Genomic DNA, 72,089 nt, shown 5'->3' with positions numbered 1-72,089 from the left:
TATGGGAAAATTCTTTTGACTATGAATGGTCCAGACCATCTTGATTTTAATTTTCCAGGAAATAGCTTGAATCGCGAATTGAAAAGAAGAACTCTGTCTCCTTCTTTAAATTCTTTTGAACTTCTGATTCTTTTATCATGCCATTTCTTCGTTCTTTCTTTATAGAATAACGAATTTTCGTATGCTTCATGTCTTAATTCTTCTAATTCGTTTAGTTGACTTAATCGTAGACGTCCGGCTTCATGTAAATCAAGATTACATGTCTTCAAAGCCCAAAACGCTTTGTGTTCAATTTCTACTGGAAGATGACATGCTTTTCCATAAACAAGTCTAAAAGGTGTGATTCCAATTGGAGTTTTGTAGGCTGTTCTAAAAGCCCAGAGTGCATCCTCCAATTTAATGGACCATTCCTTCGGATTTGATCCTACGGTTTTCTCTAGAATACGTTTTAAAGCTCGGTTGGTATTTTCAACTTGTCCACTTGTTTGTGGATGATATGCGGTGGAGATTTTATGAGTTACTCCATATCTTTTAAGTACTTTCTCAAGTTGATTATTACAGAAATGAGTTCCCCGATCACTTATTAAAGCTTTCGGTGTTCCAAACCTTGCAAAAAGACGTTTTAAAAAGTTGACTACAACTCGTGCATCGTTAGTTGGGAGAGCTTGTGCTTCCGCCCATTTAGATACATAATCAATGGCTACGAGTATATATAGATTATTATGAGATTTTGGAAATGGACCCATAAATTCAATACCCCAAATGTCAAATACTTCACATACTTGGATGACATTTTGTGGCATTTTATCACGTTGACTTATTTTTCCGGCCCTTTGACATGCATCACAGGATTTGCAAAGAAGGTGTGCGTCTTTGTAAATTGTAGGCCAATAGAATCCAGCATCATAAACTTTTCTTGCTGTTAGTTGAGGCCCATAATGCCCTCCTGTTGGTCCTGTGTGACAATGGTTTAATATTTTACTGGCTTCATTTCCAAATACACATCGGCGTATTATTCCATCTGGACAACTTTTAAACAAATGTGGATCTTCCCAGAAATAGTGTTTTATATCACTGAAGAATTTCTTTCGTTTTTGGTACGATAATCCTTTTTCAAGGAATCCACAAACTAAGTAGTTTGCATAGTCTGCAAACCATGGAATTTCTTTATAATCTATCTTCAATAGATATTCATCAGGAAAGTTGTCTTGTATGGCCGATTCATTCAGAACTTCTAATTCGGGATTTTCAAGACGAGAAAGATGATCAGCGGCGAGATTTTCTGCTCCTCTTTTATCTCGGATTTCAATATCAAACTCTTGTAAGAGTAAGATCCAACGGATTAATCTTGGTTTAGCATCTTGTTTTGAAAATAGGTATCTAAGAGCAGAATGGTCGGTATAGACCACCATTTTTGCTAGAACGAGATATGATCGAAATTTGTCAAAAGCAAAGACAATAGCAAGGAGTTATTTTTCAGTAGTTGTATAGTTCGTTTGTGCTCCTTGTAACGTCTTACTAGCATAATATATAGGTTGAAATCGTTTTTCAATCCTTTGTCCTAAAACGGCTCCCATTGCAAAATCACTTGCATCGCACATTAGTTCAAATGGTAGATTCCAATTTGGTGTTATCATGATCGGCGCATTAGTGAGTTTCTCTTTAAGAATATTAAAAGATTTGATACACTCATCTGAAAAGATGAATGGAGCATCCTTTTCTAGGAGTTTATTCATAGGAGTGGCAATTTTAGAAAAATCTTTTATGAAACGTCGGTAAAAACCGGCATGCCCTAGAAAACTCCTAACTCCTCTAACATTGGTGGGATGTGGAAGTTTAGCAATTACATCTACTTTAGCTCTATCCACTTCAATTCCTTCTTTTGAAATTTTATGTCCAAGAACGATGCCTTCTTTAACCATGAAATGGCATTTCTCCCAATTAAGTACTAGATTTGATTGTTCGCATCTAATAAGCATTCGTTCCAGATTAACTAGACATGATTCAAATGTATCACCGAAGACTGAAAAGTCATCCATGAAAACTTCCATGCATTCTTCTATCATGTCATGAAAAATCGCCATCATACACCTTTGAAAGGTTGCAGGGGCGTTACAAAGTCCAAATGGCATGCGTTTGTAAGCAAAAGTACCATAAGGGCACGTGAATGTGGTTTTCTCTTGATCTTCGGGTGCTATTGGAATTTGAAAATATCCGGAAAATCCATCTAGAAAACAATAGTAACTATTTCCAGCTAATCTTTCCAACATTTGATCTATGAAGGGTAAGGGAAAGTGATCTTTTCTGGTGGTGTCATTTAATTTTCTATAATCAATACATACACGCCATCCTGTTACAGTCCTAGTAGGAATAAGCTCATTTTTCTCATTTGTAATGACAGTCATGCCACCTTTCTTAGGCACGCATTGAACTGGGCTTACCCATGGACTATCAGAGATTGGATAAATTAGACCTGCATCTAGCAGTTTAATAATCTCTTTCTTAACTACATCTTGCATATTAGGATTTAGTCTTCGTTGGCGTTGCACATACGTTTTATGACCTTCTTCCATAAGGATTTTATGTGTGCAATACGAAGGACTTATTCCTTTAATATCATGAATCTTCCATGCAATGGCTGGTTTATGAGCTTTTAACACAGAAATGAGTTGTGATTTCTCATTTTCAGTAAGAGAAGACGATATTATTACAGGTAATTCAGATTCACCATGTAAATAAGTGTATTCCAAATGGTTTGGAAGTGGCTTTAACTCTAATTTCAGAGGTTCTTCTATCGATGATTTATATCGATATCTGTCTTCTTCTTTTAACATTTGAATTTCTTCTGTTGTTGGTTCATATCCATTAGCTATAAGTATAGCTAACATTTCAGCTTCATCAATTGGTTCATTACCTTCTCCTAAAGAACATTCTCCTGTTCCTTGTAATTCTGGAAATTCTTCTAATAATTCTGCATGTGCATCTATAGTTTGAATATAATAACATGTATCATCTGCAGATTGCGGTTATTGCATTGCTCTATCAACTGAAAAGGTAACACTCTCATCCTCTATACTTAGGGTCAATTTCTTACCGAACACGTCTATCATTGCTTTAGCCGTGTTTAAGAATGGTCTTCCTAATATGAGAGGAACTTGAGAATCTTCTTCCATGTCTAAAACAACAAAATCTACTGGAAATACTAAAGTACCAACTTTAACTAGCATGTTCTCCATTATCCCTCTAGGATATTTTATTGATCTATCGGCTAGTTGTATGCTTATTCTGGTTGGTTTCAATTCTCCAAGGTCTAGTTTAGCGTATAGTGAATACGGCATTAGATTTATACTAGTACCTAAGTCTGCCAATGCTTCTATTGAACTAAGACTACCCAGAAAACATGGAATTGTGAAACTTCCTGGATCAGATAATTTTTCTGGTATCTTATTCAACAGCACTGCTGAACAATTAGCATTCATAGTAACAGCCGAGAGTTCTTCCATTTTCTTTCTATTTGAGATTAGATCTTTCAAGAATTTAGCATATCTAGGCATTCCTGAAATCACATCAATGAAAGGAAGATTTACATTTATCTGTTTAAACATATCCAAGAATTTGGATTGCTCGGCTTTAAGTTTCTCTTTCTTCATTTTACTCGGGTAAGGAAGTGGTGGTTGGTATGGTTTAACATAAGGTTTAGCCTTAACTGTGTTATCTTCATTAAACTTTTCAACTACTGGTTCTTTTTCCTTATCTTGATCAGGTTGTGGTTCTTGTGGAGTAGGAATAGCTTCATCAGAAGTTACAGGTATTTCATGTGGTTTAAGTGTTGTACTACTTCTTGTGGTAATGGCTTTAGCTGTTTCATTCCGGGGGTTAGCATTTGTATCACTAGGTAGACTTCCCGGTTTTCTTTCACCTATTAACCTTGCTAGGTTACTTACTTCTTGTTCCAGATTTTGAATAGAAGCTTGTTGATTTCTAAATGCTTGAGCATTTTGTTCATTAGTTTGTTTCTGAGATGTGAAAAACTGCGTTTGAGTTTCAACTAGCTTCGTCATCATATCTTCTAAATTCGGCCTTTTATCATCGGTTTGTTGTGGTGGTTTGTTTTGAAAATTAGGTCTTTGCTGGTTGTAAGTATTATTGGATACTTGTTGATTGCTAGGACCTTGTTGGTTGTTGTATGGAATATTTCGGTTATAATTCTGGTTTTGATTGTAAATCGGTCTTGGCGGTTGATAATTATTCTGATAATTATTTCCAGGCCTTTGGTTTATGTATGAAATATTCTCTCTTTGTTCCATTGTTAATTCAATACTGAGACAATCTTTTGTCAAATGTGGTCCTCCACACTGCTCACAACTAATTCGTATTGAGTGAATATCCTTAGTCATCTTTTCCATTCGTCTCTCCACAGCATCTATCTTTGCGGAAATGGAATCTAAGTCATGACTAGAATCGGCTCTAGCTGCTTTAGATGATCTAACGATATCTTTTTCTTGGTGCCACTCATGTGAGTGGGAAGCAGTGTTATCAATAATTTTGTAAGCATCAGTTTCAGTTTTCTTCATAATAGAACCACCAGCTGCTATATCTATGTCTTTTCTTGTAGTGATGCCGCATCCTTGGTAGAATATTTGTACTATTTGACAGGTGTCTAAACCATGTTGCGGACATCCTCTTAATAACTTTCCATATCTAGTCCACGCCTCATATAGAGTTTCATTTGGTTTCTGTGTAAACGTAACAATTTCTGCTTGAAGTCTTACGGCTTTAGATGCAGGAAAGAATTGTTTAAGAAATTTTTCAACTAAAACGTCCCATGTATCAATCGCCCCTTCAGGTAACGATTCCAACCAATCTTTGGCTTCTCCCTTTAAAGTCCAGGGAAATAACATGAGATATATCTGTTCATCCTCTACTTCTCGGATTTTAAATAGTGTGCAGATCCTATTAAAGGTACGTAGATGTTCAGTTGGATCTTCCTTCGGCGCACCACTAAATTGGCATTGATTAGTCACCATGTGTAGAATTTGTCCTTTGATTTCATAATCTGGCGCATTAATGTCTGGATGAGTAATTGTGTGACCTTGGCCAGTGCGTTTAGCTCTCATTCGGTCTTCCATACTTAAAGGTTCCAGATTTTCCATAATTGAATTTGTTGAATCGGAATCACTAGAGGATTCTGATTTAATGGTTCGTTCCTCAACAATCTCTGTTTGAATGATTGGTGGTTCCGGAGGAAAGTTTAGTGGTTCGGGATCTACGAACCGTTCCTGAATATTCTCCGGATTCTCAATTGTGAGGTCGGGTTCAAAAAATGGATTATTGGAAATTTGAACTGAAGTACTTGGTCGACTGGATGACGTTTCTAAAGAAAAATCAACGGTGGTAATATTTGCTAAATGTCTTAATCTAGTTACAGGTGGTGAACGTACAAAAGGTGGTGAACGTCTTGCTCGGTGCATTCACTGAATATCCTATTAGTTTTTAAAAGGAAAGAAAAATTATAATAAGTTATCCAATCAATAGACTTTTCTGATTTTGCCCACGTTTCGAATAGCCAAAAGATGCAGCAGAGGGGCAGGATTCGTTTGGTCTCAATATAATTGAGGACTGTTTGGCTCCAATAACCCGGTCCACATACAAATCCAACTATTACTACGAACCAGAAAATTTTGATGTCTATTAATTTAACCACTTAAAATAAATTTTCGTAATTTTAAGAAATTTAGATAAGAAGTAGAATAAAAATCTATGTCCTAAAACTAGAATAGCGAGAAATAAGAAAGAAAAAGAGTTCGTCGAAAAAGGTCGAAAAAGAAAAATGGTTGAAAAATAAAAGGTGACGGAAAAATAAAAGAAACTTATAAAACTTAAAACACTTGACTAACCTAACCTTATTACTACAACTAACTTAAAATTATAATCGCAAATTGAGATTACTAATTGGAATGATAATTGATACATAGGAAAAAGTCGTCTAAAAATATTAAAGCTTACAGGAAAAACTAAATCCCAAATGGAAATAACTTAAAAAGGTACTGAAATCTAAAAAACTGTGTCGCAAAATTCTAAAGCACTTAAATCTTAGTTTAAAGAAAAAGCACTTAAGGAATTCTACGGCAAAGCCTAAAATTCTCGAAGTAAAAATAACTATGGCAAAGACTATGAATTAAAACTAAATATGAGCGAAAAATACAAAAGTTACGCTAAAACGATTAAAAAGGGAAAAAATATAAAAATATATAAAAAGTTGTAAAAAGTACAATTTTTATAAAAATATTATTTTTATATTATTTATTTTATAAAACTATTAATTTTACAATTTAAATAAACTAATTAAACTAAAAATACAAATTAATAATAAAAACTAAATTAATATATATTATATATAACCCTAATTAGGGTTTAAATATAATAATTATTATTATTATCCGTAATTAATGCAGGCTGCAGTCTGGTGTGTCAGATGGGCTCATGCGATTGCATGAGTCATCAGTTGCCCAGCCATGCGATCGCATGGGCTAGGGTTTCGGGCCAAGAGCTGGGCTGCTACAGTGTTCGGGCCGAATTAATTATTTTTTTTTCTGTTTTTGCTGTAAAATATAAAATATATTTATTAATTAAATAAAACTTATATTTTTACAAACTAAAAAAAATAGAAATAAAGAAACTTTATAAAACTTAAATATTTACCAAACTCTAAAAAAAAATATTTATATTTTTGTTTTTCTTTTTATATTTTCGAATATTTAAAACGTATTTTTATAAAAACGAATTTTAATAAAAGTAAACTAAAAATTCTTTTTTTTTTATTAGCGTTGCGCTTCCGGCTTTTAAGCTAGATTGGTCCCCGGCAGCGGCGCCAAAAATACTTGATGTTTCGCGAGGTGTATATTAATTTAGCTTATATTTTTGCAGGAAATACTATTAAATACGATACAATTTTACACAAGATATTTATTTATTTAGAGAATGGATATACTTAAACCTTGCTACAACACTTATAGGCAGTGTACCTAATCGTACAGTAGTGTAGTTTTTAGTAAGTCCGGTTCGTTCCACAGGGAATCTTTTTAAACAAAGCTTAACGCTATATTAGTTTACTTTTATAAAAATATAAATATATATATAAGTAATATTATTATTATAAAGGGGGGTTTTTACCGTTTAATGACCGGTTTGTCGATTTTAAAACTTTAGTCGCAGTTAAAACCAAATGTAAAATAATAAATATAAATACAAGACTTAAATTAAAGCGTAAAGTAAATAACAATAATGAAATTGCGAATAATAAAAGTGCGATAAAATAAACTTGCGATAATTAAAAAGTACGATAATTAAAAGTGCAATTAAATACAATAACAATAAAAATGCGATAATTAGAAGTGCAATTAAATATAAAATAAAGGAAATTAAATATGAAATAAAAGAATTATGCTTATTTAAACTTCCGTAATCATGATGTTTGACGTGTTGATTTTAGTTTTATGCCCATGGGTTAATTGTCCTTTGTCCTGGATTATTTAATATGTCCGTCTGGTTTTTGTCCATAACAGTCCATCAGTCATAAATATAAAGTGCGAGTATCCTCGTCAAATTATCCTTATACCCGAAGTTAAATATTCCAACTAATTGGGGACTTAAACTGTAACAAGATTTTAATACTTTGTTTAATAATTACACCAGGATGTCGACTGAGTGTAATCCAAGGTTTTAATATTTTGTTATCAATTATACCAAGTGTCCTTGTACATAATTTCACCCCTGTTTTAATTATTCTAGTGGTTATTAATCCATTCCCGTGTCCGGTTAAATGAACGATTATTCGTACATATAAATACCCCGCCCATCGTGTCCGATCGAGTGTATATGGTAATTTATAGGGACGCCCAATTGTAAATCTTTATATTAACATTAACAAACTATCATTTAGTTAAACAAATATAAAGCCCATTAATTGCCCATAGTCTAATTTCCACAAGTGTCGTTCTTTTGTCCAAACCCCAATTATGGTACAAAGCCCAATTACCCAATTTTAGTAATTAGCCCAACATCATGATTACTTCGGATTAAATAAGCATAATAATAACTTAGCTACGAGACATTAAATTAAAAAGGTTGAACATAACTTACAATGATTAAAAATAGCGTAGCGTTACACGGACAGAATTTCGACTTACACCCTTACAACATTCGCTAACATACCCTTATTATTAGAATTATAATTAAAATTAAAATTAAAATATAAATTATAAATATAAATATATCGTATGAATGGAGAAAAGAGAAAGATAGATTGTTTTTTGGTGCACCAAAGCTCGATTTTTATAGGCATGTGGGCTGGAACTGGGGCTCATACAATCGCATGGATTTATGCCTTCCAGGCCATGCGATCGCATGGCCAGCTGGGGAGGCTCATATTTGGTTGTTTTCTTCTGCCGACGGTTTTATAAATAATATAATATATTAAATAATTATAAGAATTATTTAAATATTATATTATATTTATGTGCATAGTTGACTTGTAATTTTTAGTCCGTTGCGTCGAGCGTTGAGAGTTGACTCTGGTCCCGGTTCCGGATTTTCGAACGTCCTTGCGTACAATTTAATATCTTGTACTTTGCGTTTTGAATCTTGTACTCTTGTAATTTCGAGACGTTTCTTATCAATAATTGGAACCTCTTGGATTGTATTTTGTACTTTTGAGCTTTTTGGTCGTTTGCGTCTTCAATTCGTCGAATCTGTCTTTTGTCTTCACCTTTTATTATTTAAACGAATATCACTTGTAAATAGGAAAATTGTAACTAAAAGCTTGTCTTTCTTGAGGAATAATGCTATGAAATATATGTTCGTTTTTAGCATTATCAGATTCGATTTGGGTGATAGTTGACCGATTGACAAAAAGTGCTTTGTTTCTTCCCATTCGGGAAGCGATTTCGTAGGAGGCCTTGGCTAAATTGTTTATCAAAGAGGTAGTCGCTCAACATGGGGTTCCTATATCTATTATTTCGGATCGAGATACCTGTTTTACATCTCGGTTTTGGGAAAATGTAACGACCCGGATTTTTCCGATCGTTTTATACTTATGAGATTAATATTTACATAAATTAAACCATACCAACATGATAAGCAATCCAAATTGTTGAGACTTATGTTTTTGAAAAGAGTTTTACACAACGTTTGACCGTTCAATTTGACCGATGATATCACGAACTATATAACACACGATAATTATACGATTATGTATATATACATATCTATACATATTTAACATGATTTAAGGATGGTTTAATGTCTCATTGTGTACTAACAACAATGAGTTATAGGTATATTTTGAGATCACTAACTTAAGTTTTCAAAACGATAACTATATGTAACATTCTTTGACATATATACTTATAATCTATAATGTGTTGGTGATTTATGTCACCAATATAATTTAAGTGTAATGGGATTAATTTGTTAACCAAAATAATCTTGATAAATAGCGAATAAGTTTGGGAAAGTGTGGAGTGCACACTTGTTTGAACTTATCTTGATCATGATGGGGGTTCGGGGGCAGCGCCCCCGATAGCGGGGTCCAAGGGGTGGCAATCCCTAGCGGGGTCCAAGGGGCAGAGCCCCTGGCTGGAGGCTAGCATTGCTTTATTAAAAATGTCTTAAAATTTTATTTTGGCCCGGTTTGACCCAAAATAAAAGCCCGGTTTTGAGCCTCTTTTACAGTTATAAACCCGTCCATATTTAAATTCTCGTTCCGTTTCCTCAAAATTTCTACAAGTATATCTAAGGTGTATGTAACCGTATCATACCCAGCTTCTATACGTATTTACTATTAGTATATACCAACAATAAACTCCAATGATCAGCCACTAGACATGATGTTACATGTGGGAACCAACCATTTAACCTCATGTATGACTTATATGCAAGAAAACAAACTAAATCTCCTATATATCCATCCCATAATCACATCATTTTTCACACACACACACACATACAATTTTATTTCCAATTTTCTTTCAAGTTAATTCACTCCCTAATCTCTCTTCATGTTCCTACTCAAGAACGTATCAATATAGTCATCGATTTCAAGGAGATTACTTCCAATCTTTCAATCCCACTCCACCACTCTTTTGATTCCAAGATTTTTCTTATCTTTTTCAGTAGCTTTATCCAAGTAACCTGAGGTAATAACCTTATTCATAATCTTATTCGATTCATATTTATATAGCTATCTTATTTTGAGTTATAAATTATAACAACAAGAACATAGTTTGAATGATTTCAAACTTGTTCGCAAACTAAATAGATCCTTCTAACTTGACTTTTAAAATACTTCAAGACCTGTAATATATCATAATGATATGCTAACTTAACAAGATACAACTTGTTTTTACAAAGAACACCTTAAAACAAAATCGAGTATCTGAAGCTAGTTTAGCTACGAAATTAATTGGAGTAAAACTAAACTAATCATATTTTTGCTAATTAATATGATATTTTATATATATTTACTTATGATTTAATTTTATATATTTCAGGACCACCCGTAAACAACACGAGAAGATTAATCATAAGACCTCATGATTGTACGCAACACGTCATTTGACAACACGGTACTTTATGTACGCAACACGTCATTTGACAACATGGTACCATGGGTCGAGATTAATTCTGATCAATACGAATACGATGGGGTCTTTATTTATTTTATTGAGCAACTAATTGTGGACCATTAACAACAGACTGCTAACTACGGACTAAGAAAATATTAAAAGTATTATAAGTATATTTATATATGTAATGATTACTTGAAAAGAAAATATGCTGATATATTATATATATGGTTAGGTTCGTGATATCTATCGGAGACCAAGTCGTGTTAAATACCTTCAAGGCAAAAGTGAGTATATAGTCCCACTTTTAAACTCTAAATATTTCGGGATGAGAATACATGCATTTTATGATTTACGTTATGGACACAAGTGATTAAAAATATATATTCTACGTTGAGTTGTACCACTGGCATATCTCCCTGTAACTTGGTAACTACTATTTACATGCGGTATTGTAAACGTGAATCCTGTTGATAGATCTATCGGGCCTGACAACCCCAACCGGACTGGACGACCAGTATTCAACGGTTGCACAGTACTTCATTTCAGTGACTACACTTGGTACGGTGTAGTATGATTTCATAATAAAGGGAATATGCGACGTTGATTAAATGTTAAGTATGGTTAACAAGTGCTCAACAACTTAGAATATTTTTATTAAAACATTTATATACGAAATCTTGTGGTCTATATTTATAACGCTGCCGGCATTAAACCTATATCTCACCAACTTTATGTTGACGTTTTAAGCATGTTTATTCTCAGGTGATAACTAAAAGCTTCCGCTGCAACATGTTGAATTTAAGCAAGATCTTGAGTATGCATATTTGTGTCAAAAATAAAACTGCATATCAGAGAAGTTGTAATGTAAAATACATTGGAAATCGTGTTGTTATCATCACATGTAAAGTTTGTAAGGCTAAGATTATCGCTAAACGATAATCATTATTATGTTGTTTAAACTTTGTATTTTTAATAAAAGTTATGGTTTGTATTGTAAAAAAGAATGCAGTTTTCTTTGAAAAATGTTGCATATAGAGGTCAATACCTCGCGATGAAATCATATGTTATTATATTTGTCCTTATGGTTTAGGACGGGTTATGACAAAAAAGTTTCATGACGATATGGGTACACAATTAAAATTGAGCACGGCGTATCATCCTCAAACGGATGGTCAAACCGAACGTACGAATCAAACATTAGAGGATATGTTACGGGTGTGTATTATAGATTTCGGTGGTAGTTGGGACAAGCACTTACCTTTGGTGGAATTCTCGTACAATAATAGTTATCATACTAGTATCGGGATGCCACCGTATGAGATGCTTTATGGGCGAAGATGTCGAACTCCAATTTGTTGGGGTGAAGTGGGACAAAAGGAAATCGGGAGTACCGATTTGGTTTTAGAGACGAATAGAAAGATTGATGTGGTTCGGGATCATTTGAAAAAGGCGCAAGATAGACAAAAGTCGTATGCCGATAAACGTAGTCGAATGATCGAATTCCAAGAGGGCGACATGGTGATGATTAAGGTTTCGCCATGGAAAGGCATTATTCGGTTTAGAAAACGGGGAAAGTTAGCTCCTCGGTTTATTGGGCCATTTAAAGTTTTAGCTCGTGTGGGCGAAGTCGCATATCGCTTGGAATTACCCGAGGAACTTGCGGAATTCATAATACATTTCATGTTTCCCATCTCCGTAAGTGTCTTGCGGATGATTCTTCATGGGTGTCATTAGACGAAATTGAGCTAAACAATAAGTTAGAGTATGTTGAGGAGCGGGTTCCAATACTTGACGAAAAGGTGGAAAGATTGAGAAATAAAGAGGTGAGAACTTATAAGGTCCAATGGCGTCGAAGTATAGGTTCCGAGTTCACTTGGGAGTCCGAAGAGTTTGTTTTGGTCTATCTTTCTGCTTGTCATACGGCGTGGATTGCAAGGGCGCGATCCGGTTCAAGTGGGGGAGAGTTGTAAGATCCAGTTTTATCAGTTGAGTTGGACGCCGTCCAACTTGGTGGGACGCCGTCCAGTTTTGAAATCTGGACGCCGTCCAGATGGCCTGACGAGCCAGCTTTGGATTTTTGTTATTTAAAATGGGATAGTTTGGTAATTTAACTTGGTGGATGACTTTAAGGCCCTAGCTCAGTTTTGGTGAGCCTCATTACTTCTTTTCCATCTACTTTATCATCTTCCATTAAATCCTAGAGAGAGAGGAGGTTCTAGAGTGAGAGAGCTCCATTAAAGGAAGAAAGAGGTTGAATCGGGTCTTAGCGCGAGTTCTAAAGTTGTTCATCTAGTCGCCAACTACGTGGTGATTGTGTTGGTAAGTTATAAAACCTAATTTCTTTACTTAAATTGTGTTAAGGGTTAGGGTTTGGGTTAGTGTCGCACTTAAAACCCATTTGTTAGTGATTTGGGGGTTTTGGGTAAGTTTGGGTCATGAAGACCCAAAAGATGACTAACCTAGGGTTTTGAAAAGTTAAAGTGTGTAAATGAGTCTTAAAGGCTTAGTAAGTCACTAGCACTTTTGTATTTAATGATAGTGGGTGTCATTGGGTTGTGGGTGACCCAAATGGGAGTGTTGACCTCGAAATGGGTCAAATAGGTCTTGGGCGACCTAGGTTGTTAAATGTGTATGAGAACACACTAAACTTGTGATTATAAAGTGTTCAAGACCATATTTGACTAGTGTTAGGGTTTTGTTGGTGTTGACCCAAACATTAGGGTTAGGGGGGCAAATGGGTCGGAATTGCATCTCGGATCAAAATGGCACTAGAATAGGGAGTAAGTTGGTTGACCAACTTGTATTGTGATTGATTATGTGCTAAATGTGATAGGTACGTTACATTGAAGTTGCAAGCTTGGTTATCTTTCGCAAAAGACTCTAAGGTGAGTGGAATAATTATATGCGTAGGTATATAATGTATCTATTTGTTGTAGCGTGAAATGTGAAGTGTCGAGGTGCTAAGACACCACGTTTCACGTGACGAGTGAAGCATCAAGGTTTTAAGATGCCACTCGAGGTGAAGCATCGAGGTATTAAGATGCCACCTAGGAGTGAAGTGTCGAGGTGTTAAGACGCCACTCCATAATAAAGGGTGAAGTGTCGAGGTATTAAGACGCCACCCGAGGGTGAAGTATCGAGGTGTTAAGATGCCACCTGGGGGTTAGTTATACGAGGTGCTAAGTATACTAATGGATGTTGTGAACTCCGATGGCCTTTCGCGGGCGCCATTCCCTTGTACGATTGGTTAACCATGGTTATTGTGTTGAGTTGTAAGCATATTATATGGTTCGAGTTATATACATATATATGCCTTGTTATGCTAGCTTGTGATATCGGAGGTTAAAAGCCTCGTACTTGAGATGATAAGACCTTTGTGTTGCTAGCATGTATGCGGTATTTGTGTAAGTGTGCAAGTAGGTATTTTATATATGTACGTGTATAACTATTGCATTCACTAAGCGTTAGCTTACCCTCTCGTTGTTTACCTTTTTAGGCTCCGGCGTGGACAAAGGCAAAGGTATTCGGTTAGATTAGTGGTCTCCCGCTTATTTTGATAGGGGATGCTTTTTGGGTAGCTTTTGGAAGTTCGGCCAAGATTTGGGTAGTTTAACCCCAAACACCATGCTCTAGTGTCGTTTGGAAATTAAACTTGTATTGGTCGAAACTTGTATTTATGATTGAAATGCGTAAAACGGGTCGATGTGGGTCCGATGTTGTAAAACTTGTTTTGATGATGGAAACCTCTTATTTATTTATATTGTAATACGTTGTAAAAAGGTTTTCGTTTAAAAGTGTCGGGAAGCGGGATTTCCGCTCATGTGAGTTGGACCCGGGGGACAGCAGCTTCCAGGCAATCTGGACGCCGTCCAGATATGCTGGACGCCGTCCTGGTCTTAAGTGCTGGACGCCGTCCAGTTGTGCTACAGCAGAAAAACAAATTTTGGTGTGTTTTTGGTGAATTGAAGTCGGGATGTTACAATAATGGATATGATTATCAGTCAATGATAACTGAAAATGAGAAATACCTATGTAGCACCAAAAAGCACATATGATGAAAAGCGCAATGCATATGATTAAAAGCGCATATGATAAAAGGCGCATATGATGAAAAGCGCATATGATAAAAGGCGCATATGATGAAAAGCGCATATGATGAAAAGCGCAGCGCATATGATTAAAAGCGCATATGATGAAAAGTGCATATAATGAAAAGTGCAGTGCATATGATTAAAAGCGCAACACATATGATTAAAAGCGCATATGATGAAAAGTGCATATGATGAAAAGCGCAGCGCATATGATTAAAAGCGCGTATGGTGAAAAGGATATATGATGAAAAGTGCATATGGTGATTAATGAAAAAGCACATATGGTGATTAATGAAAAAGTACATATAGTGATTAATGAAAAGCACGTACGGTGATTAATGAAAAGAATGTTGAGAAAGAATCACCAAAGTTTCTTGAAAGAATTCAAGGTTATATATATGGACCAATTCATCCATCATGTGGACTATTTTGATATTTCATGGTTCTAATAGACGCATCTAGCGGATGGTCTCATGTTTGTGTGTTATCAAGCCATAATATGGCATTTTCAAAGTTTCTTGCACAAATTATTAAATTGAGAACACATTATTCTGATTACACCATTAAAAGGATGAGACTTGATAATGCTGGTGAGTTAACATCTCAAGCATTTAATGATTATTATATGTCTACAGGGATTGTTGTTGAACATCCAGTTGCTCATGTGCATACACAAAATTTGTTTAGCTGAATCAATAGATAAACGCTTAATAACTAGACAATTGGTAATGAGTACAAAACTCTAAAAATTTATATGGGGACATGTAAATTTACATGATGCGACATTAATTCGCATTAAACCAAGTACAAGTCATAAATATTCTCCATTACCAACTTAATTTTGACCGAGAGCCAAATATATTCCATCTTAGAACATTTGGTTGTGCATGTATTTTTAATTGCACCACCACAACAAATGGTTTCTCAAAGAAGGATTGAAATATATGTTGGATATGAAATATCTTCAATCATAAGATATATTAAATCCATAACGGGTGATGTTTTTACAACACGTTTTTGCTGATTGTCATTTTAATGAAAAATTGTTCCCTAGATTAGGGGGAGAAATGAAAAATAAATAAAATGATGTTTCATGATGTGAACATCAATTAAGGTATCTTGATACTTGCACAAAAGAATGCGAAACAAAAATTAAAAAAATAATAATAATCCATATGCAAGAACTTGCGAATAAATTGCCCGATGCATTTACAGATACAAAAAGGAGTGACTAAATCATATATAGCAACAGTAAATGCTTCATCTAGAATTGAAATTCCAAAAGCTGGCAATAGTGTCACTCATGAGTCTTTGCCACTTCTGAAACGTGGTGTAACATCCCGCCTTTTTCCATTTACTTTTCCGTTATACTAATATAAAGTCCGTTATATGTTTATAACATCTCCCGTTGATACGCGTTTTAAATTATCTCGTTTAGGTAATTCACGCACCCGAATGAAAGTTGAGGGACTAAACTTGACAAGGGATCAAACCCTTGACTAGGTCAAAGGGTCAAACCCCTTTCACCCATTCATTATCATCTCCATCTCTCTCTCTTTCTCTCTAGCAAGAACACACACACCATTACCAAATTTATTCAATCATCATCTAAATACGATCTAGGAGGCTTACAACAAAATAAATTACATATTCGTAATCCTCTCTTCATCCTCTTCATTTTGGTACCAACTTCATCTCGTTTGGGTAACATTTCTAAAACTCTAGATTTCTCTAAATTCGTGTTTTTGACTTGAAATGGTGTTAGTTAGTGTCTATGGCTCATTGTGATGTCGTGTGTGTAATTTATATGCTCGATCTTGTTGTTTTAGTGTAACTAGCATGAACTTGAATTTTGGTGTGTTGTTCTTGAATTTTGGATGATCATATGTTGTTAGATGTTAAAAGTTCATGTTCTAATTGTGTTCCTAGTATCACTAGCTTCAATTTGATGTGTAGGTTGCTTTAGAAAAGTTCATGAACTTGATTTATGATTTTGGTGAATTTGGGTTAGGGTTGATGAACTTGAAATGGACTTTTGATGCATTGAATGCCATGGATTATTATTGGTAAGTGTTTAGTTGGATTGTATGCTTGATTACCTTCGAAACGGCATATCATTCATGTAAATTGGTTGCCCGAATCATTGAATTGCATTTATGAACTTGTATGCGGTTAATGTTAAGCATTAGATGCGGTTTTGGTTGTTGTAATAGGTAGATTGATTGATGAAATGTGTTTAGTTGTTTTCCTCGTCAAATTTCCTTCTCAACGGTATAAGATACTTGTCTTGATTGTTTGCGGATCATAAATGGTGATTGTTTGAAGTTAGGTTCGTGCATAAAACTTAAAAACTGCCAGAATTCTCTGCACAGGTAATGGCGCGGCGCGCCATATACCCGCGCGGCGCGCCAAAGTGGTCTGTCCAACTTTGTCAATTTTCGAATAATGTTTGCTATGCTATGCACCTCCGATTCACATGTAACTTGTTCTAACATGCTCATACATGATTAAAAACCTCAGAAAAATAGTTCGGGACCCGACCCGAACGTGTTGACTTTTTCGTTGACTTTGACCGACCAAAGTTTGACTTTTTGTCAAACTTAACCAAATGATTATGCAACCTTCCTAACTTGTTTATATACTTGTACCTTGCATGAAACTTGACAATTTGATTTCACATGCTACATAATCGAGTCGTAACGAGCCATAGGACTAATTGAACACTTTAACCTAGCGTGTTTACCAATATTGATATAAACCTACTTGTTTAGGTCAAGACTAACATTCGTTCTTGCACACGTTTACTTGTTGAAGTACTTTTACATACGTGCACTCAAGGTGAGATCATAGTCCCACTTTTACTCTTTTGCACTTACATTTGGGATGAGAAAAACATAAACGTTTCTTTTTACTAAGTGAACACAAGTACAGGAAAACAAACATTCTACATACGAGTTAGAACAAAAATCCTCAATTCGATTATCATTAGTTACACTTGCCGGGTGTAAGCGAGAACTTATGTTATATGGCCATATGGGTTTGACAAACCCTCATTCAAACGGTTCGCTACCGTTTACGAATGAAATGTATTTTCGAGAAACAGTGTATGTTCTAACACTATTGTGATGGGGTTCTATGGAAGGAATGTTAAGCATTGATAATTGAGTGCTCGTGAAACAAACTTTTGGAATGTATTACTATTATCTCATGGTTGCAAATCTTGTGGTTCACTTGTACTTACTTACTCAAACCTATGATTTCACCAACGTTTTCGTTGACAGATTTCTATGTTTTTCTCAGGTCCTTGAACGATACATGATACATGCTTCCGCTCATTATTTTGATACTTGCATTGGATGTCGAGTATATATGCATACATGGAGCGTCTTTTGGCTACTTTAAATTGTGTCACATAAGTTTCATTTGTACTTAAAACTTTGTATCGTAACTTGTGGTGGAGCTATTCTTGTAAACTTTGAACAATCTTTACATTTGAAATGAATGCGACATATCTTTTGGTCAAACATTGTTTTAAAGACTTATTACCACGTAACGGGACCTAAGTAGACGGCGCCGTCAATGACGATTTTTTCGGGTCGCTACAGATGGTATCAGAGCGTTGGTTGTAGGGATTTAGAGTTCATTGGTGTCAACCTCGAGTCATAGGGTACATTGGTGAGTCTAGACTACAACCGGCATATAGACTTGAAGTAGGAATTACTTGACTACTTGTGCATTTATACTCGAACGCTTCTACTCATATCTACTCTGATTTCATCTTCATCTCACGTTGTTTAATTTGATTGACACGCCATCTTGACTTTATAGAATAATGTCGAATGCACATATGAATCAGGGTAATATAATTGACGGGATTATATTACGGTGACTCATATGAACGTTCCGACATTATGACATAAAGAATTTAAGGCGAGTCGAGGAAAAATTTCTCTTTATCTTTATTCTATATCACGGTTTGTATTATTGAGAATACTAATCAATGATATTCTTGTGTCTTGAAGGAACAATGGCTCCTCGTCGTGTACGCCGCAATGAAACTCCCGAACAAGCTCTCGAACGGATGATAGCTACCGCCGTAGATGCGGCCATGGCCGGTCACTCATCCAACAACAACAATAATAACAACCACAACAACAACAACAACAACAACAATGGGGCCGGAAACTCAAACGAGGGATGCTCCTATAAAGCTTTCATGGGGTGCAAACCTCACACTTTTGAGGGAACCGGGGGACCGGGCGTGCTCACCCGATGGTTTGAGCAAACGGAAGCCGTATTTAGCATAAGCGGTTGTCGGGACCAAGACAAGGTCAAATACTCCACTCACACCTTCGCCGGTGTCGCTCTTACATGGTGGAATACTTATGTACAATCGGTGGGTACCGATGAAGCTCACGCCCTCTCTTGGGCCGACTTGAGGGAAAAGATGATTGTCGAATATTTCCCTCGTGAAGAAACCCGAAAGCTCGAACAAGAGCTAAGAACTCTAAAAGCGGTTGGAAACGATCTCAAGGCTTATAATCAATGATTTTCCGAACTAGCCTTGATGTGCCCAAATCTTGTGAACCCCGAAGCTTTAAGGGTTGAACTTTACATGGATGGTCTTCCAAAGAGTATCAAACACGGAGTAATGTCATCCAAACCCACTAATCATCAAGAAGCTTTGAACATGGCCGGCAAATTGATAGAAACGGTTGACGAAATCATAGTCCCGGCACCTAAGGCCGAGGATAAATCGGGCGGCAACAAAAGAAAATGGGAAGCTCCCCAATCAAGCAACAACAACTTTGCCAAGAAATCTTTCACCTCCGACGGCAAGAAGGGTTATGCCGAAAATCTACCTCTTTGCAACAAATGCAACAAACATCACTTTGGCGAATGTAGTAAGCTAATTTGCCATCGGTGCCAAGGAATTGGTCATAAGGCCAACGATTGTAAAAGTGTCACTCCCGTCGCTCGAAAATGGCCCAATGCACCAAAGACGGGCACTTGTTACGAATGTGGCCAAACGGGTCATTATAGGAATGCATGCCCAAAGAAGAAAGATAACCCCAACATGCGCGGCCGAGCTTTCAACATCAACACCGAGGAAGCCCGGGATGACACTGAACTAGTCACGGGTACGTTTCTTCTCAACAATTCTTATGTCTCTTGCTTATTCGATTCGGGTGCCGATAAATGCTTTGTATCCAAGACTTTGACTCATTCTTTTAGCACTCCACCTCTTCCATTAGATACCACTTATACCATTGAAGTGGCTAACGGGAAACTATTAAGTGCCGACACATATTACCGGGGGTGTACGATAAATATTTTGGGTAAAGAATTTGAAATTGACTTGATACCCATAGAACTAGGAAGCTTTGATGTAATAATCGGTATGAATTGGTTAGTCAAAACGAAATCTCACATCCTTTGTGATCTTAACGCAATCCGAATTCCTATCGAGAATGGTGAACCTTTGATTGTTTATGGCGATAAGAGTTGCACCAGACTCAACCTCGTTTCGTGCCTTAAAGTTAGAAAACTACTCCGTAAGGGTTGTTTTGCGATCCTTGCCCACGTTAAGAAAGTCGAGTCCGATGATAAGCATATCGATGATGTGCCAATTGTTAGTGACTTTTTCGATGTATTTCCCGACGAATTGCCGGGTCTTCCACCTCATCGACCGGTAGAATTCCAAATCGATCTTATCCCGGGAGCCACACCCGTAGCACGTGCACCATATAGACTCGCTCCATCCGAAATGCAAGAATTGTAAAGTCAAATCCAAGAACTACTTGATCGTGGTTTTATCCAACCTAGCCATTCACCTTGGGGCGCTCCGATTTTGTTTGTTAAAAAGAAAGACGGATCCCTACGAATGTGCATTGACTATCGTGAACTAAACAAATTGACGGTTAAGAACCGATATCCTCTTCCTCGCATCGATGACCTCTTTGATCAATTACAAGGGTCTTGTGTATATTCAAAAATCGATCTCCGCTCGGGTTATCATCAATTGAGGGTTAAGGGGGAAGATGTCTCCAAAACCGCTTTCCGAACTCGTTATGGTAGTTATGAATTTCTTGTAATGCCATTTGGTCTCACTAACGCACCGGCGGTGTTCATGGATCTTATGAACCGCGTGTGTAAACCGTATCTTAACAAATTCGTTATCGTGTTCATCGATGATATTTTAGTCTATTCGAAAAGCGAAGAATAACACGAGGAACATCTCCGACTTGTGCTTGAACTCTTGAGACAAGAACGACTTTATGCCAAATTCTCCAAGTGTGAATTTTGGCTGAAGGAAGTTCAATTTCTTGGTCATGTTGTAAGTGATCAAGGTATTAAAGTCGATCCCACAAAAATCGAAGCCATTAGTAAATGGGAGACTCCTACTACTCCTACTCACATTCGTCAATTCTTGGGTCTCGCCGGGTACTATCGTAGATTCATCGAAAACTTCTCTTTGGTTGCACGTCCTCTAACCGCATTAACTCACAAGGGAAAGAAATTCGTTTGGGCAACCGAACATGAATCCGCGTTCCAAATCTTGAAAACGAAGCTAACCACCGCACCTATCTTGTCACTTCCCGAAGGCAATGATGACTTTGTTGTATATTGCGATGCCTCGAAACATGGTTTTGGGTGTGTATTGATGCAACGAACGAAAGTCATTGCTTATGCTTCTCGACAACTCAAAATTCATGAACGAAACTACACGACGCATGATCTCGAACTCGGAGCCGTTGTCTTTGCACTTAAAATGTGGAGACACTATCTTTATGGAACCAAGAGTACTATCTTTACCGACCACAAAAGTCTCCAACACATTTTCGATCAAAAGCAATTAAACATGAGACAACGAAGGTGGATTAAAACCTTAAACGATTACGATTGCGAGCTTCGTTACCATCCCGGGAAGGCAAATGTAGTAGCCGATGCCTTAAGTCGAAAAGAAAGAGCGGTGCCTCTTCGTGTCCTAGCCTTAAACATCACCATCCACACAAACCTTAATAGCTAAATTCGGGTAGCCCAAGATGAGGCTCTCAAGGATGAAAACATCTCTCTCGAACACTTGAACGTCCTCACCTCTCGATTCGAAGTTAAAGAAACCGGACTCCGATATTACGCCGGAAGGATTTGGGTGCCTAGTTATGGGGACCTACGAAGCCTTATTTTAGACGAAGCCCATAAGTCACGATACTCGATTCACCCCGGTGCCAATAAGATGTACCACGACCTTAAACAGCTATATTGGTGGCCGAACATCAAAAGGGACGTAGCTACTTATGTTTCCAAGTGTTTGACATGTTCCAAAGTCAAAGCCGAACACCAAAGACCGTCCGGACTACTTCAACAACCCGAGATCCCGCAATGGAAGTGGGAAAGAATAACGATGGATTTTATCACCAAACTACCAAAAACGACGGGCGGTTATGATACCATTTGGGTTATTGTTGACCGTCTCACCAAATCCGCACACTTCCTGGCCATGAAAGAAACGGACAAAATGGAGAAACTTGCACAACTTTACATTAAGGAGATCGTAGCCCGACACGGTGTACCTTTATCGATTATCTCCGACCGAGATGGCCGTTTCGTTTCTAGATTTTGGCGTACATTGCAAGAAGCGTTGGGAACGCGTTTAGACATGAGCACCGCATATCATCCACAAACCGACGGACAAAGCGAACGCACAATTCAAACTTTGGAAGACATGCTACGAGCTTATGTTGTAGACTTTGGAAAAGCTTGGGATAAGCACTTGCCTCTCGCCGAATTCTCCTACAACAATAGCTATCACGCGAGTATTAACGCCGCACCGTTTGAAGCTTTATATGGCCGAAAATGTCGTTCACCTCTTTGTTGGGCCGAAGTAGGTGACACACAAATTACCGGACCTGAACTCATTCATGAAACAACCGAGAAGATCGTTCAAATCCGAGATAGGCTTAGGACGGCCCGAAGTCGTCAAAAGAGCTATACAGACAAACGACGCAACGACCTTGAATTTCAAGTCGGTGATCGCGTAATGTTAAAAGTCGCACCTTGGAAAGGTGTAATCCGTTTTGGGAAACGCGGGAAGCTAAATCCACGGTATATTGGTCCTTTCGAAATCTTGGAGCGTATTGGAACCGTTGCTTATCGTTTAGATCTTCCGCCTCAATTGAACTCCGTTCATCCTACCTTCCATGTATCTAACTTGAAAAAGTGTCTTGCCAAACCCGATATCGTCATCCCTCTCGAGGAACTTACTATTGATGACAAACTTCATTTTGTGGAGGAACCGGTTGAAATTGTGGACACCTCCGTCAGGACATTGAAACAAAGCCGAATCCCGATTGTTAAAGTCCGTTGGAACGCCAAAAGGGGACCCGATTTTACTTGGGAAAGACAAGATCAAATGCAAAGGAAGTATCCTCATCTATTCGTGAATTCGGAAACGCAAGATTTCGAGGAAGAAACAACGACTACTACGCCTACTTAAATTTCGGGACGAAATTTCTTTTAAGGAGTAGGTAATGTAACATCCCGCCTTTTTCCATTTACTTTTCCGTTATACTAATATAAAGTCCGTTATATGTTTATAACATCTTCCGTTGATACGCGTTTTAAATTATCTCGTTTAGGTAATTCACGCACCCGAACGAAAGTTGAGGGACTAAACTTGACAAGGGATCAAACCCTTGACTAGGTCAAAGGGTCAAACCCCTTTCACCCATTCATTATCATCTCCATCTCTCTCTCTTTCTCTCTAGCAAGAACACACACACCATTACCAAATTCATTCAATCATCATCTAAATCCGATCTAGGAGGCTTACAACAAAATAAATTACATATTCGTAATCCTCTCTTCATCCTCTTCATTTTGGTATCAACTTCATCTCATTTGGGTAACATTTCTAAAACTCTAGATTTCTCTAAATTCTTGTTTTTTGACTTGAAATGGTGTTAGTTAGTGTCTATGGCTCATTGTGATGTCGTGTGCGTAATTTATATGCTCGATCTCGTTGTTTTAGTGTAACTAGCATGAACTTGAATTTTGGTGTGTTGTTCTTGAATTTTGGATGATCATATGTTGTTAGATGTTAAAACTTCATGTTCTAATTGTGTTCCTAGTATCACTAGCTTCAATTTGATGTGTATGGTTGCTTTAGAAAAGTTCATGAACTTGATTTATGATTTTGATGAATTTGGGTTAGGGTTGATGAACTTGAAATGGACTTTTGATGCATTGAATGCCATGGATTATTATTGGTAAGTATTTAGTTGGATTGTATGCTTGATTACCTTCGAAACGGCATATCATTCATGTAAATTGGTTGCCCGAATCAATGAATTGCATTTATGAACTTGTATGCGGTTAATGTTAAGCATTAGATGCGGTTTTGGTTGTTGTAATAGGTAGATTGATTGATGAAATGTGTTTAGTTGTTTTCCTCGTCAAATTTCCTTCTCAACGGTATAAGATACTTGTATTGATTGTTTGCGGATCATAAATGGTGATTGTTTGAAGTTAGGTTCGTGCATAAAACTTAAAAACTGCCAGAATTCTCTGCACAGGTAATGGCGCGGCGCGCCATATACCCGCGCGGCGCGCCAAAGTGGTCTGTCCAACTTTGTCAATTTTCGAATAATGTTTGCTATGCTACGCACCTCCGATTCACATGTAACTTGTTCTAACATGCTCATACATGATTAAAAACCTCAGAAAAATAGTTCGGGACCCGACCCGAACGTGTTGACTTTTTCGTTGACTTTGACCGACCAAAGTTTGACTTTTTGTCAAACTTAACCAAATGATTATGCAACCTTCCTAACTTGTTTATATACTTGTACCTTGCATGAAACTTGACAATTTGATTTCACATGCTACATAATCGAGTCGTAACGAGCCATAGGACTAATTGAACACTTTAACCTAGCGTGTTTACCAATATTGATATAAACCTACTTGTTTAGGTCAAGACTAGCATTCGTTCTTGCACACGTTTACTTGTTGAAGTACTTTTACATACGTGCACTCAAGGTGAGATCATAGTCCCACTTTTACTCTTTTGCACTTACATTTGGGATGAGAAAAACATAAACGTTTCTTTTTACTAAGTGAACACAAGTACAGGAAAACAAACATTCTACATACGAGTTAGAATAAAAATCCTCAATTCGATTATCATTAGTTACACTTGCCGGGTGTAAGCGAGAACTTATGTTATATGGCCATATGGGTTTGACAAACCCTCATTCAAACGGTTCGCTACCGTTTACGAATGAAATGTATTTTCGAGAAACAGTGTATGTTCTAACACTATTGTGATGGGGTTCTATGGAAGGAATGTTAAGCATTGATAATTGGGTGCTCGTGAAACAAACTTTTGGAATGTATTACTATTATCTCATGGTTGCAAATCTTGTGGTTCACTTGTACTTACTTACTCAAACCTATGATTTCACCAACGTTTTTGTTGACAGATTTCTATGTTTTTCTCAGGTCCTTGAACGATACATGATACATGCTTCCGCTCATTATTTTGATACTTGCATTGGATGTCGAGTATATATGCATACATGGAGCGTCTTTTGGCTACTTTAAATTGTGTCGCATAAGTTTCATTTGTACTTAAAACTTTGTATCGTAACTTGTGGTGGAGCTATTCTTGTAAACTTTGAACAATCTTTACATTTGAAATGAATGCGACATATCTTTTGGTCAAACGTTGTTTTAAAGACTTATGACCACGTAACGGGACCTAAGTAGACGGCGCCGTCAATGACGATTTTGTCGGGTCGCTACACGTGGAAGACCAATTGGTTCCAAAGATAAAAAAATCCTCGAAAAGGAAAATCAGCTGATAATGAGGTAAAAGAAAGTGTTCAAAAAGGAACCACAAATCAATACTCCTTCTGTAGAGGATATTGATGATGAAAATACAGAAATTGCAATAAAATATGCAATAATATGGAACCGAAATGAAATGAAAATCTTGATGAGATATTTTCATATAATGTTACATATGACATCATGAATGATGATGATAATCCAGAACCAAAATCTGACATGGAATAGACATGATTGGTATCAATTGAAAGAAACAATACGAGCTAAATTTAAATCGCTCAGTAAAAGAAAAGTTTTCGGATTAATAGTTATCACTTTTAAAGATGCGAAATGTATGAGATACAAATGAATTTTAATTCGAAAAGGAAATAAGAAAAATGAACTTACAAGGTCAAGCTAGAATTGCAACTCAAGATTTCTCTCAAAGATAAGGAATTGACTATAAGGAAACTTATTCTCCTGTTATGGATGAAATCACTTAATCAGTATGACAGTTTCTAAAAATTTAGAAAAATGCATCTCATGGATGTTGTTACTACTTATCTATATGGATCACTTGATAGTGATATATATATATATATATATATATATATATATATATATATATATATATATATATATATATATATACCTGAAGGGTTTAAGGTATCATAAGCATCTAATGCAAAACCCAAGGGAATGTATTCCATTAAATCACAAAGATTTTTATATGGGTTTATACAATCGGGACGTATGTGGTATAACCGATTAAATGACTACTTGATAAGAAAAAGTTAATTTATTGACAAGGTTCAGCTCAGCCCCTACCAAAAGACACTGGAATGGGATCAAACACATATTTTGATACCTTCGAGGAACTACTGATTTAGGATTATTTTATTCTAACGAATCAAAACAAGATTTGGTTGGTTATGCAGATGCATCTTATTTATCTGATCCACATAAAGCTAAATCTCAAAATGAATATGCATTCCTAAATGGAGGTACTGCAATATCATGGCGTTCTCAAAAACAAACATTTGTTGCAACATCATCAAATCATGCCAAAGTGATTGAATTACATGAAGCTACTCGGGAATGTTTTTGGTTGAGATCAATGACACAACTCATTACTAATTCTTGTGGACTAGAATGTGATGACCCGGGAATTTCCGACCAAATTTAAACTTGATCTTCATTTGATTTCGACACAATAAGCAAAGTCTACAATGATTGAGTCTCACAAACTTTGAACTGTGTTCATGTATTAAATTGACCTTTGACCATTCTCGATGATTCACGAACAACTAATTGTAAATAGATATGTGTGTATGTATATATAAAGAATAATTCGAAATATAAATTGAAGTATTATATGTTTTTATTAAAAATTAATAAAATAAAAATAGGATATTATAATAATTATTATTTAAAGTATATCTCTATATATAAATAAAGAATATTAAAAATAATTATTAAATAATTGTAATACTCGTTTGATGATCCGATTGATATTAAGCAAGTTAAATTCAAACTTATTTAATTTTAAAATAAACGGTGATACGAAAATGAGTTTTACAAATTATAGACTTATTAAAAATGTATTTAGGAACTACTTGTTGAATTTTAAAACTTTTTATATTTTACTTGGGGTTGGGAGTAAATAATTAATGTAATTCTTATTTAATAGTTAATGCTCGAATTTTATACCATAATGACTGAAATAATTAAAGAAACCTAATATAAAAATTTGGGATTTTTCTGACAACCTTTTTATACATCACTGTTTAACAATGGAGCACGATATACTACATGAATTAAAACTGTCGGCGGACTGTAACAGTAAACTAATCCGTGACATTGTGAATCATTTTCAAATCATATAAAGACAAGTAATACTATTACTCTTTGTCAATTTCTTTGAATTTCAGTTTTAGTCAATATTACAAATTCGCTTTACATTACACGTTTATTGTTCTTAAAAGTTTCCATGATTGTGTTTGAATATTATTATCATACTATATTTATTATATTATAATTATACTATTATTATTAATATGTATATGTATTATATCATTAGATTAGATTGTATATATATATTAGAAATAAAAACATGCAGATAGATTGTGAAGACCATCTACAACCGAACATCACCTATCTTCTTCTTCTCTCTCTATCTCTCTTCTCTCTATCCCTCCTTATCGTTCGAAAACCATCATCTTCATGAAACCTCACCACCGTAGCACCTCCTCACGTTTCTGTTTAATTCGAATCATAAACAACCGAAGAACCACCTTTGAACCACTATAAACCCACCATGACATTTATCATCTGTCAATATCTTCTCGTTGTTTCAATCCAACAACCAAGAACCACCCTTAATCACCAAACCAACACGCAAACACCGCATTGTTAATTACTGCAGTAATTGTTTTCTGTTTCTAATCTATTTTCTACTCAAACGAAACTCAGAAACGAAATCCGTTTACTACACCTACTGTTCCGGTATATCTACAACTTCCCATCACCATTAAAGCACCTTAAACAACCACCTGCAATCAACTAGTCACCACAGCAGTCTTCGGTACTGTTGCTGTTTCTGCGTGTGCTTGTGTTACTGCAAAAACCGAAATCAAAACACCCCTCTGGATGCCCCTGCTTGGCGTATTCTTTTTCCCTTTTTGGGCGACAAGTGGGAAACATGATAACCCCACTTGAGTTATAATGGTATGATATTATTCAACTACTATTATTATTCGCTGCAACATTTCAATTTGTTTATGGATCGAACGATTGATTGGGCTTCCATAAACATTAAAGGACTACTAGGAAATTGCATTTTGGGCCGTGGTTTATTTTCTTGTTGGGCCACGATTTAAATTAGACCGAGATGTAAGATAGTAATGATACATGACGAGGTGGTGATTGTAAATAATGATGACAAAACGATAATCGTGAAAGAGTTGATTATTATGTTATGAAGTGATGATATGTAATGAAAAAGTTGATGTCAGGAAGAGTATGTGAGACTAAAGAGTAGGATTTAGATGATGATACCACAATCATATTATTATGATTATGATAATAATACGTGATACTCGTTGATGATGGTACGATTAAGATAATGACAATGATCGTATGATATGATGAGAAACGAATGCATACATATTAAATATTTAAGCGTGCGAGGTTATACAAGAAAGTGTGAGCGGTTCAATGGTTGGGCGAGTGTTGTGATTATCAAAAGGTCCTGAGTTCGAAACCAGGCTACGGCGTTAATTTTTTTTTAAGCTGTCAAACTTGGGCCAAAAATCTAGATATTTGGACTTGTGAACTGATAATGGGCCTGTTATGGAGTTGGGCCACGTTTCCATATTGTGGTTGGGCTTGAAAATCGATATAAAGAAGAAGATATATGTTATATGTATTTTTACGGGGTACATTCTTGGAAAAACAGAAATGGTTAGATGGTTATGAGGTGATTCGGGTGAGCGAGAGGTCTCAGGTTCGAACCCGGTCTGAGTCATACCTTTTTTAGAAAAGGCTTGGAAAGGGTATACCTTTTTATTTTAATTGTTATGATTATTATAATTATTATTGTTACTATTAATTATTGTTATTAGTACTTAATATTATAATTGTTATTATTATTAAAACTATATTATTATTATCAAAATTGCTATCATTATTATTACAATAAAAACTAGTTATATAAACATATATTTAATAAAACTGTATTCTATAAATTATTTATTTAGAGTACGTAAAATAGATATATTTAAATTATTAATGAAACATATAATGTATTAAGATAACAATTATAATAAATAAATCTATTCGATTACAATGTGTTAACATATATACACAAATGATATAGGTTCGTGAATCCGAGGTCAATCCTACTCTTGTTAAATGACGTCATATGTATTTTTACTACAAAATACAGTATTGTGAGTTTCATTTGATCCCTTTTATTCTTTATATTTTTGGGCTGAGAATACATGCAAATGCTTTATTAACTGTTTTACAATAATTATATGTGTGAGTTTCATTTACTCCCCTTTTTACTCTTTACATTTTTGGGACTGAGAATACATGCACAACTTTTATAACTGTTTTACAAAATAGACACAAGTAATTAAAATGACATTATATGGTTGAATGATCGAAATCGAATATGCCCTTTTTTTATTAAGTCTGGTAATCTAAGAATTAGGGAACAGACACCCTAATTGACGCGAACTCTAAAGATAGATCTATCGGGCCCAACAAGCCCCATCCAAAGTACCGGATGCTTTAGTACTTCGAAATTTATATCATGTCCGAAGGAGGATCCCGGAATGATGGGGATATTCTTATTTACATATTGTGAATGTCGGTTACCAGGTGTTCAATCCATATGAATGATTTTTGTCTCTATACATGGGACGTATATTTATGAGAAATGAAAATCTTGTGGTCTATTAAAATGATGGAAATGATTATTTATGTTAAACTAATGAACTCACCAACCTTTTGGTTGACACTTGAAAGCATGTTTATTCTCAGGTACGAAAGAAATCTTCCGCTGTGCAATTACTCATTTAAAAGATATTACTTGGAGTCATTCATGACATATTTCAAAAGACGTTGCATTCGAGTCGTTGAGTTCATCAAGATTATTATTAAGTCACTTATAGTTAGATATATTATGAAATGGTGTGTTTGCCGTCAACTATCAATGTAAAGAAAGTTGTCTTTTAAAAACGAATGCAATGTTTGTAAAATGTATCATATAGAGGTCAAGTACCTCGCGATGTAACCAACTATTGTGAATCGTTTGTAATCGATATGGACTTTGTCCGGATGGATTAGGACGGGTCATTTCATAGAACGCGATAAAAGTCCAACAACTATCTATGAAGATAATGCAGCTTGCATAGCACAGATGAAAGAAGGGTATATCAAAAAGTGACCGAACAAAACACATACCTCCGAGATTCTTCTTATACACTCAAGATCTCATTAAGGACAATCAGATTGAAATGAGATATGTTCAATCTAGCAAAACTCTGCTGATCTTTTCACCAAAGCACTTCCAACTGCTATTTTCAAGACACACATTCACAATATTTGTATGAGGCATGTTCAAAGGATGTGACGACTCAGCGATGTCTACTTGAGGGGGCGTCAACTCTATGCTGCACTCTTTTTCCCTTAACTAAAGTTTTTATCCCACTGGGTTTTTCTTTAGCAAGGTTTTTAATGAGGCAGTAACATGTAGTTGATCTCCAATGAAACAAAAAATTGACATCCAAGGGGGAGTGTTATAATAATATATACATGTACAAGAAGTCATAAATGGATGACATTATAATAATATATACATGTACAAGAAGTCATAAATGGATGACATTATAATAATATATACATGTACAAGAAGTCATAAAATGGATGCCAATTTTGTAGTATAAATAACTCATGTATTAGCATTGTAAAATGCACCATTTTTTTCTATATACTTATATGAACTATTTATATTTTTTTAATACACCCAATAATCAAGAAAGTTATAGTTAAATTAGAATACTGAATGTTGTTATAAACAACTAATTTATAACAATAATTATTTAGTTGGTTAGTTGAGACCAGTTTGTGACAAGGGTCACAAAACAGGTTCGTTTGTTTAATTTGGACTCCGTTAGAGTAGTCAAATTAAGTACGAAAGATATCAGATAACTGGTAAATATCCGTGTGTGATGGGGTATTGTATTTAACCTACATATAAAAGCTAGAACCAACTTATTTCTTTCATTTTCTTGAAGCTTCCAAATATTACTCCGTACCTAACATTCACTCTCTTGAAACCCTAATCTCTTGAATCTCGATTTTGAGTCTAAATTGTGTTGTGTAATCAGTTGCTACTGATTTCGTAGTTATAAGAAGGTAAGAATCATTCATTTTAGTATTGTAATCTGAGTTTAAATGGGTTTTAAAGTTAGGTTTTTATCAAGTTAGGTTTTGATGTCAAATTGGTTGATTTTTGATGTTGGTTTGGTGTAAAACATTGTGGTTTATGTTCCTTCAGTTGTTATAAACGTTTTCTAAGCTTTGTTCAGTGTCAAAACGTTTAGAAATCGAGATTTGGGTGATTTTGGCTCGAAACCAGTCAGTTTCTGCTGCTGCTGCTCGATGAACACAACCGTACGGTTGCAGATTGCAACCGCACGGGTACATGGTGCAATCGTACGGATGCATGTGCAACCGTACGGATGCATGTGCAACCGTACGGATGCAGTGGTGTTGGTGCAACCGGGCAGTGAGTGTGTAACCGTACGGATGTAGATCAGTGTTGTATTGTTGTGTAATTTGGCTGTTTTCTAAGTTGTTATGCTGCCCGTGTGACTTATGATAATCAGGATGTAAATTCTGAAAATGCATAAGTGTTAGGTGGACTTTTAGTGACACTTTAGTTACTAATTTGCTGTATTGTGCTGTTTTGTGATAATGGACGAAACTAACTTGATTTGCCTTATGTTCAGGTGATAAAGATAAGGAAGAAGCTCAGTGATAGATTATCTGAGCTAGTTGCTGGTATTCGGTGAGTGAAATTATCTCTAGGTGTAGTATAGAGTAGCAAGTTGCACTACTATGTTTATATTGTTGATAATTGCCATGATTAGTAGTTATGTTGTACAGTTGATCGCATTTAAGGTTGTCATGCTTTTAGTAGTATTAGTTGCCTGTAGTAGTAGTAGTTGACTGGTTGTATGCACAAGTTGTTGTTTGAACCTTGACCTGTTAGGTTCAGCTCAGAGAGGTCAACCTAGTTGTGGTTGGGTCTAGTTGGCTACTGTTTGTTGAGTATAGTGCTGAACGACGCATCACCTGCGTCTGGATGACTATACTGGAGATTCGGTAGTAAAGACTATCGGTAGACGCTAGACTGATCAGCTAGTGGTCGTGTGCCCGTACAAGCCGCCGATCCTCTAGTTGGAGCAAAGTTGCTAGTTGCTAGTTGTTGTGTGTTGTATGTGGTTGCATATAGTTGTTGCTGTAGGAGTACAAGTTGGTACTGTATGCTAGACCTTTTGATAGTTCCATTCACTTAGTCTTGTGCTAACCCCTCACCTCCTCCCTTGCAGGTTTTGGATCTTAGTGCTGGTAGGGACGGAAGTCGGGCTGACGATATGTTTGACAAGACGAACTCTGATGTCTTAACTTTTCTAATATATGTAGTTAGTCGTTTAACGTAACACATGTGGTTTGTAATTAAGTAATTAACTAGATGATTTGTGGTAATCATGTTTGCAATCGAATAACGGTATTTATGTGAATTAAGTCTTCCGCTGTGATTTAAAAAAAAAACAGGGTGTTACAATATTAAACAATATGATAACCGAGGACAACGACCGTGCATTTTGTGGACTTGAAGAGAATTATCGTCAGATTAAGAAAAGATATTGAACGGGCATTTGGAATACTACAAGGTCGATGGACCATTGTTCAACATCCGGCAAGACCGTATTATATCCGCAAAATTAGAAGGATTATGTTAACATGTGTGATATTAAACAATATGATAACCGAGGACAACGGCCGTGCATTTTGTGGACTTAAAGAGAATTATCGCCCGATTCGACGTGCACGAGGAACATTCCAAGAAAGGGTTGACGCGCATATGTGGGCGGACGCGCAATTAAGAGATGTGGGCATTCATCGACTACTACGAGATATGCTTGTAGAAAACGTGTAGAATCTTCCACTCCATTATCGAATTCGACATGATCCAACAAGAAATCCAAACAATCAAGATGACTACGAGATATGCTTGTAGAAAACATGTATAATCTTCCACTCCATTATCGAATTCGACATGATCCAACAAGAAATCCAAACAATCAAGATGAGGCAGGACCTTCACACGTTAACGATGACGAAGACGAGATTTTTATGTAATTTTATTTTAAACTCTATGTTTTAATTTTAATTATTTGTAATGTTTTTAATTTTTAATAAAAGTTTAGTTTTATTTATATAAGTATTTAATTTTCATAAATAATAAAAAAAAAAGGAAGGAGTGTCATTGTTGAGAGTGTTTAGTCCTGGGTTTAGTTTTGAGAAAGAAGTGCTGATGTGGCGCTGATGTGTCACTAAAGGACTAAGATGGAGGAATTTCTCCATTGGGAGCACTCTAACTATAAAGTGTTTTAGATCAACTTTAAAGTGTTGTACCAATAAATACAAGACTTTTTTACGGCGATATCGACGTCGAATGCTCACATTTGTCACTAACACATGCGTTAGAAAGAAACCCAATTTGCAACGATGTTGGCATTACCATCGAAGGTTGAGAAAATCCCCCAGAGACCTTCTCAAATCGCATTGATGTTGGCAGTACAATCAAAGGTTAGAAACTCCATACTTTGAGTGAGAATCGAACCTGGGTTGACAATATCCCAAGTTGAATCTCACTCCAGACCATTCAAGCCAAGCTTCAGCAGTACCAATAATTACAAATTAGGAGGGTTACTAGTGAAGATACCCGTGAAATCACGGGATTGTAAAAGAAAAATTGTTGAATGACATGTTATAATTGACGAATGTTATTTAACCAAGTACTTGTGGTTGAAACAAAAATAAATCAACAATGTGAACTTTATACTTATCCACAGTTGATTTGCCTTTAAAAATAAAACACCACCACTTCGAACAATGAACTTATAAGATGCAAAGTTTGAAATAAAAACTAACACTGAACAGTAGCAAGTTGAAAATGTTCACCTCATCAAGGTCATATAGCTAATTGCTTCAATTTGTGATCTAAAGAAACCATAAAGTAAGAATCAGTTCATAAAAATCTCTAAACCAACAAAAAATATAATAAAAGAAAACTCAAACAATGCAACTAAAATATTAGCTTGAGTTTGTAATAAGCACATAAATGATGCACTTTCATGAGTTATGACCCATCCAAAAGCCTTGCTCCAATTTGCCAATTGTACTTCATCATCCCACACTCATGACCCATCCAAACACTTGCTAAAATTGAAGATATAGTGTATAACCTCAAGTCATATTACCTACAATAAATATTAATTTTACAAAATTTTATTAATTATATAAGTCAAGGTAATTGTAAACATAATAACTATCTCTCTATACTCGAGGCATAACAGTAAATCGTCACTTTCTATCCAAACACCAAATAGATAAACTTTTAACATATCACAAACACTTGCATACTTTACATACAAAAAGGAGGATTGCAATATGAACTCAAGAACTGGACACCCAATCTTCCTTTCCAAGCATCTTAATATTGCTATTTACCTTCCATCAAAATTTCCAATCCATGAACATTATACATGACATCCAAAAAAAAAAAAAAAAATTGACTTCTGCATTGACTCGAAAAGGTCAAACACTTACTTGCAGTATTCACGTGTTACCTCTAACATTCAAAACTTCTTATAACATTCAAAAGTATTCACGTGTTACCTCTAACATTCAAAACTTCTTATAACATTCAAATAACAACCTTAAACAAAATTTCGAGCATTAGGAATTGAACAAATGACCAATTACACATCCAACCAAGACTTGACCCGCCCAAATGGTAGCTACTGCAATAAAATGAAGACCCAATTTTACGGCATCTGAATCCGGTTCACACATGTTTTATTTTTTTCAGTAAAGCAAATGCATCCCAAAACTTCAAAAGTCTGCTTTGTTGATCTTGTTAAGATATAATGAACAAACATAATCTTTCTCCCAGATTGATATTATACATTATAAATTACCTAAATCTTCTAGCCTGCAAAAACTTAATATACATTAAAAAAACAAAATACGTATATCTATAAGCACATCAACAGCTTCAAATATAATCATTTTATTTTATAACATGGAATAGTGTTTGTTGTGATAAAAAAATTCAATATATGTCAAATCATTAAAATGTAAAATATTAAGTAATATAAACACAAAATAAACATAATATTAAAACAATACCTTTTGAATGATGAGGTCCAAGACTTCAGAACATTTGTCTCTCAAACAGTTGCCTTATCTTTACTTGATTCTTGATATTAAAAAAAGTATAAATCTAAACAAAAGCAGTTTGTATTGATATATTATCAAAATTTTAATAATGTTATCAGTTCAACCTACAAAATTTGAAAATGCCATGCTAAAAATGTCCAAGAATCATTCATATGAGCAACATTGTGAGTAGCTACCTTCAGGTTATACACAAACAGAGAATTCATGTGACAATAAACGAACCACGATCACACTTAAAACTGATGGATGCACAACCTGCTAAAGCGTAGCAGGTCCAAAAAGTTTCCAACATATTCATGAACAGAGAATTATGGTTCAACATTAGCATGAACAGAATGGTAAGCACTTTAATCACATCTATATATCAATATATCAGTATCAACAAAAAAATGATGAGAAATTAAGTAATTTATTTACAGAGGTGGGCTGGCTACTTACAGTTTTGTGATTCACTTTTTTGGTGTTCTTGGGCTTGAGATGAATTTGAATCCTCTTCCATTAACTTTGATAGCTGCTAGCACTTAGATAAGAATTCCATATGATAATTTCACAACGCCAAGCTGATACAACTACACTGAAAATTAACTTCAGTAGCCATACCGAGTTCTTGTAAATGGATAATGCTCCCTTTTCAATATGATAATTTCACAACGCCGGGCTGATACAACTACATCGAAAATTAACTTTAGTAGCCACTTACCTGAAGATACCACCAATCATCACAATGGGAATGCTCCCTTTTCAATATGTTCTGAATGTGTAAATCGGTTAGTCCATATATACATATACAAAGATTTATGATATCACATTTAAAATTGTCTCAAACAATAACAACTTAATGCAATGAAATTTAATTTGATACATTATTTTTATATCACATGAGTAAAAATAAACAATTATCTTGTTTCATTAATCTATAGTAATGACAGTTTCATAAGTAATAAACAGAATTCAATCATTAAAGGGGTTTTGAAAATAATATAGCAAAACCTCATCAAAAACTCCATGAGCCTAACATCGTCAAATCTAAAAAAAATATAACCAATATCAAACTTTGAAGAGGGACCGAAACAAAAAAGAGGCTGAAAACAATATATTAAGTCATACAAATAAAAATGTTCATAACAAAATCACAAACAAAATGTTCATAAATTAAGTCATACACATAACAAAATCAGTTATACCTGCGTTTTTTTTTCACTGAATGGTGCCGGTTGCAGCTGTAAGTGATGTCGTTTCCTTCACAAATCAACTGTAAAAAACAATACAAAATCGCTGAAATTAGCCAGTTTGAACACAAACATATACACGAATTTCATTCATGTAGTTTTTTATTGTTAAAATTAACGAAAAACCCTAACAATAATATGATTAGGTTCCGAAAGTAAAACCATAAAATCAAAGTAAAACATAAAGTCCCTAAATAAAAGTGAAACATAAAATCTTACTTTATCGATTTTAGAAAAAAAGGACCCTATCAGCAACATCGATGATGAAATCTGTCGGTGATAGCAGCAACGGTGAAGGTGATAGAATCATCTATTGCAATGGTTCTTACAACCACGTCAGTGGCGGTTACATCGAAGGCAGTGGTGGTTACAGCGACGATGGTTTGGGTTAGGGTTTCTATTTGATTTTATAATAATGAAACGCTTCTTGTTGGATTTGCATCCAAATGAGGAATTTGACAGATGATGATAGTTAATGAAGAATATGATGATGAAGACGAAGATTTTTGAATTTGAATTGAAGATTTTTGTACAGATTGTCTAGGGTTTCTTGAAGCCTGGTTGCACGCGTGAGGTAAGATAAAGAAGCAAAAAGCTGGACTGTGTAGCTTCCAAGAGATGTTATGTATCTGCTCCGTATCTTTAATTAATTTGTCTTCCAAGAAAAGATTTTTTTAATTGTAGTTTTATATTATATACTCTTTCCTATTAAAACATAAAATATGTACGGCCTTTTTTTAATTGTAGTTTTATTTAATGTTTTATCAAAATCAAATGGTTAAATAAATTGTAAAATAAAATCTCCTCTCCTTTTTTCCTTTTTTTCTTTTTTGATTTTTTTTTAAGCAAGGAGAAAGCTTTTTTATGACATCACTTTTTTTAGACAAATATAAGAATAGAATAGAATATACTACCGAGTACATGTTTTTTACCCCTAGAATAGTATATGAATGTTATACTTCAGCAAAAAAACACGGTTGGCGACAGCTCTCTCCTATCTCCACAAAGCACCGCCTCCAGGCATTCCCATCACTTCCAACTGAGGTTAACAAGCTGTTCCTATCACCATCTCATTTGTAACAGGTGTATTCCTTTTTAACCGAAATTTATTTACACATTATTTAAAAAAGTTTTATATTCAAAAACCAAATAGTGATGTGACTGTTTTTATAAATTTTTCAATATTTTTTTCTTTTTCTTCCCCTATGAATAAATATAACATTTTCTAACATAAATAAACCTCATCAAAATACAAAACTGTTAATTTAAGACAACAATTATGATATAGTCAAGAGGGAAATAATGGTGAGGTTAACGCACTTTGGGTGAAATTATCAAATGTATATAAGGGGAAGGGGCAGATTAACCTCTGTTGATTCATGCACATAGTGGCAATTCAACTTGGATGAGTATCATAAAACTTGCCGATGAAAGCGATTAAACGGGACTCAGTTTCAAAGAAAGTAAAGTACTTGTTTATTCTCAAAACATATCATTTTACCTGAATATAACAACACACGTACAAATAAGTTATAAAGTAAACGAGTATAACATGTCGTCATAGGATAACGAGAAGTGACATGACACATGACAAATTCAATTAAGTATCTAGAGGGAAAATATAAACATAAATATTTATAGTAATTATGTCACTTTTAATGTAATTTTATTTTATTTTAATCTAATGTTTAAAAAGGTGTAGTATTATATGAATCACATATTCCATGTGTAGATTCGGATAAACAGGAACATATCCAACGTCTCACCACACCTTTCAAGAAATTACAAAAATTTCTTCGACCTTTGGCAACATATACAATTTCAGCTTTAACATTTTTTTTTTTATATTTGAAACACATCATCCAACCTTAATTATTTAAGATTTAAGTATATGACAATTATTCAAAAGCGTAACATACATTATCAAAATTTTCAATTAGGAAAAAGCAAATACGTTACACTTACTAAGCGGGTGTTTGACATTGCATTTTATCAGCAATTATTTAGTTCTCTCAATTGAAAGTTTCAAGTAATCTATTATTAATGTTCGACATTAGCATCAATCAAGGATATCTACATGATTATGAAAATCTAAAATTTAAGACTTGCATCAAGGAAAACCTCTATGGTTAAAAAAGTCTACTTTTTGTAAATATAACAATAGTCAAAGGACTACTTATGTAATTCACTCAAACTAATTTCTTCGCCGTGCCACAAACAACTTTCTGTTCATACAAGCCACAAGTACACAACAAAACCCACCGATGTAGGACCACCGAGAAAAGGGAAAATGCGTGAAGGGTAACGTAACCTCACAAGCTGGGTTTGTTATTCGTTTTAATCCAATCAAGTCACGCCACGTCATTTATTTCCCTATTTTTCATTTAATTGATTAATTAAATTTTAAGTTGGTTATAAGCGGCAAACCGATAAAATTTTTATTTTGTTCCTCAAACTAACCTTTTTCTATACTTTTACACCGAATCTCCTCGGCGATATCTCCTCAGGTAAATCGAATTCGATCCTTCATCATCCGGTGTTTATTTCTCGCAATTAAATCTTTTTTAATAAAATATATGATAATGATAATAAATCATATATATATTATTGTTAATGCTTAATTGTTGTTGAGTTTTGTTAATTGGCCTGTCGTTGAATTTAGGGTTTGATGGTGGTATTCAAGTCTGTAAATTTTTAATGCTGTATTGTTTTTTCTTTGTCGATAGATTCTAATTCTTCCTAAAGGATCTATTATGTGTTCTTAATATTGGATTGGTTATTTGTATGCCATTATATGGTTCAATTTTAGCCCTTTTGCATATTTGGGTTAAATACATTTCAGATATTATCAATTTGAGGCCTCGTGTATTACAGATAGGTGCAGCCTGTAATTGTTTAGTTTAGGTTGCCTAAAGTTTACGCCTTGAATTTGGGCTGTATGTGCTTGGAAAATAAAAAATTGGAAGTCAACATGAAGCTAGGGTCTAGAAAAATACATCTGGATCTTATAGGCATTATAACCACGCAAGCTTGCGTGAGTGGCCACTGAGTTTCCCAATGAAGCACACCACCCGGGTTCGATTCCTGGCTATGCCAAATCGTTCGACCAGGGTGCGCATCATGCTCAGGGTGCTTGATTACCTGAGGTTTACCCTCTATGGGGGAGCGAGTGTGCTCGTTCATAGGGGTTTTCCTCGCTAATTCAAAATAAATAAAAAAATCGTATAGGCATTTTAAATTTATAATTATAATGTTTTCTGTTTACATATAAAACATATACTGTATTATTTTTGTTGTATAGTTCTAAAACAATGTGTTTCTGGACTGCAGTTTGATTGCATGGTCTTCATGATTTTAAGAAGCATCGCTACATCTGTTGTTTCCTGTAAAGCGGGAAACAAAACAAACTTCCATTTGTGGATTCTGGTTTGCCTATTCTCAAGATTTGTTAGGACTCCACTCTTATACTCGTCATTTGCGTTCTTTTCGAGCTGTCCTTCATCAATTTAAAACTAGCGATTATTTTAAAATCTGAAAATGGTTGCATCTCAATGTTTGCAAATTCCTGGAAACACTGTGAGGAAGGCTTTCCAGGACGAAGTAGTTCTATCAATGGGCCCACCTGATGCTTTTTCTGCAGCTCCTGTTGATTTTGAGTTGGATTTCAACGATGTATTTGGTGCTGCACCTCAAGTTTCTCCAGCCTTTAATATAGATGACTTGGTGTATGATGAACCAGAAGTAATTTGCAGCCGGTCCCACTCATTGGTGGGCCCTACAACTTTTACCAGTCAGTCAATGAAGCTTAGTAAGATTACTTTACACGAAACTGAATATGATCTTGTTGAGGGGGTCAATACTATGGCTTTGGAAGATCATGAAAAAACTACTTTGATTCTTAATGATGATGATGGAAATTTACTGAATAATAGTAGTGTTGGACTTGATGACTTTGAAGTCTTGAAAGTGGTTGGTCAAGGGGCATTTGCGAAAGTTTTTCAAGTTAGAAAACATGGTTCATCAGAAATTTTTGCGATGAAGGTCATGCGTAAAGATAGGATTTTTGAGAAAGATCATGCTGAATATATGAAAGCAGAAAGGGATATTTTAACCAAAGTTGACCATCCTTTCATTGTGCAGCTCAAATACTCATTCCAGGTAATAATCATGACATTTGTAAAGCGTGTTAATACTTGGTCCTAGTTGTCCACTAAATACAGTATCTTAGTAAACTACAAATGAAATATATGATAGAGTATAGTGGCAGTTTTGACCCGTTTTGCTCATGTATGGTCATCATAGTTTACGCTTTATCTTGTGTTAAACAGGCAACTAGAAAGGAATTGGGTCAAGGGTGGTTAAAAGTGATCCAAAGTCTAATTTTGGGTGAAAGCTCCTAAATATAGCTGAATAAATAAATAAATAAAATTTTATATAGGTTGGATTATTATCGAATTAATGTGAGTTCTATTATTAGACTTGACACAGATAATATTTGATAAAACTATTAAAATTTTCTAGACGTTTTTTGCAGTCATCCCTTTCTACCACGTTTCAATTGTACATCAAGTACAAAAATTTCCTCCTTTTTCATACAAATATTGTATTATAAAACTTGAATTACCGAAATTTACTTGCTTCCAGACAAGTATAAAAACTAATTGGAGATTACTATCTTCGTTCCTAATGTTTGTTTTCTGGTTTACATGTTTGCAGACCAAACATAGATTGTTCCTTGTTCTTGACTTTATAAACGGGGGTCACCTTTTCTTTCAACTCTATCGACAAGGACTATTCAGGTATGTATTACCATTTACTCTCCAACCCAATTCGTTGTGGTAGGCTTTCCATTTAGATGGCATATAAATAGATTAAAATGTGTGTTGGGAATAAGTCAAAAAGTTGTGTTTCATGCTGCAAATTATAATAGAATGAATAGTTAACCATATTTCTTGCTTTGCAGGGAGGATTTGGCGCGTTTCTACACCGCCGAGATTGTTTCGGCTGTTTCACATCTCCATGCTAATGGAATAATGCACAGGGACTTGAAACCTGAAAATATTCTTCTTGATGCAGAAGGGCATGTAAGATCTTTTTTCTGCTCTTGTCTTATATATGTAGTCTTTGTATTTTTGTGCTTTACTGATATTTGCGTTGCGGTTATATGCTTATTTCAGGTTATGCTGACTGACTTTGGCGTAGCAAAAGAATTTGATGAGAGCACAAGATCAAATTCGATGTGTGGAACATTAGAATACATGTCACCGGAAATTGTTCATGGAAGGGGCCATGATAAGGCAGCTGATTGGTGGAGTGTTGGCATTTTAATGTATGAAATGTTAACTGGAAAGGTTGGTATTCATTTTTATTTGCTTTTTTTCTTTTACCTATACATTACATGCTTGCTTTATAGCATATATGGCTTATATTGTTGTATGGAATTTTGTTACTTTTGTTAATTTGCTTTACGTTTTCTGCAGCCACCATTTAGGGGCGGAAACAGACAGAAAATTCAGCAACAGATAGTTAAGGATAAGATCAAGCTTCCAGCTTTCTTGTCAAGTGAAGCACATTCTCTTTTGAAAGGGGTAATACTCTTCTTTAAGACATACATGCTTCTGATCTTTTGAAAATAACTGTGTGCTAAACCTCTTGAAAAGCAATGAAGCTCTAAATTTCATGCATCTAATAAATGTGAAAACATGGAACTTATGCAACAAATATGTTTTTGCCATTTGATCTTATACTTCCGAGTCAAATGATTGTGATAGAATACGTTTGTTATAGTGATAACAGTTTTGACAATGTCCTTTTTCATGATTGTAAAAGTTGGCTGATTGGGCCAGCTAGTTCCCGACTAGTCAGATTTGGGGAGTAGGCCAACCCCACTAGGTCCAAGTCGGTGAAAGTCATCTGTCAATAGCAGTCAACATCGGTGTTTAAGGTTGATTAAAAGTTACAATAAAGTTTCCGAATTATTGTTAGGTGGACAAACTCAGAGGTATATTGTTCTTTGACCAAAAATGATGGAAGTACATTGCTAATTGCTAAAAGTAGATAAAAATAAAATTGGATTACCCTCCTAAGGGAGTAGGTATATTGCTATTGTGCACGTTTAAGTTTGTATTATAGCCATCATGTAATGTTACGAGTTGTTAGTGAGATGTTTGTTTCGGCCCGTTAGCGTTTACTTATGAATGAGTGATTTTGGATAAGGTTCAATTGGGCTATCTGGGTGAAACGGGTTTGAAAGTCTCTCATACTGTATCTAAAAAGTATATAACCTCCTAATCAATTGGGCTAACTGGCCAGCTCTAGTTGTTAGCCCGATTTACTCCTGAAGGTGCATTATGTATTATTTAATGAAATTTGTGCCCGTACCACCACCACATTATTGATGGTGTCCTTGCACCACGGGTTACGTTTTTTTACTTACAAAGTAATTGGGTAAATGTTTTTTTCCACAAATAGTTCAGTTACTGTTACTCAAATCCTATGTAGAACATTGGTATCAGGTGATAATGTGTTGAAAATCTGTGCAGCTACTTCTTTATCATATAACTAACTATATATCTTGTTGACCGTTCTTGCTAACTATTTTTTTTATTTTTTTATTCTTCATCTGTAGTTGCTACAAAAGGAATCAAGCAGGCGCCTTGGTAGTGGATCAGGTGGAAGCAATGAGATAAAAAGCCACAGTTGGTTCAAATCGATCAACTGGAAGAAACTGGAGGGTCGGGAAATCAAACCGAGTTTTGTTCCACAAGTTGCTGGTAAACAATGCATTGCAAATTTTGAAGAGTGTTGGACCAATCTTCCGCCGGTTCTCGATTCCCCGGCTGCCAGCCCCAAATATAATGACAACCCTTTCAAAGGATTCACCTACGTCAGGCCTCGTTTTCTAGAGAAGGATGAATGATTCTTCCTAACCAGTCTGAAACTTTTACAATATGTTTTAGAACCCGAAGTCTTTAATAATTTGATTATGTTAAGTTAATAATTTACTAACTAATTATTGGCGCTGTTGTAAAAAACTCGATTACAATATCCTCTTTTTTTAAGAGCAGTTCATTCCGAGATTTTAAAATCCGTTTAATTAATTGGAACATTGATTAATGGGTTAAAATCGCATTTGTTGATTGAAGTCAATCAAAGTCAAAATTAGTCAACGTTTTAACGTGAATTCAAACTAAATTTTTTTGAGTTTTACCATTCAGGATCATTCGTAATATCAAATATATATTCATACAAATAAAGGAAGCTGAAGTAAGTGGCCTTTTTAACTTTCTAATAACGCTACCTAACAATTTTTTGCAATTCATCAATTTTTCATCGTAATATCAAATATATATTCATACAAATAAAGGAAGCTGAAGTAAGTGGCCTTTTTAACTTTCTAATAACGCTACCTAACAATTTTTTGCAATTCATCAATTTTTCATGAAAAAGAGGGAGTCTTATAGAAATTCTAAAATAGTCAATCAACATATAACAGAACTGTTATTAATGTACTGAAATGCTCTTCCGGAACATAAATGTATTATAAATGTTGGGTTATTCATTGTATAACATGTTGCTATAACCGTACTTGGAACGTATTGTAGAATCTGCAATTTTGTTGAAAGTGAAATGGTTGAATATTTTGTTTAAAAGTGATGAAAGTGCATAAGTAAAATTAATGTACTGCCAATTGACTTTTTTATTTTTATTTTTGAACAGCAGTACGGGATCACCCAAAGAGACTTAACCAACCACGCGTTCATCTCTCACAATTGCATAACCCGCCCACAACTGCTGCCCATGAGGAAAGTGCATGTGTGGTATAACCCCCCTCCCCTACTACCCCCGCGACGCGATGTGCGGTATGCACCTTTGGGTGGAATTTAAGGGGTTAGGGGCAACCTTGTGTGCAATGTTGCACCCCATGAAAGTCGAACTCCTGACCTTTCGCTAAGAGAGGCAGGCCACTAGCACATGAGCTACAACATAAGATTTTGGATTTCTAAGCTGATTTTGGTCAAAACTTTATATACAAAATCCACAAATTTGTTAGAAAATCTTATCCTTAATCTCAGCTGATTTTTTACTCACTTAATTTAACTAATTGCTTGAACGTAGGGTTTATTATTAGCAATTTAACAAAAATCTTAAACTTAGGATTTTGTTTCTATTGATTTTGTTTAATTTTTGTTTGTTTTTTATACTAACTTCTGTATAAAAGTGTAGAGACTCGATTGCCTTGAATTTTATGGTGAATCCTTTTTGGGTCCTACTCAACATATCACAATCTAATTTTATCATATACTAGATGAGGAGCATCTCTTAGAGTTATGATTAGTTATAGCATCAATTTACATATGTAGTGGCTTCCATTTGTAGTTATAACAATCTGTTAAGAATTTAGAAATGACATTTGTATTAATGAAGGGTACACTAGAGTATGAGTCGGATTACTCGCCCTTCCCCGGGTAACCCGAACGGAGAAAACTTTTTTATAAAATCTGTTTTGAAGTAGCATTTGAATGTTGCCTTGAGAGTAAACATATTACGGTATATTTTTAACATATTGCGTGTATGCAGGTTTGGAACAAACATCTTGAATCTTCTAATAGAACAATTTTTAAGAATTGTAAGTGTGTGTTGATTTTAATATTGAATAGTTTATTGCTTAATGTAGTTTCATAAAGGTGTGGGAATGAAATTTGTGGTACGATTATGTAGACTAAAATGTTGTTAGTGAGATTACTTAGACTAGATTGTTTGTTAATATTCTCTTAGAAAAATATGTGTATGTATGGAATTTGTGGTGTGCGTATGGGTTCACTTGTGAAAGTTAATTCTAATTTAGGGTTTTATTTGAGTCGGGTTGATCCGAAATGGTTCTACTCTAATTTAGGGTTTATTCACTAACTTAGATTAATGATGCATAAGATAGTGGTTATTTGCATGTTTGTAATTTGACAAAAAGCTGCTTGAAATATGAAATTTGGGTGTCAAATAGGGTGTAGCAGCAGCTGTCGTTGTTACTGTTTCTGTTTGCTGCACCACAGCTGCCACGCGGCTACTGCTGCTGCCGGCGGTGGCTGCTGCTGCTGCTGGCGCGCGATGGCTGTTAGCGGCTCGCAGTGATTGCTGCTGGCTGCTGTTGCTGTTGTTTGTGTTGCTGCCGCTGCTACTTTCTGTTTCTGTTTTGCAGGTGCGCGCAGCCACCTGCTGCTGTTTATTGTTTCTGTTTTCCGGCAGCTGCTGCTGCCGGCGTGCAGCTGCCCGCTGCTGGTCAGTGGTGGTTGCCGCCGGTTGGCGGTGGTTGCCGGTTTGCGTTGCGTGTGTCGGTTTATTTGTTTGTTTGGACCACGACCCATTTGTGTAAGTTTATTGGTTTGTATCGCCCATTTGAACTTTGACCCGTTTGAATGACATATATATATATGTGTGTGTGTGTGTGTGTGTGTGTGTGTGTGTGTGTGTGTGTGTGTGTGTGTGTGTGTGTATATATATATATATATATATATATATATATATATATATATATATATATATATATATATATATATATATATATATATATGCATATATATTTTGTTTACCCATTTAACTCGCTACCCGTTCGTATTAATTATGTTTGATTAGGTTTTATCATTTTTAGACCATGACCCGTTCGTATTAATTATGTTTAATTATTTGTTTAGTACAACTATAAACATTTTTTATTTTTTATACGTCTTTAGATATTGAAAATAAATGACATTTCTTAATTTTTTTTTTGTTCTTGCAAAGTCAAAATAATTATGGTTTGTTGGCAACAGAAAACTAAGTACAGTGTTACTATCCAACTTCTTGCATTCTGATGGTTACAAGTTTTGGTGCTAATTGCTGATGATTTAATCTTGCAGGCTTGTGATCATGTGAATTTAATTAAAGATTTGATTTGTTTGTGCAAACACAAAAGTATATCAACAAAACCGTCCAAAAGTATAAGAGTGGGGTTGAAAGTGGAATTGGAGGTTAACCCACATCTATATATATGCAGCTTACAATGCAAGGAATAGGAAAGCATGTGGTCTTATCAGCTAATTAAATTCAAGTACATTTTAGAACGATGAGAGTGGATTATATGCAATGTGTCTGGCAATGATATGAAGGAACAATATGTTTATTGTAAGTTCATCATATCACTTGTCGTTATAAATTATTACATCTATAAAAGCTTGATTTATACTTAACTGATTTTTCTTAGGTTCAGTAGCTTGCAAATTTTAATGTTTGTGTTGTCTGAAATTTATTTGGATATAAGTTGACACCTGTGATCACTGACCCAAATCATTGTTTGGGTATTAAATGGATTGGAACCTAAAGATGGCTATTTCAACCGAGTTAAATGTGATGTTATAAACTTTGAAGCTATTTATATCAATTGAGATATTCGAACATTGTGTTAGATGCAATTTAGTTGTATACTGTAAGGACCCGTCCTTATCCACCTGGACGAAGTCATCAACATTTGGTCCCATTGCGATGATTGACTCCAAGTAATGACCTTAACATGAGCAAATGCACAGCGGAAGACTTAATTCGTACCTGAGAATAACATGCTTTAAACGTCAACATAAAGTTGGTGAGATATATAGGTTTGATGCTAGCAGCGTTATAACTATGGACCACAAGATTTCATATAGATAAACATAATACACTCGCAAGTGTATGAAAAAGTAGTTGAGCACTTGGTAACCATACTTAACATTTAAATCATCGCAACATATTCTTAAATATTCACTACACCGTACCAAGTGTAGTACACAGAAACGAAGTACTGTGCAACCGTTGAAAACTGGTCGTCCAGCCCGGTTGGGGTTGTCAGGCCCGATAGATCTATCAACAGGATTCGCGTTTACATTCCTCATGTAAATATTAGCTACCAAGTATAAAGAAATATGCCATGGTACAACTCAACGTAGAATTTATTTTTGATCACTTGTGTCCATAACGTAAATCATAAATGCATGTATTCTCATCCCAAAATATTTAGAGTTTAAAAGGGACTATATACTCACCATACTGTATTTTGTAGTAAAAATACATATAATATCATTGAACACGTATAAGGTTGGCCTCGGATTCACGAACCTATATCATTTATATATATATCAACACATATAATGGTAATCAAATACTTCCATATATTAATTATATAATATTCATATACTTTATGTTGTAATTCATATAGAGTTATGCACTAAATTCCAATATGTATTTTATTTATATATTATATATATTTATTTCATATTTAAATTTATAATAAAGATGTTAATATGTTATATAATTATAAGTAATATTAATATAATTATTGTATATGTAAAAATATTTTTATGTACAAAATCTTTATTTGTTAGAATATAATAATAATAATAATAATAATAATAATAATAATAATAATAATAATAATAATAATAATAATAATAATAATAATAATAATAATAATAATAAATGATAGTTTTAATAAAATGGTAGTTTTAATAATTATGAAAATAATAATGATACATTTAATAAAATGAAAATATTAATAATAATAATTATTATTATTATTATTATTATTATTATTATTATTATAATAATAATAATAATAATAATAATAATAATAATAATAATAATAATAATAATAATAATAATAATTAATATTAATAAGAAGACTACCTCCTTAAGAAAGAGTCCCCAAAAAAAATAGTTGCCCTCTCCCAGAATCGAACCCGAGACTTCTTAGTAACCCGACACACTTACAAACCAACACGCTGCTTCTGTTTTTCTTGTTTTATTACCTAACTTATATATATATATATATATATATATATATATATATATATATATATATATATATATATATATATATATATATATATATATATATATATATATAAATCCGTTTAAACTGTTTCGGTTTCTTCCTCATCCTCTCTTAATTTCAGACGACCAGAGGATCAAACAATCACACAATTAATTTTTTTTGGGTTCATAAACTAAACAGAAACGATTACAGGTCGACTGATTAACTTAAAACAGAAAAAAAGGAAACCCAGCAGCAACAGTTCGTTTTTGAGACTATGAACTCAAATTGCGTTCTAAAAATCTAGACAGTTTTAACTAATAATTATAACATGAAAGAAGTAGCAAACGACTTATAGAAACTATCTGGATTCATAATTGATCCTAAAACTCTAAAACAAATTCGAATTTCATGAAGGAAGAACCGTTTGACTTTTTAAAATAAAAGTTTGACTCAAGAATTAGAATTCAAAACAATGAATTGGAACTTGATAATTTACAGATAGATTAAGTAAAAGAATCCTAACATATCTGCATTATCATTTTTTTAAATTTATTTCGTAATTGACCCTTTTGAATTTTGAACCACGAACAGAGAAACTTGTTTATTTGGTTTTCAGTTTTTTTTTTCTTCTTAAAATCAGTCAGACAATGGTTATAGAGATTTATATTTAATAATGATAAAAAGATTGATCCATTTAACACTTGAACTGATTAATTATATACTGGATTATGAGTGTCGACACCTTCAATTAATCAGACAAAGAAAGAACAGGAAGAAAGGAAATAAAATAAAAAAAAAACTAAAAGGAAGATCGCGACTTATAACAAATTTTGGAGTATTCTGTGATTCACAATCCGCTGGTACCAATCTTCTACAGTTTTAATTGATATAAGTAACTGATTTTGATTCCTTAAAATTATTCGTATATTTTTTTTAATTTTTTTTAATTATTATTAGTAATTAGTAATTATAATTATGATAATAATCCAACATTAATAGAAATACTAAAAATAATACTAATAATAATAATTATTTAATTATAATAATAATAATAATATTAGTAATAACGGTTTTAATAAAAATTGATAATTTTTATAGTAATATTTATATTACTAATGATAATGAATAATAATATCAACAACAAGGATAATGATAATTATTATTAATAATATTAATAATGATTCTTTTAAGAATAATAATAACTAATAACATTTAAATTACAACTAATTTTGTAATTTTAATTATTTTTATAATAATATTAATTATATTTAACAGCTTCATTAATATACTATTATATATAATTATTTATAACTAGTTATATATATATACATATCTATTGTCCGTGAATCGTCGGAAATGGTTGAAGATCAAATGTATACCTGAACATAGATTTCAAAGTTTTCAAGACTCAATATTACCAACTTTGTCTATCGTGTCGGAATCATATAAAGATTATAGTTTAAATTCGGTCGGAAATTTCCGGGTCATTACAGTACCTACCCATTAAAGAAATTTCGTCCTCGAAATTTGATAGAGGTCGTCATAGATAGAAATAAGAATGTTTTCATGACGAATATGAGGTGATAATGGAGTTTTGTCATTATAGAGTAATGTAGATAAAACGATTCGATCAAGTGAAGCGCACGAGTGAAGCTATCACAAAAGAGTGAAATGAGTAAATAAATATATTCGTTTCAACCGATGACGTAGTTACTATTGACTTTCGGGATTTAAGGGATTTAAAGAAAATCTTATGTAATAAGATTTGGTTTCTTGGTGTTTAGGGAAATCAGGATCTTCTTTGATTAGATGCAATAATCTGTTTCGATTTCTCTATCGGATATTTCACTATAAATCCACCTCCTTCTTTCCTATATGCTCCATATTTCACATCTTCTACTCTTTCTCCTTAATTCCTACTTTAAGACATTCGTCAATATGCTCCATCCCATTCTTGAAATGTCCCGTTCTTATTGATTAAAAACGTTCCATATTAATTGATTTCGTTGCGAGGTTTTGACCTCTATATGAGACGTTTTTCAAAGACTGCATTCATTTTAAAACAAACCATAACCTTTATTTCATCAATAAAGGTTTAAAAAGCTTTACGTAGATTATCAAATAATGATAATCTAAAATATCCTGTTTACACACGACCATTACATAATGGTTTACAATACAAATATGTTACAACAAAATAAGTTTCTTGAATGTAGTTTTTACACAATATCATACAAGCATGGACTTCAAATCTCGTCCTTATTTAAGTATGCGACAGCGGAAGCTCTTAATAATCACCTGAGAATAACCATGCTTTAAACGTCAACAAAAATGTTGGTGAGTTATAGGTTTAACCTATATATATCAAATCGTAACAATAGACCACAAGATTTCATATTTCAATACACATCCCATACATAGAGATAAAAATCATTCATATGGTGAACACCTGGTAACCGACAATAACAAGATGCATATATAAGAATATCCCCATCATTCCGGGACACCCTTCGGATATGATATAAATTTCAAAGTACTAAAGCATCCGGTACTTTGGATGGGGTTTGTTAGGCCCAATAGATCTATCTTTAGGATTCGCGTCAATTAGGGTGTCTGTTCCCTAATTCTTAGATTACCAGACTTAATAAAAAGGGGCATATTCGATTTCGATAATTCAACCATAGAATGTAGTTTCACGTACTTGTGTCTATTTTGTAAATCATTTATAAAACCTGCATGTATTCTCATCCCAAAAATATTAGATTTTAAAAGTGGGACTATAACACACTTTCACAGATTTTTACTTCGTCGAGAAGTAAGACTTGGCCACTGTTGATTCACGAACCTATAACAATATATACATGTATATTAAAGTATGTTCAAAATATATTTACAACACTTTTAATATATTTTGATGTTTTAAGTTTATTAAGTCAGCTGTCCTCGTTAGTAACCTACAACTAGTTGTCCACAGTTAGATGTACAGAAATAAATCGATAAATATTATCTTGAATCAATCCACGACCCAGTGTATACGTATCTCAGTATTGATCACAACTCAAACTATATATATTTTGGAATCAACCTCAACCCTGTATAGCTAACTCCAACATTCACATATAGAGTGTATATGGTTGTTCCGAAATATATATAGATGTGTCGACATGAAAGGTCGAAACATTGTATACGTGTCTATGGTATCTCAAGATTACATAATATACAATACAAGTTGATTAAGTTATGGTTGGAATAGATTTGTTACCAATTTTCACGTAGCTAAAATGAGAAAAATTATCCAATCTTGTTTTACCCATAACTTCTTCATTTTAAATCCGTTTTGAGTGAATCAAATTGCTATGGTTTAATATTGAACTCTATTTTATGAATCTAAACAGAAAAAGTATAGGTTTATAGTCGTAAAAATAAGTTACAAGTCGTTTTTGTAAAGGTAGTCATTTCAGTCGAAAGAACGACGTCTAGATGACCATTTTAGAAAACATACTTCCACTTTGAGTTTAACCATAATTTTTGGATATAGTTTCATGTTCATAATAAAAATCATTTTCTCAGAATAACAACTTTTAAATCAAAGTTTATCATAGTTTTTAATTAACTAACCCAAAACAGCCCGCGGTGTTACTACGACGGCGTAAATCCGGTTTTACGGTGTTTTTCGTGTTTCCAGGTTTTAAATCATTAAGTTAGCATATCATATAGATATAGAACATGTGTTTAGTTAATTTTAAAAGTCAAGTTAGAAGGATTAACTTTTGTTTGCGAACAAGTTTAGAATTAACTAAACTATGTTCTAGTGATTACGAGTTTAAACCTTCGAATAAGATAGTTTTATATATATGAATCGAATGATGTTATGAACATCATTACTACCTCAAGTTTAGTAGGTAAACCTACTGGAAGTGACAAGAAATGATCTAGCTTCAAAGGATCTTGGATGGCTTGAAAGTTCTTGAAGTAGGATCATGACACAAAAACAAGTTCAAGTAAAATTTTTACTCGAATTAAGATAGTTTATAGTTATAGAAATTAAATCAAAGTTTGAATATGAATATTACCTTGAATAAGAAAGATAACCTACTGTATATAACAAAGGTTTCTTGATCTTAGATGATTACTTGGAATGGATTAGAAAGCTTGGAAGTAAATTAGTAAACTTGAAGGGATTTTTGAAGTGTTCTTGAAGTGTTCTTCCTATGATGATTATAGCTTGATTCTTGAAGTGATTTTTGATGAAGATGATGATTAACTACTGGAAAAATAAGTTCATAATAGTGTGTGTGTGTTGAGAGAGAATTAGAAAGAGAATTGGAAGTGAAATGGAGTGAATGATGAGTGGTAATTGGTGAGTGGTGAGTGGGGTTAAAAGGAGTTCTAGTTAGTTGACTAGCTCATGGTAGAAGTTAAAATTGATTAGTCATACATGACATAATCAAGAGTGGAATCCCATGCTAGTTCCTATTGGTATATACCCATAGTAAGTACGTTTTGAAGCTGTGTATAATACGGGTAAGAATACGACTAGAATTCTTGATGAAAGAAAAGAATGGGAAAGTAACTGTAACCATTTTCATTAAGTATGAGTGTTTTGATATATGTCTTGAAGTCTTCCAAAAGTATTTTAATACATTTAAATACACTACATGTATATACATTTTAACTGAGTCGTTAAGTCATCGTTAGTCGTTACATGTAAGTGTTGTTTTGAAACCTTTAAGTTAACGATCTCAATTAATGTTGTTAACCCATTGTTTATTATATCTAATGAGATGTTAAATTATTATATTATCATAATATTATGATATATTAATATATCTTAATATGATATATATACATTTAAATGTCGTTACAACGATAATCGTTACATATATGTCTCGTTTCGAAATCCTTAAGTTAGTAGTCTTGTTTATATGTATATAACTCATTGTTAATATACTTATGGAGATACTTACTTATCATAATCTCATGTTAACCATATGTATATCCATATATATATCGTCATGTCATTTTTACAAGTTTTAACGTTTGTGAATCGCCGGTCAACTTGGGTGATCAATTGTCTATATGAAACATATTTCAATTAATCAAGTCTTAATAAGTTTGATTGCTTAACATGTTGGAAACATTTAATCATGTAAATATCAATCTAAATTAATATATATAAACATGGAAAAGTTCGGGTCACTACAGTACCTACCCGTTAAATAAATTTCGTCCCGAAATTTTAAGCTGTTGAAGGTGTTGACGAATCTTCTGGAAATAGATGCGGGTATTTCTTCTTCATCTGATCTTCACACTCCCAGGTGAACTCGGGTCCTCTACGAGCATTCCATCGAACCTTAACAATTGGTATCTTGTTTTGCTTAAGTCTTTTAACCTCACGATCCATTATTTCGACGGGTTCTTCGATGAATTGAAGTTTTTCGTTGATTTGGATTTCATCTAACGGAATAGTGAGATCTTCTTTAGCAAAATATTTCTTCAAATTCGAGACGTGGAAAGTGTTATGTACAGCCGCAAGTTGTTGAGGTAACTCAAGTCGGTAAGCTACTGGTCCGACACGATCAATAATCTTGAATGGTCCAATATACCTTGGATTTAATTTCCATCGTTTACCAAATCGAATAACGCCTTTCCAAGGTGCAACTTTAAGCATGATGTGATGACCCGAAAAATTTCGACTAATTTAAACCAATTCTCTATACGATTTATTATTTTAACACGTTAAACAAAGTCTGTTAGATTGAGTCTCAAAATTTTAGAACTGTTTCATATATACAATTACCTTTGACTACTCTCAACAATTCATGAACAATTATATGTATGTATATATATATATGTACAAGTAAAAACGACTTTCCTACAGTAAAACCCTAGTTGCTACAGTAAAAATTACTTTGCTACAGTAAAACACTATTTGCTACAGTGAAACCGTATTTTGCTACAGTACTACAGTGAAAACGACTTTGCTACAGTGATTTGCTACAGTAACACACTATTTGCTACAGTAAATACTATTTGCTACAGTAAAACACTATTTGCTACAGTAAACACTATTTGCTACAGTAAACACTATTTGATGTCGACGAACTTGCAAACAAAAACGGAAAAGGCGGCCATGCGATCGCATGGCAAAAACACTGAAAACTCATGCGATCGCATGAGCTACAGTAAATCGAAAAGTAATATAAATACGCAGTTTGTTCGACGAAATTTTTTCACATCTATATCTCAATATTTAAATTTATATTATAATTTTAATTTTAAATTTAAGTTTAATAATAATAAGGTATATACGAGGGTGTTTTTAATTCGGGTTTCAAACCGCTTTAAGCTAAGGAAATATTGGGTATTATTCGGGGTATTGTTCTTGAATCCAAGGTCAACCATACAGTCGTCTACCATCATTACGTCTACACAATTTGCCTACAATATTGAATCGCAATATTGAACTGTGAGTTATAGATCCCTTTTTAAATACTTTAAATATTTTTGGGCTGAGAATACATGCAATTTATTTTAAACGTGATAAGACACAAGTACATACTAAATTCTACACTGAGTTAAACCGGAAATCCCTTAGCTTTGGTAACTAGTAGCTGCCAGTACATATGATATGGACTGGTGGGCGCGAATAATTGTATATGGATCCATAGGGCTTGACATCCCCGTCCGAGCTAGAGCGCTAGCCTTTTAACGGACGTATGTTATTTGAGTTTAAGACACGTTGGTTTGCGTGTATTAAAACGAATGGGGTAATTATCACTATAGCGTTAAGTTTAGTTACCAGGGTGCTCTGTTACGTAGAATCTATTGATAAACTTTTGATGAAATCTTGTGGTCTATCTTTATATATGTTTATGACTCGAGCAATTAAACCTATAACTCACCAACATTCGTGTTGACTTTTTAGCATGTTTTATTCTCAGGTCCTTAGAATGCTTCCGCTGTGATGTGCTTGTTGCCTGCATGGAGTCTCTCATGCTTTGTACAAAGTTTATTGCATTCAAAATAAAACTGCGTTGTGTAATAAATAATTGGACTGTGATGTCAACCTGTAAATTAAAGACTTATGTATTTCGGGGTTTTGCTTATACCTAAGCATTTGCCCACATGTTTATAACTTTCTATGTTTAGAAAGTCACTTATTTTAATGAATGCAATATTTTATCAAAACGTATCATATAGAGGTCAAAACCTCACTGTGGAATCAATGATTAACGTGCCGCGTCAATAGCGATTTTGACGGGTCGTTACAGTTGGTATCCGAGCTTGAGGTCATAGGGAACCAGAAGTTACATTAGTGTGTTTAACTGGTAATTGTTAGGATGCATTAGTGAGTCTGGACTATGACCATATCTGTTTTTACTGATTTTTGCTTATTATTTGGTCAAAAACATTATATGTGATATATTTATATGCTAACGTAATTGTTGTTTCAATTATGTGATAGATGACTTCTTCTAATCCTATCATTTTGTACGACTCGGAATCGGACACTGAATCTATTCTATCCACAACTGAAAAGGGCGTTCCAATACCTATTAAAGAAGAAATTGTGTTAGCCGGGGAATCTCAACTCCCGGTAAACCCAGAGGAGGTTCCAGCTCCACCCAGCTTTAGTTTTCCGGAGCCACAGTATCGTTGGCATGGACCCATGATCCCTGGAGTAAATGAGGATCGTCCATTTCTAAACAAATATGGACATTGGTCCAGATATACCGCCGACGGGCGGGTTGTGCCGATTACGCCTGGCAGATTTCGGTTCATGACCACCGGTACATATTCTTGCAGTTCGTCATCATATTCTCCTACACATGACTCAGACAGTTCGTCATCAAACGAGATCAGTAAGGAGGAGGATTTCGCTAATGAAATAAAAGAGATCACTAAGGAGAAATTCCAACTTGCTATAGATAATAAAAACAACCACAATAATAAAATGCCCTTAATTATTAAAAAAGAACAGGACCATTCGATCCGTAACCACCCTTATTGTATTAAACCCACTGAGGAAACGGGTACCTCAAAACCCCAACTAAAAATAAAATACACTGCCAGAATGTCTGTCGGACCATGTGCACACAAACAATTGGCAGAGAGAACCAAATGGGAAGAAGTTTCTGATAGTTCTGAATGAACGACCTCGCAACCATAAATCTTCCATGCGCTATTTTATTGCTTATATGTGCTACTCTATCTTGTTATGTAAAATAAGCATATGTAAAATATCAGTATTGTATGGTATTGTATTATTTTGGTTTATTAATAATAAATGCATGGAATGATTATTTGTATTATTACTACTTCTTATTATTATTATTACATAATAATGTAGTAACTCGCTATAATTTTTTATAGTGGAATATTATTAGGATTTTAGTAGTTAATTCCTTGTACTAGCTATTATGTATGAACTTAACGGGTAGGTAATACCCTAGAAGTAATTATAAAATGCTAATAAGAAGAAAAGGCTTTTATAATAATTGGTTCATATTATTAATATGCTACGATTAACTATTGACAACTCATTTTACCTATAATATTCTATATGATTAAATTATATCTGTTGTGTTTATTGAAGAAACATGTCTCAAATGTCGGATGCTGAGTTTGAGCAACTAGTCGAGAAACGTGTGAATGAAAGAATTGCTGCAACCGAAGCAGCAAAAGCAACAGCCGAAGCAGCAGCCAAAGCAGCAGCCGTAAACACAAATTCACGAAACGGATGCTCATACAAAACTTTTCAAGGATGCAAACCACAGACGTTTAGTGGAACTGAGGGACCAGTCGGTCTAACCCGATGGTTTGAAAAGATGGAGTCCGTTTTCAAAATCAGTAATTGTGCGAATGGAGACAAGTCAAAGTATGCTTCGTGCACGTTGCAAGATGGTGCACTTACTTGGTGGAACAATTATGCTAAAGCAGAAGGAATAGATACGGCATATGATATCTCTTGGGAAGAACTGAAAAAGATGCTAATCGAGGAGTACTGTCCTCGAAACGAGATCAGAAAAATGGAATCGGAGTTACGTAATCTGAAGGTTATCGGCGCGAATCTCAATAACTATGAAAAGCGTTTCATGGAACTAGCCTTGTTGTGTCCCGAATTGGTGCCAAATGAGAAACGAAAGATAGAAATGTATATTGACGGTTTATCGATCAATATAAAAGGAAATGTTACATCGTCCAAACCAAATACGATGCAGGAAGCCATGACAATGGCACACCAACTCATGGACCAGATCACAGAGAGTTCGATTAAGGCACCAATTACCGAAGTCAAGACAACTGAAGGAAAGAGGAAATGGGAAGACTATAAGGGCAAAAGTACTCACCTGAAGAAACAAGAAACTTTTAAAGGTAAACAAGATGGGGCAACTGCAAGTCCAAACTATAAGGGACCTCATCCGTTCTGCAAAAGGTGTTACACACATCATGCAGGATATTGCCAAGTGGTCTGTGATAAGTGCAACAAGAAAGGACATGTGGCGAAAGATTGTTATGCCACTGTTTCTGAAGTAAAGACAAAATTGACCGATGTCAAGAAATGTTATGGATGCGGGAAGTCTGGTCACTTTATAAATCAATGCCCTGATAAGGAGAAGAACAAAGAACCCGCACGTGGGAGGGCATTTAATGTTAGTGCCAGTAAAGCACGTGAGGATCCTAATCTTGTCACGGGTACGTTTACCGTTAATAATCAACTAGCTTCTATTATGTTTGATACGGGTGCTGATAGAAGTTATATGTGTAAAGACTTTAGTTTTAAACTAAAATGTGCATCATTACCTCTAGACGATAAATATACTATTGAATTAGCTAATGGTAAACTGATAAAAGCCGATAAAATTTGCCATGGTTGCGAAATGAATCTCGCTGGTGAAACCTTCAAAATTGATTTGATACCCGTAGAATTAGGAAGTTTTGATGTAATCGTTGGCATGGACTGGATGTCCAAAACAAGAGCGGAAGTTGTTTGCGCTGAGAAAGCAATCCGCATCCCTCGTAAGGATGAAACGTCATTAATGATTTATGGGGAGAAGAACAACTCAAAACTGAACTTTATCAGCTGTATGAAGGCCCAGAAACTTATAAGAAAAGGTTGTTATGCTATTCTGGCACACGTAAAGAAGATCGATACTGAAGAAAGAAGCATTGATGACATGCCGGTTGTAAGAGAATATACCGGAGTATTTCCAGAAGAATTACCGGGGCTACCTCCACACAGATGTGTAGAATTCCAGATTGATCTCATACCAGGAGCTGCACCTGTAGCCCGATCTCCATATAGACTTGCACCTTCAGAAATGAAAGAATTACAAGACCAGTTGCAAGAATTATCGGACCGTGGATTTATTCGTCCTAGTTTTTCACCTTGGGGTGCTCCTATTCTGTTCGTCAAGAAGAAGGATGGATCTATGAGAATGTGCATAGATTACCGAGAATTAAACAAATTAACGATCAAGAATCGGTACCCATTACCGAGGATTGATGATTTGTTTGATCACTTGCAAGGATCAAGTGTTTATTCTAAGATTGATCTACGCTCCGGATATCATCAGCTGAGAGTGAAGGAAGAAGATGTTCCTAAAACAGCGTTCAGAACCCGTTACGGTCACTATGAATTTTTAGTCATGCCTTTTGGATTGACTAATGCTCCAGCAGTATTCATGGATCTAATGAATCGCATCTGTAGACCGTATTTAGACAAATTTGTCATTGTTTTTATCGACGACATATTGATTTACTCGAAGAACAAGGAAGAACATGAGCAACACTTAAGACTGGTACTAGAGATACTCAAGAAAGAAGAATTGTACGCAAAATTTTCGAAGTGTGATTTCTGGTTACAAGAAGTACAATTTTTGGGCCATGTTGTCAGTAAACATGGAATTAAAGTTGACCCCGCCAAGTTCGAAGCCATTAGTAAATGGGAAACCCCGAAGACTCCAACACAAATTCGCCAATTCTTAGGTCTTGCTGGTTACTACCGAAGATTCATTCAAGATTTCTCTAGAATCGCCAAACCCTTAACTGCATTGACTCAAAAGGGAAAGAAGTATGATTGGTCCACAGAACAGGAATCCTCATTCCAGTTATTAAAGAAGAAGTTAACGTCTGCACCCATTTTGTCATTACCGGAAGGAAATGATGATTTCGTGATCTATTGTGATGCTTCACGCCAAGGTTTAGGATGTGTATTAATGCAACGCACAAAAGTCATCGCATATGCCTCACGACAACTAAAAATTCATGAAAAGAACTATACGACGCACGATTTAGAACTTGGAGCAGTAGTTTTTGCACTCAAAATATGGAGACACTATCTATATGGCACCAAGTGTACAGTGTACACCGACCATAAGAGTCTTCAGCATATTTTTGATCAAAAACAACTCAATATGAGGCAACATCGCTGGGTAGAGTTGTTAAACGATTACGATTGTGAAATCCGTTACCACCCCGGAAAAGCTAATGTTGTAGCTGATGCCCTAAGTCGAAAAGAAAGAGTAAAACCTCTTAGGGTCCGAGCTTTGAATATTACAATTCGTACCGATCTCACAAAGCAAATTCAAGCAGCACAGTTAGAAGCTTTAAAAGAAGAAAATGAAAAAGGCGAAATGAGCAGAGGGTTAGAAAAACAGCTTGAGGTAAAAGCCGATGGAATCCTGTATTTTGCTGATAGGATATGGGTACCAAAACATGGCAATCTAAGGCAACTAGTACTAGATGAAGCACACAAAACGAGGTACTCAATTCACCCAGGAAACGGGAAAATGTACCACGATCTCAAGAAGTTTTATTGGTGGCCTAATATGAAGACAGAAATTGCTACTTATGTAAGCAAATGTTTGACGTGTGCAAAGGTTAAAGCTGAGCACCAAAAGCCGTCAGGATTATTGCAACAACCAGAAATTCCGCAGTGGAAATGGGAAAGAATAACCATGGATTTCATTACGAAATTGCCAAGGACTGCAAGTAGTCATGATACTATTTGGGTGATAGTTGATCGTCTAACTAAATCAGCTCACTTCCTACCAATAAAGGAGACAGACAGTATGGAGAAATTAGCACGCCTATATTTGAAGGAAGTAGTTTCCAGGCATGGTGTACCCATCTCCATCATATCTGATCGCGACACCCGATTCACATCACGTTTTTGGCAATCATTACAAAAAGCATTGGGAACTCGATTAGATATGAGCACCGCTTATCACCCACAGACAGATGGTCAAAGTGAAAGAACAATACAAACATTGGAAGACATGTTACGGGCATGCGTGATTGACTTTGGAACCAGTTGGGATCGACACTTACCGTTGGCAGAATTTTCATACAATAACAGCTATCATACGAGCATCAACGCAGCACCATTTGAAGCACTTTATGGTAGAAAGTGCAGATCTCCTATCTGTTGGAGTGAAGTAGGAGAAAGACAACTTACTGGACCAGAAATTATTCACGAAACCACCGAAAAGATCATTCAAATACAACAGCGATTGAAAACGGCCATGAGTCGCCAAAAGAGTTATGCTGATGTAAGAAGAAAACCGCTAGAATTTCAAGTGGGCGACAAAGTCATGTTGAAAGTGTCACCCTGGAAAGGCGTTGTACGATTCGGTAAACGAGGAAAGCTAAGTCCTAGGTACGTAGGACCCTTTGAAATCACCGAAAGAATTGGAACAGTTGCTTATCGATTAAAGCTACCGCAAGAACTTAGTAGTGTTCACAACACATTTCACGTGTCAAATTTGAAGAAATGTTTAGCTGAAGAAGATGTCGTAATTCCTCTTGACGAAATACGAATCAATGATAAACTCCATTTTATCGAAGAACCTGTTGAAATCATGGACCGTGAGGTCAAACAATTAAAACAAAGCAAAATACCGATAGTTAGGGTTCGTTGGAATGCAAGACGAGGACCCGAGTTTACTTGGGAACGTGAAGATCAAATGAAGCAAAAGTATCCACATTTGTTCACTGATATCGCTCATGAAACAGGTACTACTCAAAATTTCGGGACGAAATTTTCTTTAACGGGGAGGTACTGTGATGACCCGAAAAATTTCGACTAATTTAAACCAATTCTCTATACGATTTATTATTTTAACACGTTAAACAAAGTCTGTTAGATTGAGTCTCAAAATTTTAGAACTGTTTCATATATACAATTACCTTTGACTACTCTCAACGATTCATGAACAATTATATGTATGTATATATATATATGTACAAGTAAAAACGACTTTCCTACAGTAAAACCCTAGTTGCTACAGTAAAAATTACTTTGCTACAGTAAAACACTATTTGCTACAGTAAAACACTATTTGCTACAGTGAAACCGTATTTTGCTACAGTGCTACAGTGCTACAGTAACACTATTTGCTACAGTAAAACACTATTGGGTATTATTCGGGGTATTGTTCTTGAATCCAAGGCCAACCATACAGTCGTCTACCATCATTACGTCTACGCAATTTGCCTACAATATTGAATCGCAATATTGAACTGTGAGTTATAGATCCCTTTTTAAATACTTTAAATATTTTTGGGCTGAGAATACATGCAATTTATTTTAAACGTGATAAGACACAAGTACATACTAAATTCTACACTGAGTTAAACCGGAAATCCCTTAGCTTTGGTAACTAGTAGCTGCCAGTACATATGATATGGACTGGTGGGCGCGAATAATTGTATATGGATCCATAGGGCTTGACATCCCCGTCCGAGCTAGAGCGCTAGCCTTTTAACGGACGTATGTTATTTGAGTTTAAGACACGTTGGTTTGCGTGTATTAAAACGAATGGGGTAATTATCACTATAGCGTTAAGTTTAGTTACCAGGGTGCTCTGTTACGTAGAATCTATTGATAAACTTTTGATGAAATCTTGTGGTCTATCTTTATATATGTTTATGACTCGAGCAATTAAACCTATAACTCACCAACATTCGTGTTGACTTTTTAGCATGTTTTATTCTCAGGTCCTTAGAATGCTTCCGCTGTGATGTGCTTGTTGCCTGCATGGAGTCTCTCATGCTTTGTACAAAGTTTATTGCATTCAAAATAAAACTGCGTTGTGTAATAAATAATTGGACTGTGATGTCAACCTGTAAATTAAAGACTTATGTATTTCGGGGTTTTGCTTATACCTAAGCATTTGCCCACATGTTTATAACTTTCTATGTTTAGAAAGTCACTTATTTTAATGAATGCAATATTTTATCAAAACGTATCATATAGAGGTCAAAACCTCACTGTGGAATCAATGATTAACGTGCCGCGTCAATAGCGATTTTGACGGGTCGTTACACATGACCATCTCTCCAATTTCAAATTCTATATCTTTTCTTTTAATGTCAGCGTAGCTCTTTTGTCGACTTTGGGCGGTTTTCAACCGTTGTTGAATTTGGATGATCTTCTCGGTAGTTTCTTGTATAATCTCCGGACCCGTAATTTATCTATCCCCCACTTCACTCCAACAAATCGGAGACCTGCACTTTCTACCATAAAGTGCTTCAAACGGCGCCATCTCAATGCTTGAATGGTAGCTGTTGTTGTAGGAAAATTCTGCTAACGGTAGATGTCGATCCCAACTGTTTCCGAAATTAATAACACATGCTCGTAGTATGTCTTCAAGCGTTTGTATCGTCCTTTCGCTCTGCCCATCAGTTTGTAGATGATAGGTAGTACTCATGTCTAGACGAGTTCCTAATACTTGCTTTAATGTCTGCCAGAATCTTGAAATAAATCTGCCATCCCTATCAGAGATAATAGAGATTGGTATTCCATGTCTGGAGACGACTTCCTTCAAATACAGTCGTGCTAACTTCTCCATCTTGTCATCTTCTCTTATTGGTAGGAAGTGTGCTGATTTGGTGAGACGATCAACTGTTACCCAAATAGTATCAAAACCACTTGCAGTCCTTGGCAATTTAGTGATGAAATCCATGGTAATGTTTTCCCATTTCCATTCCGGGATTTCGGGTTGTTGAAGTAGACCTGATGGTTTCTGATGCTCAGCTTTGACCTTAGAACACGTCAAACATTCTCCTACGTATTTAGCAACATCGGCTTTCATACCCGGCCTCCAAAAATGTTTCTTGAGATCCTTGTACATCTTCCCCGTTCCAGGATGTATTGAGTATCTGGTTTTATGAGCTTCTCTAAGTACCATTTCTCTCATATCTCCAAATTTTGGTACCCAAATCCTTTCAGCCCTATACCAGGTTCCGTCTTCTCGAATATTAAGATGCTTCTCCGATCCTTTGGGTATTTCATCCTTTAAATTTCCCTCTTTTAAAACTCCTTGTTGCGCCTCCTTTATTTGAGTAGTAAGGTTATTATGAATCATTATATTCATAGATTTTACTCGAATGGGTTCTCTGTCCTTCCTGCTCAAGGCATCGGCTACCACATTTGCCTTTCCCGGGTGGTAACGAATCTCAAAGTCGTAATCATTCAACAATTCAATCCACCTACGCTGCCTCATATTCAGTTGTTTCTGATTAAATATGTGTTGAAGACTTTTGTGGTCGGTATATATAATACTTTTGACCCCATATAAGTAGTGCCTCCAAGTCTTTAATGCAAAAACAACCGCGCCTAATTCTAAATCATGCGTCGTATAATTTTGTTCGTGAATCTTCAATTGTCTAGACGCATAAGCAATCACCTTCGTTCGTTGCATTAATACACAACCGAGACCTTGCTTTGATGCGTCACAATAAATCACAAATTCATCATTCCCTTCAGGCAATGACAATATAGGTGCCGTAGTTAGCTTTTTCTTCAATAACTGAAACGCTTTCTCTTGTTCATCATTCCATTCAAATTTCTTCCCTTTATGCGTTAATGCAGTCAAGGGTTTTGCTATTCTGGAAAAGTCTTGGATGAACCTTCTTTAGTAACCAGCTAGTCCTAAAAACTGGCGTATGTGTTTCGGAGTTTTCGGGGTTTCCCACTTTTCAACAGTTTCTATCTTTGCCGGATCCACCTTAATACCTTCTTTGTTCACTATGTGACCGAGGAATTGAACTTCTTCCAATCAAAATGCACACTTTGAAAACTTAGCGTACAATTCTTCCTTCCTCAATACTTCTAACACGTTTCTCAAATGTTCACCGTGGTCTTGGTCATTCTTTGAGTAAATAAGTATGTCATCAATGAAAACAATGACAAACTTGTCAAGGTATGGTCCACACACTAGGTTCATAAGGTCCATGAACATAGCTGGTGCATTAGTTAAACCAAACGGCATGACCATAAACTCGTAATGACCGTAACGTGTTCTGAAAGCAGTCTTTGGAATATCATCTTCTTTCACCCGCATTTGATGATACCCGGAACGTAAGTCAATCTTTGAATAAACAGACGAGCCTTGTAGTTGATCAAATAAGTCGTCGATTCTCGGTAGTGGGTAGCGGTTCTTGATGGTAAGTTTGTTCAACTCTCGGTAGTCGATACACAACCTGAATGTACCATCTTTCTTCTTGACAAACAAAATAGGAGCTCCCCACAGTGATGTGCTTGGTCGAATGAAACCACGCTCTAAAAGTTCTTGTAATTGGCTTTGCAGTTCTTTCATCTCGCTGGGTGCGAGTCTGTAAGGAGCACGAGCTATTGGTGCAGCTCCTGGTACAAGATCTATTTGAAATTCAACGGATCGATGTGGGGGTAATCCCGGTAATTCTTTCGGAAATACATCGGGAAATTCTTTTGCAATGGGAACATCATTGATGCTCTTTTCTTCTGTTTGTACTTTCTTGACGTGTGCTAGAACAGCATAGCAACCTTTTCTTATTAGTTTTTGTGTCTTCAAATTACTAATAAGATGTAGCTTCGTGTTGCCCTTTTCTCCGTACACCATTAAGGGTTTTCCTTTTTCTCGTATAATGCGAATTGCATTTTTGTAACAAACGATCTCTGCTTTCACTTTTTTCAACCAGTCCATACCGATTATCACATCAAAACTCCCTAACTCTACTGGTATCAAATCAATCTTAAATGTTTCGCTAACCAGTTTAATTTCTCGATTCCGACATATATTATCTGCTGAAATTAATTTACCATTTGCTAATTCGAGTAAAAATTTACTATCCAAAGGTGTCAATGGACAACTTAATTTAGCACAAAAATCTCTACTCATATAGCTTCTATCCGCACCCGAATCAAATAAAATGTAAGCAGATTTATTGTCAATAAGAAACGTACCCGTAACAAGCTCCGGGTCTTCTTGTGCCTCTGCCGCATTAATATTGAAAACTCTTCCGCAGCCTTGTCCATTCGTGTTCTCCTGGTTCGGGCAATTTCTAATAATGTGTCCCGGTTTTCCACATTTATAACAAACTACATTGGCATAACTTGCTCCGACACTACTTGCTCCGCCATTACTCGTTCCGACACCATTTGTTCCTTTCGTTCTATTAACCCCTGGTCCGTAGACCTCACACTTCGCCGCGCTATGACCATTTCTTTTACACTTGTTGCAAAATTTGGTGCAGAACCCCGAGTGATACTTTTCACACCTTTGGCATAGCTGCTTCTGATTGTTGTTGTTGTTGTTGCGGTTATTATTGTTGTTGGGATGATTGTTGTAGTTGTTGTTGTTGTTGTTGTTGTTGTTGTTGGGCCGTTTGTTGTAGTTACGATTGATGTTGCGATTGTTGGGATAATTGTTGCGATTATTGTTGTAATTGTTGTTGTTGTTGTATTGGTGATTCTTATCACCGTTTTCCTCCCACTTTCTTTTGACTTGCTTCACATTGGCCTCTTCAGCAGTCTGTTCTTTAATTCTTTCTTCAATCTGGTTCACTAGTTTGTGAGCCATTCTACATGCCTGTTGTATGGAGGCGGGCTCGTGTGAACTTATATCTTCTTGGATTCTTTCCGGTAATCCTTTCACAAACGCGTCGATCTTCTCTTCCTCATCTTCGAACGCTCCCGGACACAATAGGCACAATTCTGTGAATCGTCTTTCGTATGTGGTAATATCAAATCCTTGGGTTCGTAACCCTCTAAGTTATGTCTTGAGCTTATTGACCTCGGTTCTGGGACGGTACTTCTCGTTCATCAAGTGCTTGAATGCTGACCACGGTAGTGCGTACGCATCATCTTGTCCCACTTGCTCTAGATAGGTATTCCACCATGTTAACGCAGAACCTGTGAAGGTATGCGTAGCGTACTTTGCTTTGTCCTCTTCAGTACACTTACTTATGGCAAACACCGATTCGACCTTCTCGGTCCACCGTTTCAATCCGATCGGTCCTTCGGTTCCATCAAATTCCAAAGGTTTGCAGGCTGTGAATTCTTTGTAGGTGCATCCTACACGATTTCCTGTACTGCTAGATCCAAGGTTATTGTTGGTATGTAGCGCAGTCTGTACTGCGGCTATGTTTGAAGCTAGAAAAGTACGGAATTCCTCTTCATTCATATTCACGGTGTGTCGAGTAGTCGGTGCCATTTCCTTCAAAATAGTCAAATGGAACAAGTTAATCATACAGAATATTAAGAGTAGTTAATAGTATTTCGTAGCATAATATGAACTCATTTATAAAAGCTTTTTCTTCATATTAGCGTTTTATAAGTTTAAATTCGGGTAGTACCTACCCTTTAAGTTCATACTTATTAGCTAATATACAATTCAACTACTACAATTCTATATGAAAAACTGATTATAATAATATTTCGCGTTCAAACTTTTATACAATATTTTACAAACTTACAATACCGCTTATTTTACATAAAGCATGAAATATAGCACACAATAACTTTGATACAAGATAGTTGTGAAGATAATTCTAGCTAGTACACAAGTCGTTCAGCAAAGGCAATAAAGACACGTAATTCATACGTCCAGAAACCAGTCATGCATTCTGGTTTTACTAGGACTACTTCCCATCCTTGGTCTTGTGGAACATAACCGTTATGGCCGTTGATAAGACAGCGTGTTGTAACGTCGTCAAAGGGACGAGGGTTACGTAATGTCCAACAGTCCCGTAACAATCTAAAAACCTCATTTCTTACCCCAATTACCGACTCCGTCACTTGTGGGAACGTTTTGTTTAATAGTTGTAGGCCGATGTTCTTGTTCTCACTTTGGTGAGAAGCGAACATTACTAATCCGTAAGCATAACATGCTTCTTTATGTTGCATGTTAGCCGCTTTTTCTAAATCACGAAGTCCAATATTCGGATATATTGAGTCAAAATAATTTCTTAACCCATTGCGTAAAATAGCGTTTGGGTTCCCCGCAATATATGCGTCAAAGTAAACACATCGTAACTTATGGATTTCCCAATGTGATATCCCCCATCTTTCGAACGAAAGCCTTTTATAAACCAAGGCATTCTTGGAACGTTCTTCGAATGTCTTACAAACTGATCTCGCCTTAAATAGTTGTGCCGAAGAATTCTGACCGACTCTAGACAAGATTTCATCAATCATGTCTCCGGGTAGGTCTCTTAAAATATTGGGTTGTCTATCCATTTTGTGTTTTTATACTGTAAAATAGACAAGAGTTAGATTCATAAAAAAAAATACTTATTAATACAAGCAATTTTTACATATATCATAAAGCATAAGCACACTATATTACATATATTACACCACACGAATACAACTATCTTATTCCGACTCGCTCGTTTCTTCTACTTCGGTTTTGGTTCGTTTTGCCAAGTTTCTAGGGATATATGATGTTCCCCTAATACGAGCTGTCGTTTTCCACAACGGTTTAGAAAAACCTGGTGGTTTAGAGGTTCCCGGGTCATTGTTACAACTTAAGGGCTTCGGGGGTTGACGATACATATAAAGTTCATCGGGGTTGGAATTAGATTTCTCTATTTTTATGCCCTTTCCCTTATTATTTTCTTTTGCCTTTTTAAATTCAGTTGGGATAATTTCTATAACATCATCGGAATTCTCGTCGGAATCCGATTCATCGGAGAATTGGTAATCCTCCCAATATTTTGCTTCCTTGGCGGAAACACCATTGACCATAATTAACCTTGGTCGGTTGGTTGAGGATTTTCTTTTACTTAACCGTTTTATTATTTCCCCCACCGGTTCTATTTCTTCATCCGGTTCTGATTCTTCTTCCGGTTCCGATTCTTCTTCCGGTTCCGACTCTTCTTCCGGTTCCTCTTCGGGAACTTGTGAATCAGTCCACGAATCATTCCAATTTACATTTGACTCTTCATTATTATTAGGTGAGTCAATGGGACTTGTTCTAGAGGTAGACATCTATCACATAATATCAAACGCGTTAAGAGATTAATATATCACATAATATTCACATGTTAAAAATATATAGTTTCCAACAAAATTTGTTAAGCAATCATTTTTCAAGTAAACACGGTCGAAGTCCAGACTCACTAATGCATCCTAACAAACTCAATAAGACACACTAATGCAAAATTTTCTGGTTCTCTAAGACCAACACTCTGATACCAACTGAAATGTCCCGTTCTTATTGATTAAAAACGTTCCATATTAATTGATTTCGTTGCGAGGTTTTGACCTCTATATGAGACGTTTTTCAAAGACTGCATTCATTTTAAAACAAACCATAACCTTTATTTCATCAATAAAGGTTTAAAAAGCTTTACGTAGATTATCAAATACTGATAATCTAAAATATCATGTTTACACACGACCATTACATAATGGTTTACAATACAAATATGTTACAACAAAATAAGTTTCTTGAATGCAGTTTTTACACAATATCATACAAGCATGGACTCCAAATCTCGTCCTTATTTAAGTATGCGACAGCGGAAGCTCTTAATAATCACCTGAGAATAACCATGCTTTAAACGTCAACAAAAATGTTGGTGAGTTATAGGTTTAACCTATATATATCAAATCGTAACAATAGACCACAAGATTTCATATTTCAATACACATCCCATACATAGAGATAAAAATCATTCATATGGTGAACACCTGGTAACCGACAATAACAAGATGCATATATAAGAATATCCCCATCATTCCGGGACACCCTTCGGATATGATATAAATTTCAAAGTACTAAAGCATCCGGTACTTTGGATGGGGTTTGTTAGGCCCAATAGATCTATCTTTAGGATTCGCGTCAATTAGGGTGTCTGTTCCCTAATTCTTAGATTACCAGACTTAATAAAAAGGGGCATATTCGATTTCGATAATTCAACCATAGAATGTAGTTTCACGTACTTGTGTCTATTTTGTAAATCATTTATAAAACCTGCATGTATTCTCATCCCAAAAATATTAGATTTTAAAAGTGGGACTATAACTTACTTTCACATATTTTTACTTCGTCGAGAAGTAAGACTTGGCCACTGTTGATTCACGAACTTATAACAATATATACATATATATTAAAGTATGTTCAAAATATATTTACAACACTTTTAATATATTTTGATGTTTTAAGTTTATTAAGTCAGCTGTCCTCGTTAGTAACCTACAACTAGTTGTCCACAGTTAGATGTACAGAAATAAATCGATAAATATTATCTTGAATCAATCCACGACCCAGTGTATACGTATCTCAGTATTGATCACAACTCAAACTATATATATTTTGGAATCAACCTCAACCCTGTATAGCTAACTCCAACATTCACATATAGAGTGTCTATGGTTGTTCCGAAATATATATAGATGTGTCGACATGATAGGTCGAAACATTGTATACGTGTCTATGGTATCTCAAGATTACATAATATACAATACAAGTTGATTAAGTTATGGTTGGAATAGATTTTTTACCAATTTTCACGTAGCTAAAATGAGAAAAATTATCCAATCTTGTTTTACCCATAACTTCTTCATTTTAAATCCGTTTTGAGTGAATCAAATTGCTATGGTTTCATATTGAACTCTATTTTATGAATCTAAATAGAAAAAGTATAGGTTTATAGTCGGAAAAATAAGTTACAAGTCGTTTTTGTAAAAGTAGTCATTTCAGTCGAAAGAACGACGTCTAGATGACCATTTTAGAAAACATACTTCCACTTTGAGTTTAACCATAATTTTTGGATATAGTTTCATGTTCATAATAAAAATCATTTTCTCAGAATAAAAACTTTTAAATCAAAGTTTATCATAGTTTTTAATTAACTAACCCAAAACAGCCCGCGGTGTTACTACGACGGCGTAAATTCGGTTTTACGGTGTTTTTCGTGTTTCCAGGTTTTAAATCATTAAGTTAGCATATCATATAGATATAGAACATGTGTTTAGTTAATTTTAAAAGTCAAGTTAGAAGGATTAACTTTTGTTTGCGAACAAGTTTAGAATTAACTAAACTATGTTCTAGTGATTACGAGTTTAAACCTTCGAATAAGATAGTTTTATATATATGAATCGAATGATGTTATGAACATCATTACTACCTCAAGTTTAGTAGGTAAACCTACTGGAAGTGACAAGAAATGATCTAGCTTCAAAGGATCTTGGATGGCTTGAAAGTTCTTGAAGTAGGATCATGACACAAAAACAAGTTCAAGTAAGATTTTTACTCGAATTAAGATAGTTTATAGTTATAGAAATTGAATCAAAGTTTGAATATGAATATTACCTTGAATAAGAAAGATAACCTACTGTATATAACAAAGGTTTCTTGATCTTAGATTATTACTTGGAATGGATTAGAAAGCTTGGAAGTAAATTAGTAAACTTGAAGGGATTTTTGAAGTGTTCTTGAAGTGTTCTTCCTATGATGATTATAGCTTGATTCTTGAAGTGATTTTTGATGAAGATGATGATTAAATACTGGAAAAATAAGTTCATAATAGTGTGTGTGTGTGTGTGTTGAGAGAGAATTAGAAAGAGAATTGGAAGTGAAATGGAGTGAATGATGAGTGGTAATTGGTGAGTGGTGAGTGGGGTTAAAAGGAGTTCTAGTTAGTTGACTAGCTCATGGTAGAAGTTAAAATTAATTAGTCATACATGACATAATCAAGAGTGGAATCCCATGCTAGTTCCTATTGGTATATACCCATAGTAAGTACGTTTTGAAGCTGTGTATAATACGGGTAAGAATACGACTAGAATTCTTGATGAAAGAAAAGAATGGGAAAGTAACTGTAACCATTTTCGTTAAGTATGAGTGTTTTGATATATGTCTTGAAGTCTTCCAAAAGTATTTTAATACATTTAAATACACTACATGTATATACATTTTAACTGAGTCGTTAAGTCATCGTTAGTCGTTACATGTAAGTGTTGTTTTGAAACCTTTAAGTTAACGATCTCAATTACTGTTGTTAACCCATTGTTTATTATATCTAATGAGATGTTAAATTATTATATTATCATGATATTATGATATATTAATATATCTTAATATGATATATATACATTTAAATGTCGTTACAACGATAATCGTTACATATATGTCTCGTTTCAAAATCCTTAAGTTAGTAGTCTTGTTTA

General features: G+C 34.9%; 1 protein-coding gene and 1 long non-coding RNA gene across 2 annotated transcripts; one reads left to right on the top strand and one right to left on the bottom strand.

The window, feature by feature from the left end:
• Positions 1 to 34,731: 34,731 nt before the first annotated feature.
• LOC139893457 (uncharacterized) lies at positions 34,732 to 37,425 on the bottom strand. Its single transcript, XR_011774542.1, has 3 exons — positions 37,042 to 37,425; positions 35,030 to 36,845; positions 34,732 to 34,980 (listed from the first exon to the last, which is right to left on the bottom strand). It is a non-coding gene; the product is annotated as an uncharacterized lncRNA (long non-coding RNA).
• Positions 37,426 to 39,310: 1,885 nt separating this feature from the next.
• On the top strand, positions 39,311 to 43,853 carry LOC139893456 (serine/threonine-protein kinase AtPK2/AtPK19-like). Its single transcript, XM_071876619.1, has 7 exons — positions 39,311 to 39,329; positions 40,153 to 40,980; positions 41,539 to 41,621; positions 41,786 to 41,906; positions 42,000 to 42,173; positions 42,303 to 42,410; positions 43,451 to 43,853. Exons 2-7 carry the CDS (start codon positions 40,360 to 40,362, stop codon positions 43,739 to 43,741), a joined length of 1,398 nt encoding a protein of 465 aa, XP_071732720.1. The 5' UTR covers positions 39,311 to 39,329; positions 40,153 to 40,359; the 3' UTR covers positions 43,742 to 43,853.
• Positions 43,854 to 72,089: the final 28,236 nt, after the last annotated feature.

Source organism: Rutidosis leptorrhynchoides, chromosome 2 (genome assembly GCF_046630445.1).
Source record: "Rutidosis leptorrhynchoides isolate AG116_Rl617_1_P2 chromosome 2, CSIRO_AGI_Rlap_v1, whole genome shotgun sequence".
Lineage (NCBI taxonomy): Eukaryota > Viridiplantae > Streptophyta > Magnoliopsida > Asterales > Asteraceae > Rutidosis > Rutidosis leptorrhynchoides.
Note: the sequence above shows the minus strand (reverse complement) of the source record. Positions and strands in the feature narration are given on the sequence as shown.

Coding starts and splice junctions, on each gene's coding strand:
- LOC139893456 (XM_071876619.1), top strand. CDS start 40,360: ATGGTTGCATCTCAATGTTTGCAAATTCCTGGAAACACTGTGAGGAAG. Junction 41,907..41,999: donor TTCTTGATGCAGAAGGGCAT/GTAAGATCTTTT, acceptor TGCTTATTTCAG/GTTATGCTGACTGACTTTGG. Junction 42,174..42,302: donor ATGAAATGTTAACTGGAAAG/GTTGGTATTCAT, acceptor CGTTTTCTGCAG/CCACCATTTAGGGGCGGAAA.